The sequence below is a fragment of the Bos grunniens genome, chromosome X, assembly GCF_055505025.1.
Source record: "Bos grunniens cultivar Pamir isolate PY7600 chromosome X, Bosgru_T2T1.0, whole genome shotgun sequence".
Lineage (NCBI taxonomy): Eukaryota > Metazoa > Chordata > Mammalia > Artiodactyla > Bovidae > Bos > Bos grunniens.
Window position 1 is genome coordinate 10,230,765 of NC_141194.1, and position 71,554 is coordinate 10,302,318.

At 44.8% G+C, this 71,554-nt stretch overlaps 2 protein-coding genes and 1 long non-coding RNA gene across 7 annotated transcripts; all 3 read left to right on the forward strand.

Moving 5' to 3' along the window:
* Positions 1-10,253: 10,253 nt before the first annotated feature.
* On the forward strand, positions 10,254-28,408 carry TLR8 (toll like receptor 8). Of its 5 annotated transcripts, none has more exons than XM_086386932.1 (4): positions 10,275-10,391; positions 13,694-14,006; positions 16,752-16,818; positions 23,771-28,408. In XM_086386932.1, exon 4 carries the CDS (start codon positions 23,777-23,779, stop codon positions 26,876-26,878), a length of 3,102 nt encoding a protein of 1,033 aa, XP_086243058.1. In that variant the 5' UTR covers positions 10,275-10,391; positions 13,694-14,006; positions 16,752-16,818; positions 23,771-23,776; the 3' UTR covers positions 26,879-28,408. The 5 variants fall into 5 exon arrangements, with proteins under 5 accessions (XP_086243054.1, XP_086243056.1, XP_086243058.1 ...); XM_086386931.1 differs by having other exon boundaries at positions 16,752-16,815; XM_086386928.1 differs by lacking the exon at positions 13,694-14,006 and having other exon boundaries at positions 10,254-10,391; positions 16,752-16,815.
* A 7,297-nt stretch (positions 28,409-35,705) lies between these two features.
* LOC147339764 (uncharacterized) lies at positions 35,706-43,766 on the forward strand. Its single transcript, XR_015158561.1, has 4 exons — positions 35,706-37,038; positions 38,494-38,752; positions 39,040-39,136; positions 40,485-43,766. It is a non-coding gene; the product is annotated as an uncharacterized LOC147339764 (long non-coding RNA).
* Positions 43,767-55,069: 11,303 nt separating this feature from the next.
* TMSB4X (thymosin beta 4 X-linked) lies at positions 55,070-57,133 on the forward strand. Its single transcript, XM_086386933.1, has 3 exons — positions 55,070-55,125; positions 56,159-56,272; positions 56,694-57,133. Exons 2-3 carry the CDS (start codon positions 56,173-56,175, stop codon positions 56,726-56,728), a joined length of 135 nt encoding a protein of 44 aa, XP_086243059.1. The 5' UTR covers positions 55,070-55,125; positions 56,159-56,172; the 3' UTR covers positions 56,729-57,133.
* Positions 57,134-71,554: the final 14,421 nt, after the last annotated feature.

Below are 71,554 nucleotides of genomic sequence, written 5' to 3' on the forward strand. Positions count from 1 at the left end.
TTTTTTCACTGAAAATAGTTGATTTACAATGTTGTGCTAGTTTCAGGTGTACAGCACTGCTATATATAAAATAGATAACTGACCGAGTCTTAATCACTGGACCACCAGAGAAGTCCCGAGTTTGACTATTTTGCTGCTGCTAAGTCCCTTCAGTCGTGTCCGACTCTGTGCGACCCCATAGACGGCAGCCCACCAGGCTCTGCCGTCCCTGGGATTCTCCAGGCAAGAACACTGGAGTGGGTTGCCATTGCCTTCTCCACTGTGTGAAAGTGAAAAGTGAAAGTGAAGTCGCTCAGTCGTGTCCGACTCTTCGCGACCCCATGGACTGCAGCCCTACCAGGCTCCTCCATCCATGGGATTTTCTAGGCAAGAGTACTGGAGTGGCTTGCCATTGCCTTCTCTGTGACTATTTTAGATTCTACTTATAAAGACATCGGACAGTATTTGTTTTACTCTCTTTGACTTATTTCACTTAGCATAATGTCCTTCACATTCATCCATGTTGTTCCAAATGGTAGAATTTCCTTTATTTTTATGGCTGATATATATATATATATATATTATATATATATATATATCTCACATTTCTTTCTCCATCCATACATCAGTGGACACTTACCCTCCCTGCTGGGATAGCCTGTTTCTGTATCTTGGCTAAAGTAAATAAGGCTGCAGTGAACACGGGGCTGTGGGGGGGCAGACACCTTTCCAAATTAGTGTTTTCATTTTATTCAGATAAATACCCAAAACTGGAATTACTGGATCATATGGTATAATTTTTTGAGGTACCTCCATACTGTTTTCTATAGTGGTCGCCCCAATTTACATCCCCATTAACAGTGCACAAGTGTTACTTGTTGTCTACATCCTTACCAGCATTTGTTATTTCTTGTTTTTTTTTTTTTTTTTTTTGATGATAGTCATTCTAACTGGTGTGAGGGGATATCTCATTGTGGTTTTGGTTTGTATTTCCCTTTTCATGTACCTGTTGGCAATTAGTATGTTTTCTTTGGGAAGATGCCTGTTCAGATCCTCTGTCCATTTTAAAATTGATTGCTTGCTTTTTGCCATTGAGTAATATGAGTTCGTTATGTATTTTGAATAGTAACCCCTAATTGGATATATGGTTTGCAAACACTCTCTCCTACTTTATAGATGGCCTTTCCATTTTGTTGATGTGTTTCTTTGCTGTGCAGAAGCTTTTCAGTTTGATGTAGTCCTACTTGCTGATTCTTGCTTCTGTGGTTTGTGCTTCTGGTGTCATATCTAAAAAGACATTGCCAAGATCAGTGTTAAGGAGGTGTTTCCTGTTTTCCTCGAGGAGTTTTATGGTGTTAGGTCCTGCATTTAAGTCTTTAATCCATGCAAACACACAGGTGTAAGGTGACCCTATTCCATCCATAATAAGGACTACAGAGAGTCTCAGGCTGGGGACAATACCAGGCTATCCCAGCAGGGAGGGTTCATTTATTCTAAGACAGTCCTGGTGAGGCCTCAGTTTCCCCACTTCCTAAAAGTGGTTCTTAACCTTGGCTGCCCTTGAAATTATGTGAAAGTCGCTCAGTTGTGTCCGACTCTTTGCGACCCCATGGACTATACAGTTCATGGAGTTCTCCAGGCCAGAATACTGGAGTGGGTAGCAGTTCATGGAGTTTTCCAGGGGATCTTCCCAACCCAGGGATCGAACCCAGGTCTCCCACATTGCAGGCAGATTCCTTACCAGCTGAGTCACAAGGGAAGCCCCAAAATTACGTGAGGTTCTTTAAAAATCTCCAGCATATTCATGGATGCTGATTTAATTGGTCTGGGATAGAGCGTTTGGATTTAAAAGCTTGCAGGTGATTCCAATTTGCAGGCAACAGTATGAACCATTGCTTTAGAATCTTTGCTGTATTGCAGTTAGGTCTGAGACCTGAGCATGCGCAGAGTCAGCTGAGGAGGCTTGTTAAACTTCAGATGGCTGGGTCCCACTTCAGTTTCTGATTCAGTAGGTCTCGAGTTGGAGCCTGCAAACTTGCATCTTCTAACAAGCTGGGCTGGGGGCTCCAAAGCTGCTCGGCTAAGAATCACACTTGGAGAACTCCTGCTCTATTGAGTAGTGCTCAAACTTCGTTGGCCCCAGAGCTCCTGAGTTTTTTGAGTCCTGACATTTGCATTTTAAATAAAAAAAACAGCTGATTCTATGCACGTGCTGTAGAGAGAAACCTTTGCAAAACCCTGCCCTGGATGCTAAGATGGCACTGGGAAGCAGAGTCATCTTTAAGAATGACATCTGTCTTCTTCCTTTTTCATCATTCTGATTCAAGTTGGCCTTAAGCTCTGTGTCCACTGCCTTGGGGGTCTTGGGTGGGGTGAGTACGTTATTTGGATTTTGTTATTTATTTATTGGGCAGCACCGGGTCTTAGTTGTGGTGTTTGGGACCTTTAGTCTCAGCTGGTGGGATCGAGTTCGAGCCCATGCCGCCTGCCTTGGGAGCCTGGAATCTTAAACCTGGACTACAAGGGAAGTCCCTCAACCGTTTTTTTTTTTTTGGGGGGGGGAGAGAGAAGCCAAGAGGGAAGGGAATTGGAGGGCTGAGAAGTCCGGTTGATTCCGAGAAAAGAGAGGACCTGCCAACTTTCTGTGGAAAATGCTTAAGAAATAGATTGTGCATTCTCTCACATGCATCCCTCAACCCCAGGTGTTACTATATTAGACTCAGAAGCTGCGCACAAGTCCTGGAAGGCAAGGCTCCTCCGGTACCCTGAAGGTCTGAGTTGACCTTCGGGAGACCTCAGGTAGAATGAAAGCTCAGTGACAGAAACAAAATCAAATCATAGGAAATGAAGCTGTCTTGCTGTGCATCCCAGTTGGTAGACTGACACCCACACCCGGTGCATTAGCTCTCCACTGTACTCCTGGAACGTTTTCTACCTGGCTGGCTTTTGTAATCTGGTTTTGTTTTGTTTTCTCAAAATCTAACTCAGTAAGTGGATTGAGTATTGTTGTTTAGTCGCTCAGTTGTGTCCGATTTTTTACGATCCCATGGGCTTCCCCGTCCTTCACTATCTCCTGGAGTGTCCGAGCTCTATTTCATTCAGTTTCTTTTTTTTTTTAAGTGTAGTCATTTGGCTGTACTGGGTCTTAGTTCTTCATTGTAGCATGCAGGATCTTTTAGCTGCAGCTTCTGAACTCTTGGCTGTGGCACGTGGAATCTAGTTCCTTTGACTGGGGATCGAACCCAGGCCCCTGCATTGGGAGTGCAGAGTCTTAAGCCAGTGGACCAGCGGGGAAATCCACATACACTTTCTTCATTTATGAAATTGACCCTTCTCTAGATCATTGTTTAGTTAAAAGTCTCTATCTGTTCCCAGATGGAGGGGCAAAAGCTTATTGCTTCATGGTGTTTGTTTTCCTTGAATCTTAAACCTTTGAGACACATAGGGCAAATTGTGCATAAACATTGTTTTTATTTGGAAACTCGAGTTGCCTTAACTGAAATGGCCCCCACATGAGGAATAAGCCTTGTATACATGTGTAGATTGTAGTAACCTTTGCAGTAAAATTTTATACTCATTTTATCCCATACACATCACACAAAGGAGAAGGCAATGGCACCCCACTCCAGTACTCTTGCCTGGCAAATCCCATGGATGGAGGGGCCTGGTAGGCTGCAGTCCATGGGGTTGCTAAGAGTCGGGCACAACTGAGGGACTTCACTTTCACTTTTCACTTTTCACTTTCATGCATTGGAGAAGGAAATGGCAACCCACTCCAGTGTTCTTGTCTGGAGAATCCCAGGGATAGGGGAGCCTGGTGGGCTGCCGTCTCTGGGGTCACACAGAGTCGGACACGACTGAAGCGACTTAGCAGCAGCAGTAGCAGTAGCAGCATCACACAAAAAGGACCCCTCTGCCTATAGTCACAAGTCCAAAATACTGGGTGGGGAGCGCCACCTGGTGGCAGGATGGTTATTAGCTCCTTTGCCATGGGCTGGATCTTCCAGAAGTAATTTCTGACCCTGGAGGGGTACTGAAGTCCTTTGAGGGGCTGGGAGGGGAGTGTGGAGTGCAGACCCAGAAAAGAAGAAACCAAAATGGTTTTATACAACACTAGAAGCACCATGTTGAGAGAAGTGAAGATTGGGAAAAGAGAATTAGAAGGCAAGAGGAAAGAAGACAAGTTGGGGTGAAGAGAGAGAAGAAAGAGTTCTGAGGATTGTGGGAAATCCATTGATGACATGGAGTCTTCCTCTCTGCACCCAGCCCGGGGCCTCAAACCTAAGAGCATGTTCTTATGTGTTCAGTGTGCCCTCATCTGCGTGAATTACATGGCTGTCCTCCGAGTCTTCTCACATGTTCTCAGCCTCTAGTACTGACACGTGCCCCTCTACCAGCTGCGCTCTCTCCTGGTAAACCAACCTCACCTCCTATATCCATCACAGAGAAATTGGAGGCCCCCAACATGCACTTCTTCAAATCTCCTCCCCTCAACATCAAAATATGTTTTACGTGACTGTCCTCCACACCAGCTCACAAAAATGAGATCCTTTCCCCAAAGAGCCCGTCATGTTTGCAAGGAGTGGTGGCCCCTCTTTAGGTGGCCCCCCTTAGGTGGCCCTTCCTAAGTTACAGCTCCACCCACCTCTGCTCCTGGTTCACTCCCTTTGGCCTACTTGCTGTATCAGATATGCTTCATCATCCCTCTTGTCCATCCTGCTGGCACTTCCCCTCACTTGAACATAGTTCTTCTAAAATGACCTTCCCTCCAAAGGTGTTTATTGTGGCATTGTTTGTAATGTTAAAAAATCAGGACAATACTTCATTCTTTTTTATGGCACAGTAATATTCCATTGTGTATATATACACATATGCATATGCATACAATGGAACATGTGTGTGTGTGTGTGTGTGTATACACACCACATCTTCTTAAGCCAGTCATCTGTTGATGGGTGCTTGGGTTACCTTCTTGTCTTGGCTATTTTAAATAAACCACCTGAAGCTAACATAGTATTATAAGTCATCAATACTTACAGCTCAGGGAAAAAAAATGATTAGGACACCCAAGAGTCAATCAATAGGAGATTCATTAAATAACATGTTATGTCCATACAGTGTATACAGCATAGCCATTAAGAAACAAAACCTGGAACTTCCCTGGTAGTCCAGTGGTTAGGACTCCATGCTTTCCCTGCCAAGGGCGTGGGTTCACTCACTGGTTGGGGAACTAAGATCCCACAAACCACACAGCACAGCCGAAAAACAAAAACCCCAAAACCCAGCCCTTGGGTTCAGAAGGTTTACTGTCTGATAGAGGAGGTAAAATGGACCTACCAAAATACAATGCAAGACAGAACGTGACAAGTTCTACAGAGCTTTCGGTTCATTGGGGCGAATTACTGGAGCTTCGCAAGCATGCTTCTGTCTCTAAAAGTGGAGATTTTACCAACCACCAAAGCACAGTGTGAAATGTACATGGCTAGAGCCTCAGTACTCTTGCTCGAAAATCCCATGGATGGAGGAGGGACCCCAGATGGGGTCGCTGGGAGTCAGAAACGACTGATTCCCTTTCACTTTTCAGTTTTCTGCATTGGAGAAGGAAATGGCAACCCACTCCAGTGTTCTTGCCTGGAGAATCCCAGGGATGGGGGAGCCTGGTGGGCTGCCGTCTCTGGGGTCACACAGAGTCAGACACGACTGAAGCGACTTAGCAGCAGCAGCAGAGCCACAGGTGGGTGCCTGGGACGGAGGAGATTAAATGCCACCAGAGGTAGTGAGGGGCCTGGGAACTGAACACAGGGCACACGTCTGCTGGGTGGGCCTGGCCACGTGGGTGCTGGCTGAGATGAGCAGGCTGCTGACAGCTGTGCCCCAAACGCCTCTAGCTAGGAGGCACCCATCCCAGGAGGTGGGGGCCAGCACAGAGCTCACCATGAAGCAGGAAGAAGGCTGCAGAGGCGAGCAGGGTGTGGGGCCTTCTCAAGCAGTGAGGGGCAGTCATGTCAACCTGAGGAGGACTGGGGTCCAAGGCTACGGAGAGGGAACATTGGGAAAGACTGGATCAAGATTGCAGAGAAATTTGCTTCTCAGCTCAGGGGTTCCACCTCCACCATGATGGGGATCATCGGTGTGCTCCTTCTGGAAAGTTCCTCTGGCGTGCTGGGGTTGGAGCTGGAAAGTGACCATGTTTGTTGTCATCCCTCACTACTTGTTTAGCCCTTTAGAACCCAGCGTTTGATTCTACCACATTGGAAGCTACTTTGTTGAGTGTCACCAACAATCTCCTCTTTGCCAAATTAGATGGCTTTTATGAGTCTCTGGGATCCTGTGCGTGGTTAGGATATTGGATAGTGGGTAAGAGCACAGTTCTGGAGCCAGAGGAACATGACTTTGTTTCCTCACTGTGCTGGGTCTTCATCGCTTTGTGTGGGCTTTCCCGAGTTGTGATGAGCAGGGGCTTATGTTGCAGTGGCTTCTCTTGGTGGAGAGTATGGGATCTAGAACACCAGCTTTAATAACTGTGGCACACAGGCTTAGTCACTCTGTGACATGTGGAATCTTCCTGGAGCAGGGATCAAACCTGTAACCCTATACACTGGCAGGTGGATTCTTATGCACTGGACCACCAGGGAAGTCCAGATACGACACTTTTCTTAACCTCTTTGTGCTTCAGTTTCTTCATAGGAAAATTGGAAATTGTCACAGTCCCTCCATCATGGGGTTTCTGGGCAACGTAAAGAAATTAATCAAGGAAAAATTCCAGGCCCATAGTAAGCCCTGCCTAAGTCAGCTGTGGCTATGAAGCACATCCTTTCTTAGGAGGTTAACAAAGGGAGAAGTTGAAAGAACACAGGAGCAGAAGTGGAGCCGCAAGAGTTCTCTCCAGCACTGTTGCACTCTTGACCTTTGGCTTGTTTCCTCATCCATGAAATAAGGGGCCCTTCCAGCTGTAGGGTGCTATGGGTTTTTCTGATGTCTTGGCCAATTATATGGGGGACACTGACTTTAGGAAAGACAGGAAGACGTTTCAATTGATGGAAAGACTGAGATTGTCAGGTAATTGGGCTGCATGCAACCTGTGCCTGACTCAAGAAGGGAATTTGCCAAGAACAACAGAGACCTTCCCTTGTCCCCATTCTTGGTAAGTCAGGTGTGCTGTTGAGGGGAGATGGTCCCATTCAGTATGATGCAATGAGTTGCATTTAGCTGGGCAGCCATGTAAACTTGCATAGGTTGTCCACTGCTCATATGGCCAAGCAAGCCTGGAATCCAGCCCTCCCTCCTCTTATTCAGCTCTGTGCCCTGATGTCGGGTACATCAGCCCACAGGAAGCACGCTCTCAGCAAACTTTGGTAACTGTGGCACACAGGCTCAGTTGCTCCACGACACGTAGAATCTTCCTGGACCAGGGATTGAACCCATAACCACTACATTGGCAGATGGCTTCTTGTGCTGTCATTTTCTAATTGGCACTGAGGAGTTATCTAGACTAGTTTTAAGCTTTCGTGGCCAGACCTGGAGTGGTCCTCCAGGCCTACTTCAGGCAGCAGTCAGAGGCGAGTGAAGTCCATGACAGTGAGAGAAGTAATAATCTGCTCCACTTCTGGAGTGCTTACTCTGTGCTAGGGACTGTACTGAGGGTTCTGTAAGCATGATTTAATCCTCACAGCCCCTGTTCAAGGATACTGTTATTCTTCTCCCCATTTGACAGATGAGAACACTGAGGCTCAGAGAGGCTCCTGTGCCCTGGATGGGGGTTTGTGCATCTGGAATATGCATGCTGCCTGGTGGGTTTTCCTGGTGGGAGCACTTGATCGCCTCCATTGCCAAATAAAGACCCGAGTCTGCGTGCATGGCAAGGGGAAGAGCAAGGGAAGAGCTGCCTGAAGCTCTGGGCTCTCCCAGGGCGGGGAGAGCGGGCCTGGGCCCTGAAAGCTGGTTTCTGGGCTTGGGCACAGGGCTGGGTCCTTAAGGCCGCTTTCCACGTGGGATCAACTTCTGGCTCATGGTGACTGTTTCGACCTGGTGTTGATTCCATCTGCATGCTCATCTTTTTTGGTTACTGGCTGTGTGGGAAAACCTGTGATGGCTCATTTGATTTGAATAAGTAGCTCATTTTTCTGATCTGCCTGGCGTGGGCACTGGACTGTTGGCAAGTATAACGCGAGTGTGTGCCATGCATTGTGTGATCCCAGCTGCCTGGTGGGTGATTTCTGCAGCCTGGGGCCAGGCCACATGTGTCTGGCTTTTTCTCAAAAGGCTGAGCATGCTCCACTGCTCTACTACTGGCAGTCACACTGACTTACTTTCTTAAACTTTATTTCTAAGCAAATGTTTTAAGGGAAACCAAGAGACTGGGTGGGGCTTCCCTGGTGGCTCAGTGGTAAAGAACCCACCTGCAATGCAGGAGACACGGGTTCGATCCCTGAGTCAGGAAGATCCCCTGGAGGAGGAAATGGCAACCCACTTCAGTATTCTTGCATGGGAAACCCCATGGACAGAGGAACTTGGTGGGCGTACAGTCCACGGGATTGCAAAGAGCCGGACACGACTGAGTGCACACACACTCACACACACACGCAAGAGGACTGGGTGGTGGCCAGATGAGGCCTTCATGTTGATTATAACCCAGAGTTTTGGTGATTCCATGAAGCCACGGGTCGTGTTCTCTGATATCATAGGAATATCTATGATATCTTTCTCACGCCATGTGTCAGGCCATGAATCACCTGAGAGACCGGTGGAGGGCAGTTCAAGAGTTGCTGCCAAGCCTGCGTGTTCTGAAAGGCATGCCTTTGTAATGAGGTTGTCATCTGGAAGTCATGCACAAGAGGCAGACCATGGGCCTGAGGGAAAATAATAATGCTGAAGTGTGTGTGTGTGTGAGAAAATGTAACCCCCTACCCACTCTGCCCCCCAAGTGGCTCCCTCCAATTCAAGGAGAGTCAGGGAAATGAACCACATTATATCCCTTTTGAGACTATTCTTTTGGCCAGGGGTCAGCAGATATTTTCTGTAAAGTAAATATTTTAGGCTTTGCAGGACAATAGGCCAATTGAGGGCATTATGTAGGTTCTTCAGAGAAGGCAGTGGCAACCCACTCCAGTACTCTTGCCTGGAAAATCCCATGGATGGAGGAGCCTGGTAGGCTACAGTCCATGAGGTCGCTAAGAGTTGGACACAGCTGAGCGACTTCACTTTCACTTTTCACTTTCACTTTTCACTTTCATGCATTGGAGAAGGAAATGGCAACCCACTCCAGTGTTCTTGCCTGGAGAGGGAAGCCTGGAGGGGAGCCTGGTGGGCTGCTGTCTATGGGGTCACACAGGGTCGGACACGACTAAAGCAACTTAGCAGCAGCAGCAGCATGTAGGTTCTTTAAGAAAAGAGGAATTTTATAAATATTAATCAAATGCAGGGGTTTTTTTATAAGTCTATTAATAAGAATGGAACTCTCTGGAATTCTTTTGCCTCATGGGAGTTTATAGATAGTGTTCTTTCTCAACCAATCAATGGCAAAGGTTCATCTGTGAAAATCGTTCTCTACTCCCTGCCCAGGTTTGGCCCACATGCTGGAGTTTGCTGACTCCTGCTCTTGGTAAACCTTCTACAGCCTTCCCTCTGAGACCTTAAGAAGCAATCCACTTATCAGCAGATCAGGAAGTAAAATTTTCCTGCCTCATGCTCCTGCTCATCCTTTCAGTCATTCACCAAAGGTGTATTGAGTTATGCTACATGCTAGGGACTGTCTGGGGTTCAAGGACACCCAGGAGGAAGATGGTGGGGGGACCCGTGCCCACCACACCAAGGGCTGTCCCAGAGATGGGCAGAACAAAGATGAAGCCATTCAAATGTTATTTAACTGCATCCATGAATTCCATGAGTAAAATGAGTTTGTGCAACCATAAATCAAGTATACATTTGTGGTAAAGTTGGGAAAAAACACCCTAAATTTTTTTAAGGAAAAATTTCCCCATTTCTCCCTCCTTTCCCCCTCATCCTGCTCCCCAGAGCTCACTGCTCTTAACATTTCGCTGGGGATCCTTGCAGCAACTGCCCACCAACCCACCTGGACAAACGAACCCAAACTCACAAAGATGCGCCAGGTCGATCTGGCTTGGGTTATATTTAGATCATTTTATAAATGCCTTTTTTCCACCCCCTCCACTTCAGTTTTGAAATTGTACAGCCTAGTCAATAAATGATTTGGCAACAGTTAAGAAATCACGAGTTCCCTTCTTCCCATATAAGCTTCTGCAAACCGTAGGCGAGGCTCTACTGCTGGTAAAGCGGCCAGTTTTAGGAAGTTGGTTAGTTTCTTTGTGCGCATACACCCAACAGCACAGAGGTTGCCACTCGGCAGCACCGCAGGTTCTAGAATGAGCAGTTAGGACACCACCAGAGGCGCGGTAAGCCCCTTCTATTCTTTTAACAAAGCTTTCCAGCAAAATAGAGGATTTCTGGCCATGAAACAGGGTTTGGTGGCAAATAACTGTGACCAAAGAAGTGGTGAACGGGCAGATGAGCATGAAAAGGCGAAGTCTTGGAGCAGCTCTAAGTGTAGGTGGAGTGGTCTGGTGTGCAGGAAGTGTCAGAAATCCAATGCCGTGGTCTTAGCATTTTCAAGAGGAAAAGAAGTGAATTCCAAGTTAGGAATTGATCCGGTCCTGCCAGAAATAGTATTCTCATCTAGAGCCAAGAGGCTGGAGGGGAGGTGTTTGTTCTTTGCTACTTCTACAGAAAAGGACAAGCTGTCTTTGCTCACTCAGGCTGCTTGCTGGTGCCTGGGCAGAACCTGGACTTCATCTCCTACCAGGAGCTTCAGGTGCATTCAGTATTTCCAGGCTTTCTTGTTCAGAGTGTTCAAGTGAAGATGTTACTGTTGCTATAATTATCTTCTGTAGTGTTTAGACATAGAAGGTGGTAAGTTTTTGTTACTGTCAAGAACTGTCAGGTTGAAAACCTTAACGATTTTTTAAAAATCATGTATTTTCTCGATAATTGAATGCGATTTAAGCACCATTGCAAAGACTGATTTCCAGAGAATCTCATCCAATGTTTACTTTAGTATATTTTTTCCATGATCATTTAGTGCCTATTAAAGTTCTTGGAGTTGTTTTTTTTTTACCACTATTTAACATATGTAAGTTCTTGAAGTTCATTTTTTTATATCCAGTGACTGCCCATTATAGATCTTGAAAGTAAATTAAGTCTGCTCTGAAATTCTCTGATGCTTTGCAGAATGACTGCAAAGGCTCAGAAGGAATTAGGCCAGCAGGGCCAATGATATATAGGGAATTGCATTTAAACTTATCCCATTTCTACTTGATATTTGCAAACTGTTCTGATAGCCAATATAATTGCATTATAAGAAAATGATACTAGAACAAAATCAAACTCAACTTGGAAAAATGCCCTGCCTCCCTGTCATTGGTGGTGGGTAGAAGGCTTGCTGACTCCTGGTCTCAAGAGTACAGGTTCTTAGGCTTGACTATGTGTCAGAACCACAGAGTGAACTTTAAAAAATCCCCCTGTCCAGACTGAACCACAGACTAATAGAATCAGCATCTCTGGAGTGGGCCTGGGCATTGGTAGCTTTTCAACTTCCCAAGTATCTCTGCGAGCAGCTAGAGTCAAGGACCACCGCCTTAGAGAAGCATCTGAACATCCCATTTGGTCTTTTCCACAAGGAGCACAGACTTTTGGGAGTGGGACTGACAAAGCCTCCAGAAAGACCTGAAGCTTATTCATTAGCCTCTCAGCTTGATTCCAGAAAGCAAAATAAAAGTTCCACGTATACCTTATCCAAAAAGCTGAGGCTGTGGATCAGGGCAGGGACACTTGATATTGTCCACTCTTCTTTCTGCTTCTCATTCTTTCATGTAATAATCATAAAAAGTGCACAGGAATTGATGAGAGAGAAGTCAGTCCTGTGGAAACCCAGACTGACAGAGTATCAGGGTATGTCTGACATGGGAGGGTGTCACGACCCAGGGTCAGCCTTGGAAACTCAGTTGGATATTATTTGTAAGTGCGTCTCAGCATCACCTCTGGGGTCTATTGAGGGGGATGTCATTCCAGGGAAATATCCTTTGAGTTCAGCTGACCTATTGAACAGTGCTGAGGGATTTGTTGTTTTTTAAATTGTTACTCCCAATTTATAACTCTTCAGGGCTATAGAGACAGTACATGTAAGTGCATAACCCATGGTTCTGGGTCAACGTTACCTAGCACAGACTGGGTTGAGTTTTCAGCTGATTGTTAATAGCCATTCATTGGCTAATATGTCTAGAATCAATGGATTTCCAGTTGTTCTATGGAATTACAGAGCACCTGTAAGTGCTCTGTGGCATCAGTGGAAAGGCAAGGTGGGTAATACTCCCAGCCATTTAAGTCCAGAAGGTTCCATGTATGGCTGTGGTGTTTCTGCTGATAACTGAAACCAGATCATCGCTTGGTACCACCTTGTTACCTATGTGGGTACCTTTAGACTCAGTTTCCGTTCTGCCACCTACCATCTGATTGATCTTGGGTAAATGAGCCTCTGAGTCTCAGGCTCCATGTCTGTAAAATGAGGGCTTATGACAGCACCCACCTCACTGATTTTTATGAAGATCAGACAAGAAAATACATGATTTGTGCTCCCAGTGTTTGCCTCATGATAAAGCACTCAACAAACGTGTGCTACCATATTTGCTAAATTTCAAATAGCATAATTTTTCATATTTTTATGTGTATGAAATCAGGCTCCACCTCTTCGTTGATACGTGCATTTAATGTGGTAGTGGTTTCTTTGGTCTTCCAAAGGTGTTAGTGAATCCATCAAATGTGGAATGGATCAAGTCAAGTAGCTAGTATTTACTGTAAATTTCATCTCAGGTGACAAATTCTCTCTGCCACTTCTTTATCAATTTACTTTCATAATGTATCAGTGCTCAACATAGTCAACTATGAAGACATCAGAACCCATGCAAAATTAGAAAACGTTTCCAGTTTGGCAAGCATTTAGTTCCAGTGGAATCATGCATCATGGCCATCAGCTCAGTGATTCAGTTGGGCGGATTCATCATCTTTAACAATCCATAGGTTCCTTTGACACTTTTGGGTCAGGGGGCATCAGCAGGATCCATTCTGAGAAAGCAGTGCAGCTCAGGAGATGGCATGAGGCAGATCACATCTTAGCAAAGGAGGCTTTCAGAGAGAGAGGTGAAGTAGTCCTACTCTTTGTGACTTCATGGACTGTAGCCTGCCAGGCTCCTCTATCCATGGGATTCTCCAGGCAAGAACACTGGAGTGGCTTGCCATTTCCTTCTCCAGGGGATCTTCCCAACCCAGAAATTGAACCCGGGTCTCCTGAACTGCAGGCAGATTCTTTACCGACTGAGCTATGAGGGAAAAAGAGGACTGGATTATCATACACCATGGACCCAGCCAGAGAACTGATTTGCTGTGGAAATCAGGAAAACAGTTGTGAAATGACTGCCTCAATAGTGAGCAATTTTTTGAAATTTATTCAGCATGGAGCAGGATGTGAGGCAAATTTCTTTTGTTGTAAAATCATTACAGATCATGACTGCAGCCATGAAATTAAAAGACACTTACTCCTTGGAAGGAAACTTATGACCAACCTAGATAGCATATTGAAAAGCAGAGACATTACTTTGCCAACAAAGGTTCATCTAGTCAAGGCTATGGTTTTTCCTGTGGTCAGGTATGAATGTGAGAGTTGGACTGCGAAGAAGGCTGAGCGCCAAAGAATTGATGCTTTTGAACTGTGGTGTTGGAGAAGACTCCTGAGACTCCCTTGGACAGCAAGGAGATCCAACCAGTCCATTCTGAAGGAGATCAGCCCTGGGATTTCTTTGGAAGGAATGATACTAAAGCTGAAACTCCAGTACTTTGGCCACCTCATGTGAAGAGTTGACTCATTGGAAAAGACTCTGATGCTGGGAGGGATTGGGGGCAGGAGGAGAAGGGGATGACAGAGGATGAGATGGCTGGATGTCATCACTGACTCGATGGATGTGAGTCTGGGTGAACTCCAGGAGTTGGTGATGGACAGGGAGGCCTGGCGTGCTGCAATTCATGGGGTCGCAAAGACTTGGACACGACTGAGCGACTGATCTGATCTGATTCATATGCTGCTTTAAAGAAATGGGTTCTCGATTTTTTTTTCCCATTGGATATTCCAAAGCAACACGCAGGGAGACCGTGTAGACTGGACCATCGTTGGCAGGGTGTGCTATGCAGAGAGCTCACTGCCACGGCCAAAGAGCTGTATGTAGCAGATCAAACTTGGCTCAGCCATGGGGTCCACTGGTCAGCACTTTTCCCCCTGCTCTCTGCTCTTCCTCTCTGTTTCCTGGGGCTGCCACCAACTGGGTGACTCAAAACAACAGAAATGTGTCCTCTACCAATTGGAGGCTGTGAGGGACGGTCTGGGCTGTGCCTTTTCCCCAGTGTCTGGTGGTGCCTGGCAGTCCTTGATGTTCCTTGGCCTGTAGACATATCACTCCAGTCTCTGTCTCCATCTCCACATGGCTCTCTTCCCTTGTCTGTGTCCAAATTTCTCTCTTCTTATCAGAATAGCAGTCACTGGGTGAGGGCCCATTTGAGTCTAGTATGGGGCTTCCCTGGTGGCTTGGTGGTAGAGTCTGCCTGCCAGTGCAGGATACATGATTTCGATCCCTGGGTGGGGAAGATCCCCTGGAGAAGGAAATGGTAACCCAGTCCAGTATCCTTGCCTGGGAAATCCCATGGGCAGAGGAGCCTGGCAGGCTACAGTTTATAAGATCGCAAAAGAGTTGGATACAGCTTAGCAACTGAACAAGTCTAAGTATGACCTCACCTTAGCTTGATTCCAACTTCAGAGACCCTATTTCCAAACATAGTCACATTCACATGGAGAAGCTAAAATGTCAGCATATCATTTTAGGGTGACACGATTCAACCTGCAACACTGTCCTTTTCTGGTCCTCTATTCTGCCACTTCCACTCAACCCTAGGCCTCCCCTTCAGCCTCTCCCAACCTAATACTTACCTTACTTTTAAGCAAGTATCTCCTATTTATCTTGACTACTTTCCCAGGACCTGGTCTGAGCCCCAGGATACCATCATTGACAACCAGCGCCAGTTTCTCTTTGGTCAGAAAAGACACAAGGCCTGTGACACTTTAAGCAAAGACTTTAGTTGTTTTTAAAATCTGCAGAAGAGTGAATATATTCCAGTCTGGGTTATATTTGTCTTTATGCCAACGTGGTCATAACATATAATTTTTTACTAATTTTTTTTTTTTTTTTTTTATGGAGGAAGAGGCTGGTAAAGGCCAAAGCATCTCAGGCCCACGAAGTCAAAACTCAGTGTTGTTGACAACCACGTTCTCTTTTCTGATCTGACATATGCCAAGCACAGTTCAGGAATTGCTAATAGGTTTCCAGTGAAGGAGATTTAATTATTGAATCACAATCCATTGCCTGCAACCTGTAGGCTAGAATTGTGTCAAAGTTCAGAATTTGCACTGTAGCGAGAGAAGATAGTTTTGTTGTTCAGTTGCTAAGTCATGTCTGACTCTTTGCAACCCCATGGACTGCAGCACTCCAAACTTCCCTGTCCTTCACCATCTCCCAGAGCTTGCTCAAACTCATGTCCATTGAGTTGGTGATGCCATCATAGTACATAGAGGATTTATTATAAAACACTTTGGATGGGTCCACAGCAGCCCTGATGATAACACATGTGGTAATTTCCACTCTGAAACCACAGAGCTCCCATAAGTGGATAAATAAAAATTTTAGTAGCCTTAGCTCAGTTCAGATCAGCTTTTTCTGTCAAATAAGTTAGGAAAAAAACCCCAAATCTTCTGGTGCTCAGATTTTTAAGAATTTCAGAACTGCAGAGAGATTATTGAGCACCGGTACAAGACAGGACCTGCATTCAGATATAAACCATCAGCCACTGTCCTGGTGACCAGAAGACCTGATTCTACTAATTCCTTTGTCTGTGATTTTCCTTTTTTTTTTTTTTGCCTATGTGCATCTCTCTTTGATGCTGGGTAAATGCCAGGTGACTGGTACTGACTGTTACTTCGTACTCAAGCGTGGAACCCCAAACAGCTGATGAGAAGTTTCAGTTGCAAGGACAGGCCTTCCAAATGATGGGTCCCAGCCTAGGATGGGAGCAAACCTCTGGGCTGGGTGCACCACTGTGATCACAGGTCTCTTTTGTGGTGCAGGGTCAGGGCTAGGGTGAGGGGAGTGAGGTCCTAGCTTTGGGTGCAGAATTGCAGGCAGGTAAGGTCCCCAACAGCTTGGCAGTCAGGACACATAATATTTTAGTGTTCTATTTTTAAAAGTCATAGTGAGGAACTCTGGCCCACAGGCTGGGGGCCTATTTTGGTAAAGTAAGTTTTCTTGGAACCAGAGCTGGGATGGAGGAAGGCAGGGGACTTACTGCATGGCACATGCAGGGTCCGATTCTGTCATTATTTCACAGTGATATATGGTCCATCAGGAACTTTCATTTTTTTGTAAACTATTTTCATCTTGATGACTACCTTTTGGGGCAACCTCTTAATTTTTGCCACTGTGGCCCTGCTACTGTGCCTTTCCATTTTCCCAATGAGGTGCTCCAGTCTTCTGCTTGGGGGGTGGAGTGGAGCATTTATGAACCAGGTGGATGTTAGGGGCCCCAGGGCCAGAGGAGGGAAGAGAACGGGGATCTGCGCTCCAGAGACACACAGGGCTTTAACCCTCCTGTTTGCTTTGTGACAGTTCACCCCTGCCTTCACTTGGTGCCTGAATTCCTGAACCAAGGCTCTGGATTCAACCTTTCAAGGTAGTACGTCTCAGGGAGGGACTCAGACGGGGTCTAACTTCTCATGCAGACTTCCAGCCCATCCTTCGTGCAGCCCCACCTGGCACTCCACTGGTGACTCCCCTGTGACTGCTGTCTGCAGCTCCCGAGTCTTTTGTGGGCTTGTCTGCTATGAATTGACCTCGCTCTCGTCAGCTTTAGCCCTTCTCCACTCTGCTGTACCACCTACCACTCATCCATCTGCTTTCTGTCTTCCTCAAGTTCATACACAGTCCGTGTCTGCTGTGCTTTCCTCTTAATGTCCTTTCTCACCTTGTAGAATCCTAACTCTTTGCTCTCACTTTAATGGGTACCTTCAGCTATTAGCCTCAAACAACAGAAGTGTCTCTCTCTGTCTCTCCCTCTCTCTCTCAGCTTTATTTGCATAGTTTGGCTTTCTATCCTATTTGCATAATTGACCCTTTCCCTTCTATTTTCAGAGTTGCTATTTCTCTTTTTTTTTTTTTTTTCCTTCTTCCACATAGTTGCCATTTCTCTATTTTATTTGCAGAGTTGCCATTTTTATTCTGCCAGGCTGAATGTTTTTTTTTTTCATTATTTATTATTCATTTATTCACTAAGGGAGTAAATTCTCTCGAGTACCCTTCTTAGTTCTCTGGGTTCTGTTTCCCTTTGAGGTCCTTTTGGAGCCAAGACTTTTGGAAGCCAGAGGCATGAGTGTGACTAAGAGGAAGAACTTGGCTACCGAGGTGGGGCTTTTGCTGCCCAGGGCTTTGGGCTCTGCCATCTCACCTCAGAGGCCAGTGGATGTTGTGAGTTAGGGTTTGCGCTATGGATGATGAGCATTTGCAGTCCGTTTTGCCTCTCTGAGGCCCTGAGGTAGGTGGAGAGGCTTGAACTATCGGGCTTTCTCTTTAAGATCTTTGTTAGATGCCTACTTCACACCTCCCACTCTTTCCATCCATGTACTTCTCTTTAAATTGAAGTTATTTGGAATTTGTCAAATCCTGTTTTTACCTCAGGACACTCTTTTGGGAGGCAGGAGTTAGGAACCTCAAGCTCTTCACTTAGAAATCCTCTCTGCAATATTCTGCTTATTTCCATGGCCTAGCCCCTAAGTTGCCTCAGATTCTCTGGGAGGCCATGGTGGTGGTGTTCAGTCGCTCATTTGTGTCCGAGTCTTTGTGACCCCGTGGACTCCAGCACCCCAGGCTTCCCTGTCCATCACCATCTCTCGGAGTTTGCTCAAACTTATGTCCATTGAGTCTGTGACACCATTGAAACATCTCTTGCTCTGTCGTGCCCTTCTTCTCTTGCCCTCAGTCTTTCCCAGCATCAGGGTCTTTTCCAACAAGTCGGCTCTTTGCATCAGGTGGCCAAAATAGTGAAGCTTCAATATTCAGGCAAGTGTCAAAGGGCTCTTCTTGTGGTCTCCAGCGTCACCTAGAGGCTTTTCTCCTCAATTGCTCAGTGTTGTGTGATAATTGAGTTTGGAATCAGATGTTGAGGAATTAACTTGAGGCTAGGGAGGCTGCACTGGAGAAGGCAATGGCACCCCACTCCGGTACTCATGCCTGGAAAATCCCATGGATGGAGGAGCCTGGTAGGCTGCAGTCCATGGGGTCGCTACGAGTCAGACATGACTGAGCGACTTCACTTTCACTTTTCACTTTCACGCATTTGAGAAGAAAATGGCAACCCACTCCAGTGTTCTTGCCTGGAGAATCCCAGGGACGGGGGAGCTTGGTGGGCTGCCGTCTATGGGGTCACACAGAGTCAGACACGACTGAAGCGACTTAACAGCAGCAGTAGCAACAGCAGGGAGGCTGCACAGCACCATCCTGTCCTGGGGACACCCCCACCCCACCCCACCCAAGCACCCACATAGAAATGTCTCACCTACTAACAGTACTCTGTGTACTGCATGCAGGGAAGAGTCTGCAACCAGCTTGCCTTGCCACCTGTTCCCCAAGAGACTTTTTAAAAATATATTTTAAAATTATTTATTAATCTATTAACAGGAAGCTGATAGGCACTACCTCAGCCAGGTGATCAAGCTCTGCACCAACAGTGGAAGTCATGTATGTGCCATTGCTCAGCTGTGACTTAAGTGGCCTTTGACCTTTGTGATTGCCCTCCCCCAAACCCATTACCCCAGTCTAATCCTGACAAAGACATCAGACACATCCCAACTGAGGGACAGTCTACATGACCATCCCCTTTCCCATCATTTTCTCCCTAGTACTTTCCACCATCTAACATACTGCTCCAAATGGACAGATATTTTCATCTGTTTTGTTCATTGCTATATTTCCCCCAATAAAGTATATGCTTAGTAAATATTTTTGAATGAATAAATGAATGTAGAGTTACCTTTTCCTTTTTAATGGCTGTATAGTATTCCATTTATGACTATAGCATCCTGCTTTATTTAACCAGAACACGACTCATAGGCATCTAGATTATTTCAAATCTTTTGCTATTGCTGACGGCCCTGCATGGCATATCCTTGTAGATAGGCATTTGTGTATGTGAAGGTCTCTCTTGTGGTCTACTTCTAGAATTGAAATTGTTAAGTTCTAAGTATGTCTCTCTAATTTTGATAGATATTACAAATTTCTCTCCACCTTAGAGGTGGCCCTAATTTAGACCCCTCCAAGTACGAAATGGCAACCCACTCCAGTATTCTTGCCTGGAGAATCCCATGAATGGAGGAGCCTGGTGGGCTACAGTCCACAGGGTCGCAAAGAGTTGGACACGACTGAGCGACTTCACTTTCACTTAAGTAAAATATAGGAATACTTGATTCCCCACAGCCTCACCTACACAGTAGAATCAGTGAAAAATACCTCTCCTGAAGGTCTGTGCCCTCTTGCCAGAGACTACTGTAGAATAATGAGCATGGCACCACCCTGCTTGCATTGCTCCTCAGATCAAGATCAAAATCCACACTCATGGATTCTTACATCCGTGACTTTCTTTCGGTCCCTTACAGTCACATGCTCATTCAGATGAGATTTGAGAAATGTCTGCTGATGGTAGTGACATGGAGGTGCTGAGGATCTCTGTCCACATTGTCTCTCACATGGCCTTCCAGTCCTCTTGGCCCTACTTCTTATTCTGAGTCCTGCTGTTGCAAGCAGTTCCCCACAGGTTTCAGTGGGCTTTGAGGATTTGAAACCTGCTGTGCTTTGTCTCTGGCCCACACCATTACCCCTCTTGTTTGCCGTCCAGGGCTCCTGTGGCGGCACCATGTGGGAAACTCAAAGGAATGCTCGCAGGGCCTTTTCATATGCTGAGACATTCTTTTGACATCTTTCTGTCTTCTTCATGCCAAAGCAACCTGAAAATCCCACCTCGAGTTTCACTTCCTCAGGGAAACCTTTCCCAGCCTCCATGAAGAGGTGAAATCCTCCTGTTTTAAGGCTCTTCTAGTCTCACTTCTTTGTGTCATAACTGAGTTCTTGTAATGTGGTTGTGTTTCATCTATGTCTGTGAGTTAACTAATAATCTGTGCGTGCGTGCCTTCTAAATTGTTTCAGTCGTGTCCAACTCTGTGCAACCCCATGGACTGCAGCCTGCCAGGCTCCTCTGTCCATGGGATTCTGCAGGCAAGAATACTGGAGTGGGTTGCCATTCCTTGCTCCAGGAGATCTTTCCAACCCAGAGATCAAACCCGCGTCTCTTATGTCTCCTGCATTGGGAGGTGGGTTCTTTAACACTAGCACTGCCCCCACCCCAAGGCACCTACTAGCTAGGAAAGGACAAGGAAGAGTCAGGAAGTGACTTCCAAATCTAGCGATGTTCACACTTGAAAGTCACATAGGCTGAGATCTGCTTAGGTGGCAAGCAAACACAGTATTGCCTGGGTCACCTACCCAAGCTCCTTGCTTCTCCAAGGTTCATTACCCTCCTGGCACATGGTATCTCCCAACAGAGACGTTGAACTTGGAGACCTGGGGTGGAGTCCGCAAAAGCTGCATATTTTGAAAACATGAAGCATCTTTTCACAGATGTTTTCTAGATGTATTAGTTTTCCATTGCCGCATAACAAATAACCCCCATGTTTAAACCCTTCAAACAATGCTCATTTATTAGCTTACATTTCTGGGCATTAGAGATTGGGTGGGCTTAAGTGGATTCTCTGCTCTAGGTCTCGTGAGACTCAAGTCAAGGTGTTGGCCAGCTGGACTCTTATCACTAGGTTCTGGCTTAGGAGTCATTTCCAAGGCCATTTGGGCTGTCCCTCAATTTCAGTTCTTTGGGTTGTCAAATCAGGACCCCCATTTCCTTGCTGTCAACAGGGAGCCACTCTCAGCTTTCACAGGATGCCTACATTCCTTGCCAGGGACCCACCCCTCCAGCTTCAAGTCTGCAATGATGTGTCCATTTCTTCTCCTGGAGAAAGAAATGGCAACCCACTCCAGTATTCTTGCCTGCAGAATCCCTTGGACAGAGGAGCCTGACAGGCTACACTCCATGGGGTCACAAAGAACTGGACATGACTGAAGTGGCTTTGGCATGCACATATGATTAGATTAGGCCCATCTAGATAATCTTTTTGCCACATAATGTAATTACAGGAGTAATGCCAGGGGGAAAAGGTCATAGGGATCGCCTTAAAATTCTGCCTTCCCCATGTAAAGCCAGGCTTTCTTTCAGTAAAAGCTAAACATTAAACAGTGGTACCTTGATGGTGCTGTATTTGGGAGTAACTACAGGTAACTGAAAATGCCTGCAAGTTCTGTTCCACTTTAACTTCCATCTCGTAAGGAGCTGGCTTTTCCTTGGCTCTTATGAATGGGCAATAATTATTGATCCTCAGATTTCTCAACATCCATATGAAAGTTTTTCATATTGTAGTAAGGGTACAGTAGTGACTGTTGGGAGAAGGCAATGGCACCCCACTCCAGTACTGTTGCCCGGAAAATTCCATGGATGGAGGAGCCTGGTAGGCTGCAGTCTGTGTGGTTTCGAAGAGTCGGACACGACTGAGCGACTTCACTTTCACTTTCCACTTTCATGCATTGGAGAAGGAAATGGCAACCTACTCCAGTGTTCTTGCCTGGAGAATCCCATGGATGGAAAAGCCTGGTAGGCTGCAGTCCATGGGGTCACACAGAGTCGGACACGACTGAGGCGACTTAGCAGCAGCAGCAGCAGTGACTGTTAGTTCACTAACCCTAAATTTTAGGAGAATTTAAAAAGAGAGCACGTACTTGGTATAACTCACACTAAGGAGATGAGTTGGATTTTAGTGAAAAATACAGTTTAGTAAAGATTGGTCTCCACACCCAGTGAAATACGATTTTGAGAGTTTTTTTTTTTTTTTTTACTATAACCCTTGATCATACCAATCACATTAATCTTTTCATTGCTTTGTATAATTACGAAAATAATATTTTCAGCCCCCTGTTAAGGAAGAATCGCAGAAAGTGAGACACTCTACTAAACATTATAGAGTACGTACAAAAACATTAAATGTCATGCCCACAAAAGTTTACAAAAGCAAAAGAATGGCTATTAATACCAGTGTTTGTATGATAAGAGATATATAAGTGGTAGCCTCCCTACAAAAAACTTTTTGAGTGTTGTCTACATTTGAAGATATATTCTAACATAAAGATTTCAAAATGAGATTGTGTAGCATGATGGTGAAAGGTTGTTGAATCACGCGAATACACCGGGATTCTTGGCCCCCGGAGGAGAAGAATTCAATCCGGGGCCAGAGACGAGGCTTGATCACTCAGAGCTTTTGTGTAATAAAGTTTTATTAAAGTATAAAGGAGATAGAGAAAGCTTCTGACATAGGCATAAGAACAGGGCAGAAAGAGTACCCGCTTGCTAGTGTTAACAATGAAGTTATATAATCCAAAGAATATCTGGAGGTTGTAAAGACCTCATCAGACCTACTCCCATAATTTACATTTTAAGATAACATGGTCCTCAGGCAAGATACATCCTTGTAAAGATCAGGTCTACTCCCATAATTAACATTTTAAGATAACAGAAGGTTGAATCCAAAGACTGTCCTTAGGCAGGATACATGATTGTTATATAATCCTAAGGAATGTGGAGAAAGAAAAAAAAATTTGTCCTTTCTTCCTCCTTGAGAATTCCAGACCCCTCTCTCCTTGGGGACCCCTAGACTCCCTATCAACCTGCCTAGGAAATGGCTCTCTCAGTGGTTAGTGGTTAAAAGCACCATGTTGGAATCTGATGGACTCGTCTCACCTCTGCAGTGTATTATCCTTCTGAAAATTAGTTAAGTCTCTGAGTTGGAGTCTCACTTACAACCTATGGATAATAATGGAACCTATTGCATTGTAGGGAGCATAAACATGGGTGGGAAAATGTTCATGTTTAGCATAACACGTGACACTTTGCTATTATTATAAACCGAAAGTGTCCACTTTCCTGTCATGCTGGGACATGAGAGAATTTGATACATACCATCACAGAGGTATAGACAGATTGTGGGAAATATCAATAAAATATATGGTTGTGTAGATAAGGTAGAGAGACTCTGGCTTGGAAATCTTGAAGGATGGCCTAGTAGAAGCTGGATCTGGACTCTCCTTGGGGCTGGCCAGCGTTTCCTTGAGTTATGCTAATAGACTGAAGCAACAGACATATACCTTGCTCTGCTATAGGTCTGGCATGAACCATAGCCAGGATCCAACATCAGGCCCCCTGTGATGGTGGGGCATCTTGCTGTGTGCTTCTGCCAAAGCTTTCCATGTTTTCTTGTCATCACATCTCAGATAACTTCATCTTTTGCTTCTTTGAACATCAAGAAACTGAACAGGGTGAAAAACTAAAACCATTCTGAACTTACTGCAATTTCTTTAACCGTTCAGAGAACTCCTACTTCAGAACTCATTCAAAGTATGGTCAAAGCACTGCGAATTTCATCCTGAAATGCCTAGAAAATACTGCCAGTCTAACATTGTGACTCTACTTTGATTTTCCTTAGGAAAACATGACCCTTCACTTTTTGCTTCTGACATCCCTTTTCCTGCTCATCTCTGATTCCTGTGAGTTCTTCACTGAAGCCAGTTATCCCCGAAGCTATCCTTGCGATGTGAAAAACGAAAATGGCTCTTTTATTGCAGAATGTAATGGTCGTCGATTACAGGAAGTACCCCAAACAGTGGACAAAGATGTGACGGAAGTAGACCTGTCTGATAATTTCATCACACGGGTAACGAATGAATCCTTTCAAGGGCTGCAAAATCTGACTAAAATCAACCTGAACCATAATGCCAAGTCCCAGAGTGGAAATCCTGCTGTAAAGAAAGCTATGACTATTACAGACGGGGCATTTCTCAACCTCAAACACCTAAGGGAGTTGCTGCTGGAAGACAACCAGTTACAACAAATACCAGCTGGTTTGCCAGAATCTTTAAAAAAACTTAGTCTAATTCAAAACAACATAATTACGTTAACGAAAAAGAACACTTCTGGACTTGGGAACCTGGAAAGTCTCTATTTGGGCTGGAACTGTTATTTTGCTTGTGATAAAAAATTTACCATAGAAAATGGAGCATTCCAAAACCTTACCAAGTTGAAGGTGCTGTCATTATCTTTTAATCCCCTTCACAGCGTGCCACCAAGTCTGCCAAGCTCGCTAACAGAACTCTACCTTAGTAATACCCATATTGGAAACGTCAGTGAAGAAGACTTCAAGGAACTGAGCAATTTAAGAGTACTAGATTTAAGTGGAAACTGCCCGAGATGTTTTAACGCTCCATTTCCCTGTGTACCTTGCCAAGGAGATGCTTCAATTCAGATACACCCACTTGCTTTTCAAACCCTGACCCAACTTCGCTACCTAAACCTCTCTAGCACTTCGCTCCGGAAGGTTCCTGCCAGCTGGTTTGACAACATGCACAATCTGAAGGTATTGGATCTTGAATTCAACTATTTAATGGACGAAATAGCCTCGGGGGAATTTTTGACAAAATTGCCCTCCTTAGAAATACTTGATTTATCTTACAACTATGAACTGAAAAAATATCCTCAGCACATTAACATTTCCAAAAATTTCTCGAAGCTTATATCTCTCCAGATGTTGCATTTAAGAGGTTATGTGTTCCAGGAACTTAGAAAGGAAGATTTCATGCCCCTGCGGCACCTCTCAAATTTAACGACTATCAACTTGGGCGTTAACTTTATTAAGCAGATTGATTTTAGTATTTTCCAATGGTTCCCCAACCTGAAAATCATTTACTTGTCAGAAAACAGAATATCACCCTTGGTCAGTGATACCGAGCAACATGATGCAAATGGGACCTCTTTCCAAAGTCACATCCTGAAGCGACGCTCAGCCGATATTCAATTTGACCCACATTCGAATTTTTATCATAACACCCGTCCTTTAATAAAGACAGAATGTTCACGTCTTGGCAATGCCTTAGATTTAAGCTTGAACAGTATTTTCTTTATTGGGGTAAACCAGTTTAAAGATTTTGGCAACATTTCCTGTTTAAATCTATCTTCAAATGGCAATGGCCAGGTGTTAAATGGAACGGAATTTTCATGCTTGTCTGGTATCAAGTATTTGGATTTGACAAACAATAGACTAGACTTTGATGACGATGCTGCTTTCAGTGAATTGCCATTGTTAGAAGTTCTCGATCTCAGCTACAATGCGCACTATTTCCGAATAGCAGGGGTAACGCACCGTCTAGGATTTATTGAACATTTAACTAACCTGAGAGTTTTAAACTTGAGCAACAATGACATTTTTACTTTAACAGAAACACAACTGAAAAGCGTGTCCCTGGGAGAATTAGTTTTCAGTGGGAACCGCCTTGACCTTCTGTGGAATGCTCAAGATGTCAGGTACTGGCAAATTTTTCAAAATCTCACCAATCTGACCCGGCTTGACTTAGCCCGTAATAACCTTCGGCATATCTCCAGTCAGGCCTTCCTTAACTTGCCCAGGACTCTCACTGACCTATATATAAATGATAACATGTTAAATTTCTTTAACTGGTCATTACTGGAATACTTCCCTCACCTCAGATTGCTTGACTTAAGTGGAAACCAGCTGTTCTTTTTAACCAATAGCCTATCTACATTTGCATCTTCTCTTGAGACGCTACTGCTGAGTCGAAACAGAATTTCCCACCTGCCGTCTGATTTTCTTTCTGGAGCCAGCAGCCTGATACACCTCGATTTGAACTCCAACCAGCTCAAGATGCTCAACAGATCCACATTTGAAACGAAGACCGCCACCAAGTTAACTGTTTTGGAACTAGGGGGTAACCCTTTTGACTGTACCTGTGACTTCGGAGATTTTCTAGAATGGATGGACAGAAATCTGAACGTCAGGGTTCCCAGACTGACCGATGTCATTTGTGCCAGTCCTGGGGATCAAGAAGGCAAGAGCATTGTGAGTCTAGACCTCAGCACTTGTGTTTCAGATACCATTGCAGCCATATTCTGTTTCTTAACCTTTTCTGTCACCATCTCAGTGATGCTGGCTGCCCTGGCCCACCACTGGTTTTACTGGGATGCTTGGTTTATCTACCATGTGTGCTTAGCTAAGGTCAAAGGCTACAGGTCTCTGTCCACATCCCAGACTTTCTATGATGCTTACATTTCTTATGACACCAAAGACGCTTCTGTCACGGACTGGGTGATCAATGAATTGCGCTTCCACCTGGAAGAGAGTGAGGACAAGAATGTGCTCCTGTGTTTAGAGGAAAGGGATTGGGACCCGGGTCTAGCCATCATCGACAACCTCATGCAGAGCATCAACCAAAGCAAGAAAACAATATTTGTTTTAACCAAAAAATATGCCAAAAACTGGAATTTTAAAACTGCATTCTACTTGGCCTTGCAGAGGCTAATGGAGGAGAATATGGACGTGATTGTCTTTATTCTGCTGGAGCCAGTGTTGCAGCATTCGCAGTATTTGAGACTGCGGCAGAGGATCTGCAAGAGTTCCATCCTCCAGTGGCCTGATAACCCCAAGGCGGAAGGCTTGTTTTGGCAGAGTCTGAAAAATGTCGTCCTAACAGCCAACGATTCACGGTATAACAACTTGTATGTCAATTCCATTAAGCAATACTAACTGATGTTAAGCCAGGGGTCACAGGCATAGTCAAAATGCACAGCAATGCTCCTTTTGTTCTTAGCTGTCACTTGCTGTATAACAGAGTACTCCAAACTTAATGGCTTAAAATGATACACTTTGTTGTGTCATCGTCTCTGTGGACCAGGAGTCCGGGCTTGAGTTCTGGCTCAGGGCTCCTCAAAGGCGGTAATCTCTCTGTCAGCCAGGGCCACAGGCATCTGCTACGGTTAGCATCCACTTCAGAGCCTACATTTGTGTGGTGGTTTTCAGGACTGAGTTCTCCCTGGGCTGCTGGCCCAAGGCTACCCTCAGTTCGTGGCCACATGGACGGACCCTTGCCCGTGGCAGCTCGCTTCAGCAAAGCCAGCAAGAGAGACAGGTTGCTGACACAATGGAAGTCGCCATCTTTGTAATCCAATCAGGGAAGTGATAACCCCTCACTCTGGCCATATTCTGATTGTTAGAAGTAAATCAGCGGCCCTGCCAGCTCCATGGGAGTGATCACCTCAGTCCCGGGAAAGTAGTCTATGACCAAGGTGGGCAGTCATGGTAAGCTCGCTCAGCCTGCCATCTCGGTCGTAAATGGTGAACACCAGGAGCAGGGATCACTATGGCCATCCTGACAGTTGGCCTGCTCTGCCTTCTTTTCAGTATCTCAGGATTTTTGTGACTGTAAGAGTTCTGATGTTAAGTTGCTGTTTAGATTTATCATATATCCATGGCTATTTGGTTATATTATGTTATGGTTGCATTAGTCCTTTTATAATTACTTTTTATAAACACTGGCTATAATATTTTACTTCTAAGATTTAGATACCATTTAAAGGCTAAGATGGATGGTAGTTAAGTTTTTTTGTTTGTTTGTTTGCTTCTTAACCATTTTTTAAGTGTGCAGCTAAATTAGAAGCATTTGGAGTTATCTGTCAATCACCATTGCTGTAAATCATGAAGTTAATTATTAAAATGCTTCATTTCACATCATGAGCATATAATAAATACACAGGGAAGTAAATCTGTAATAAAATAAATTACCTGAATGTCCATTGACAGATGAATGGATAAAGAAGAGGCAGTACATATATACAATGGACTCAGCTATAAGAAAAAGAATGAAATAATGCCACTTGCAGCAACATGGACGGACCTAGAAATTATTGTACTGAGATATCACTTATATGTGGAATCTGAAATATGACCCAAAGGGATCCATCTGTGGAGCAGAACCAGACTCACTGACATCGAGAACAGACTTGTGTTTGCCAAGGAGGGTGGGAGGAGATGGACTGGGAGTTTCGGGTTAGCAGATGCAAAGTATTACATCTAGAATAGATGGACAACAAAGTCCTACTGTAAGGCACAGGGAACTATATTCAGTGTCCTGGGATAAACCATAATGGAAAAGAATATGAAGAAGAGTGTATATATGTATATAACTGTCACTTTGCTGTATACAGAAATTAACATGACATTGTAAATCAACTATAGTTCAATTTTAAAAATAAGTAAAACCTCAGTTCAGTTCAGTCACTCAGTTGTGTCTGACTCTTTGTGACCCCATGAATCGCAGCATGCCAGGCCTCCCTGTCCATCACCAACTCCCAGAGTTTACCCAAACTCATGTCCATCGAGTCAGTGATGCCATCCAGCCATCTCATCCTCTGTCGTCCCCTTCTCCTCCTGCCCCCAATCCCTCTCAGCATCAGGGTCTTTTCCAATGAGTCAACTCTTCACATGAGGTGGCCAAAGTATTGGAGTTTCAGCTTTAGCATCAGTCCTTCCAATGAACACCCAGGACTGATCTCCCTTAGGATGGACTGGTTGGATCTCCTTGCAGTCCAAGGGACTCTCAAGAGTCTTCTCCAACACCACAGTTCAAAAGCATCAATTCTTCAGCACTCAGCTTTCTTCACAGTCCAACTCTCACATCCATATATGACCACTGGAAAAACCATAGCCTTGACTAGACAAACTGACCTTTTCCAGTCCTGTGGCCACTGCTGAGTTTTCCAAATTTGCTGGCACCAAAGTAAAACCTAAGGGGATTAAAAGATAAAATTACCACCAACACTGGGTTTTTGGAGAATCCTTAGGGAAAAAGAAAACCTTTACTAGATATCAAAGGTGGAAAAGTTTTCATGAAATGTGTACAATTGTTAACATAGAAATTAATTCTATCTTTACTTCCTATTCCCTGGGGATTGGACTTCCCTGGTAGCTCAGATGGTAAAGCGTGTGCCTGCAATGCAGGAGACCTGGTTCGATCCCTGGGTCAGGAAGATCCCCTGGAGAAGGAAATGGAAACCCACTCCAGTACTCTTTCCTGGAAAATCCTATGGATAGAGGAACCTGGTAGGCCACAGTCCATGGAGTCCCAAAGAGTCAGACACGACAGCGATTTCACTTTCACTTACTTCCTATTCAGAAGACGTAAAATCAGGATGCGTATGTATTGGTACCCTTTATGTAGTTCTCCTAAGTGAGACAGTGATGTCCCTCCCTACCACCTCTGCTAGCCCTTTGTTCCTCTGCATCTGTCCATAGGATCTTCTGTCCATTGCAGTATGAATCTTGAAGAGGTGCCTTATGAAATTGACCTGAAAATAACTGGAGATCATTAGAGCATAAGAAAATAAAATCCCTTTATGTCATCTATCTTCTTCAATTCACAATTTCTACTTAATGGACAGATGCTTTTTGAACAACCAATATGTACTGAGTCCTAAGGTAGGTTCCGAAATGCCCAATATCTATCAGCTGTTGAATGGATAAATAAAATGGGCTATCGCCATACACTGGAGTATTATCCAGGCTTAGAAAGGAATGGAGTACTGACACACAGGACAACATGGATGTGCCTTAGAAAGCAGATGCTCAGTGAAAGATGCCAGTCACAAGAAACCACATGTTGTCTGATGCCATTTATAGGAAATGTCCAGAATAAGCAAATCCATAGAGACAGAAATTGGGTAAGTGGTTCCCCCAGGGCTGGGGGAGCCAAGAGAAGGTGGGAAGTGACTGCATGTGGTCACAGGATGTCTTGTTGGCTGCACAACTCTGTGAATCTCCTGACAGCCTTATTTCTCTTCTTTGCCATTTTTTCGGTGGCTTTTCCAGCATGGCCTCACCATGTCTGAAGCTCCTGGCATTTCTGTTCTACTCCTGAAGTCGTCTCTATCAGCTTAGTTTGGTCTTCCTCTTTTGGGGGGTAGCTGGTCAAGATTTGCCAAATCCCTGTTTGGCACTGATCTCTGGTGGTTGGCCTCTGTAAAGAACCCTGAACCACAGGAATTAGAATGCCCAGGTCTGATCATAGCAAATCACTCTGCATTTCTTTTTTTTATCCTTTTTAAAAAAATGTATTTGGCTGTACTGGTCTTAGTTGTGACATGTGGGATCTAGTTCCCTGACCCCCGGTCAAACCTGGGCCCCCTGCCTTGGGAGCACCAAGTCTTAACCACTGGACCCCCAGGGAAGTTCCCGCTCCACCTTTCTGAGCATGATTCCTCATGTCTAGAATGAACTACGTGATCTCTATGTGATTTTCCAATATTACAACTGTATTCATTTCCTAGCATCACCAAAACAAAGTACCCCAAACTGGGTGGCTTAAAACAATCAAAGTTTATTGTCTCACAGTTCTGAGGGCTAGAAGTCTGAAATCTGGGTGTCTACGGGGCCATGGTTCCTCTGAAACTTGTAGCCGAGGGTCCTTCTTTGCCTTTTCTAGCTCCTGATGTTGCTGGCAGTCCTCAGAGTTCCTTGGCCCGTTGCTGCACCACTCTGGTCTCTGCCTCCATTGTTGCATGGCCACCTTCCCTCCCTGTCTCTCTGCTCTTATAAGGACATTAGTCCTACTGGAGTCAGGGTCCACCCCTCCTCCAACATGGCTGTGTTTTAACCGATAACATCTGCAGCAGCTCTGTTTCCAAATGAGGTCATAGTCTTCCTTTTTTGGAAGGAAGTAGTGTTTTATTTTTTTTAATATTTACTTTTCTTATTTATTTTATTTGACTGCGCTCTTAGTTGTGGCATGTGGGATCTGGTTCCCTGACCAAGGATCAAACGCCAGCCCCCTGCATTGGGAACGTGGGGTCTTAACCATTGGACCACCAGGGAAGTCCCTCCAAGTGAGGTCATACTCTGAGGTACTGGGAGTTATGACTTCAACATAAAATTTGGGAAGGACACAGTTCACCTCATAACAACAACTGTGGCTTTGCTTCTTTAGAAATTACTCAGAACTCTGTGAAAGTTGAAAATGCCCTTGTGAAAGGGAAAGTCATTTATGAATATGGGAAGAATAAAGGCAATTCCCCTCTCAGCCATTAATAAAGCTATAATAGTGATACGGCCAGGTTTCCACCCTCATTATCCTTGAACTTAAAGCCATAATGGTATCCATTATTTCCCGTGAGCACAAAAGAAGGTCGTGCAGTCATGTTCTCTTTCTGCCCTTGAATGGGAGAATTGGTCAATCCATGTCTCACTCAGCAATCACGGTGTAGTCTTGGAGGAACAAGGTGAGGGATAACTGGGTTTTGAACCATCACGGGCCATCGTCTGCCAATGACCCCAAAGAGAAAATGGTCTTTATAAATGTCCCTTCAGTGTGCGAAGAGATGAGAGGTACAGAGAGAAAAACCAAAACCCCACTTATGATAGCAGAATATTGCCATGGGGAAGCTCTTTATTTTTTTGAGCCTTTTCATTTCTAGTGAGTTGCATTTCTAGGAGAGAAAAGAAGACCCCTCTGTTTTCCCAGTCTTCCTCTCCTTTGACATTATACCTGGCCTATTTTAAGTATAACTCTATCTCAGTAATGATGATGCCAGAAACTCAGAGCTAATCAAGAGTGATCGATGTCTGGATTTGTAGGAGAAGCTCAGAGGCAGTTCCCCAAGGCAGACACCTGAGGCTCACTGTCGACTACTCCATCTTACTCCCATACCCAACCATTCGTCTAGCAGGTTTTTTTTTTTCCCCTTGGCTGTGCCGGGTCTTACGTATGGCACGTGGGATCTAGTCCCCTGAGCAGGGATCGAACTCAGGGCCCCTGCATTGGGAGCAGAGTCTTAACCACTGGACCACCAGAGAAGTCCCCATCTAGCAGTCTTGACCTCTTAAATTTCTCTCCGATCCATCCTCAGTCTCTGTCTCCATCATCACCGTGCCTTATCCAAGCTATGAGCATCTCTTATTGGTTTGCTGGTATCTACTCTGATCCCTCCAGTTCAGTTCCAACAGCCAGTGATTTGTGTAAAAGGTGCAACTACTGAATTAAATTTAAAATCTTAATCCTAAACAAGGCACACAGGACTCTCTGTAATCTCCCATTGGCCTGCTCCTCCAGCCTCCTCTCTGTGCATCCCCGTAACTAGCCTTTGGTTCATGCTAAGAACACACCGAACCCTCTTGCCTCAGTACCTCCACACATGCTACTGCCCTGAGGTCCCTCCTCCTCCAGGCTTCAATTTCCTAACTCCTGCTCATCCTACAGGGAGAGGTTCACTTAGAGAGGCTGTTCCCTAACCTCCAAATCTCACCTAGACTATCATCTTAGCATTGATCACAAGTTTTATTCCGAAGACAACAGAGAAATGGATAGAGTGCTTTTAACACATGGGTCTTCGGTTAGACTGTGGCCTCTAGAGATGAGAGAAGGTTCCTTTCTGTCCATCATTGTGTCCCCAACATTTATTATCTTGCCTGACACACAGAGATTCTCAGGAAATACTTCTCAAGCGAGTGAATGAATGGATGCATGAATGAAAGTTCAGATAGATATGGGCAGGAGGGCCCACTGTCATATGTCACACCGCAGCACCTATGGGGGAGCTCCTTAACCCTCTGTTTCCCCCTTCCCCACTCACAGCAGCAAGCATGCCAGTTGTCCTTTGGGTCCTAGATAGCACCAGCCATCTTGGATGCTGTGGTGCTGAGTCCATGAGGCTCCGCGCCTGGACAGAAATCACTTGCCGCCTTCTTTGAAGGCGGGGCTGTGGTTCAGAGCAAGTGCAGCACAGACGAAGAAGAAGGCAAAGGGAGAACATTTATCAGTTCACTTGCCAGAATTTTCCAGAATTCCACTCTACATTTATTAAATGACTGCTCTAAGATTCTCTGTGCTTGGCACTCAGGAGGATACAGGTGTGAGTATGCTGTGGTATAAACGTGGAACAAACCTCTTTTTTTTTTTCCTCCCCAGTTTAAGGACAAAAGTGGGCAACTTTTTATAATCTATAGCCAACGGATAGAGACTTGGACTCTAGGAATTATTATGTTTTTTCCTTGATAGGTATAGCATATAAACTATGGGAGAGGGTGCGGTGGCATGTAGTAAGTAGAGATCAGGCTTGCTGCTAAACATCCTACGATGTAGAGGACACCCCTCCCCCAACAAAGAATTGTGAAAAATACTGGCAGTGCCAAGGTTGAGAAGCCCTGCCTCACACCTGTATTCCCCCAAGTGCTAAGCATGGGGTATCTTAGAGCAGTTGTTTAAGACAGGCAGAATGAAATTCTAGAAAGTGATCTGATAAATATGTTTATTACATAAATAATGCACACATTAACCTTTCCAGAGATTTCCATGGTTTGTTTCCTGTTGGCAGTATCTTAAATGAATGTGTCCTAATGATGTTCGTTTGAGCAATGTTGAGAGGATATAGTTTGAGCGAACACCTACTGACTGAACCACCCAAGCTGTGACAGTTTGCCTTCTTCTGGTCTCCCTGCTCCTCCAGTTCCTCAGGATGGGTTTTTCACACCTTCCCAGCTTCCAGTGGTCAGAAGTATCATGTTTGGCCCTAATCTGAACACACAATCATGATTTTCTGATCATAGAACATGAATAATTACAAAAAGAAGGCTCATTTAAGTTGCAAGTGAACATGATCCAAAGCTCATGTGCTTTGATGCATGTGTCTCCCTATCTGCATTACCCTATCTTATATGTTTAAGGAAAAGTTCTTTCTGCCTGCAGCACTGCTGGTACATATGGAGCAACGAGGTGAGATGACTGCCCCTAGGATTGACCTCCACCAAGGGGTGTGATGCTTCCACGGGAGTCAATTACCAATTATTGCCACCAGGTGGCAGCCACGATCTACCAAAATCTTCTCTCTCACAAGGATCTTGGGGTGTGGAATTCTTATTGTTTACTCAGACCTGGCTTCTCACCTGCCTGGGAAACAAATCCTCCTCCACCCACAGCCTCAGAACAAATGTGTTGAGACTAAGCAAGCTGATAGACGGCTGGATCAGTGCACATCAGAGAATAGGCTCTCCTAAAAAGAGCAGTTGGGGGCGTCAGGGGGGCATAACCCTACATGGTTTGTCCAGTCAGTTCTCGGTTTAATCAGTTTAGACAGGAACCAGTCAACTCAAGTGCAAGTTTTTCATTGGCTCCTGGTGATGTCAGATGAGGCTGGGAGAACTGGTTTTCTAGGTGTGGGGCCGCTTTCTTCCCTGAAACATCTAGAAAGTGCTGAGGCCTTTCACCTCCTGCCCAGCCAGGGCCTCCAGCTGTAACTGGATACTAAGCTTTTCTCAAACAGACACTTTATGAACAACAGGAAACCCCAGAAATTGAATGGAAAGTGGGAGTGAGAAAAATAAACTCAGCACCAGGGAGCCTCTCAGCTGAGGGTCTCCATGGGCACGTATGGCTCCAGGGTCCCAGCCCAGAGCTTCTGATGAACTGCTCTGGATGTAATATGGGCAGCTGGAGCTTTCAAAGATCCCCAGGTGATCCTGGTATTCTGCCAAGACAGAACCACTGTTAGATGTGAACCTTTGCTCCTGTGTTAATGAAATCCACTAACCAGATTCCTCATGCCTTGAGCTCGTTTGAAATAGAAGCCCAAGCTTAGGAAGGAACACTTAGTGCAGGGTCAGAGACATGGGAACCTGATTTAAATGGAACATAAAGGAAAGTCAGTTTTTTTCTCTCTCCAATTGCCTCCATTAACTGCTCCCCCCAAATACCAGCCTGCTATTTACTTTATCCATCTGTGAATGAAGGGATTGTATTCATATTGGCTGACCTTCAAATACTTCCAGGTTGTCTAAGAGGAAGCCATGTGGCACTTGGACTTTTGAGTGACCTGGCAGCTTGTTGGTGCCACATCTCTTTGAACCTTTGTGTTGGCAGGTGATGTCACCGTTTCCATATGTTGCCAAAACTCTGGAGCTGAAGGCTCCAGGCACAATTTAGGTCAAGTCTGTTTAAAGATTAGTACATGGGGCCACCACTGGAGGCAGTGATCTGGGTGAGCCCCAGGACACATCACTTTCACAGCCAAAAAAACGGTCGTCTAGCACCTTATGTTGATGGTTACATTTTTAAGCATGCGGTAAGGTCCCATGACTCTTTTGGATAGTTAGACTAACTGCCCTCTAGTCTAACTGCAGAACTGGGGGGCTGTAACATGGTCACGGGGTGTGCTGGACGGGCTAGATCCTTGGAGTATGTGACAAGCTGGCCTCACCTCCCTCTCACCAGGAGTGTGATCTTATGCAGGTTTATCACTGGCTTCAGGCTTCACCTTGCTCTTCTGTCTTCTAAAGCAGGGGCCCCCAACTTCTGGGATATAATGCCTGATTATCTGAGGAGGAGCTGATGTAATAATAATAGAAATACAGTGCATAATAAATGTTATGCGCTTGAATCATCCCCAAAGCATCCTTCTACCTCGGTCTGTGGAAAAACTGTCTTGCGTGAAACTGGTCCCTGGGGCCAGAAGGGATCCCTCCTCCAAGGTAATGATAATCATGTTAGATGGTTTCTCTTAAAGAAATGGGATAAAGCTGTGATGTGCTGGGAATATTTAAACACGAGTGGGGGCCGGGAGGGGCATGGGAAGCACCCTGATTGGTAGTGTTTGCCTATTTCCATGATGTAAATGCTCCCACCATGGCTGATTTCCAGATACCAGTGGGACGTCACTGAATGTGGAATTGGGAAGAGATGTGTACCACCTAGGAGAAACCATCTTGTGGTGCCTTCCTAGAATGTCACAGATACTCACAAGAGGGTATGTCCTTGTCATCCCACCACCCCATCCCTGACCATACAAACACATATGCTGCCATGCTCTCAGTCACTCTGTGCAACCCCATGGACTGCAGCCCGCCAGGATCCTCTGCCAAGGGATTCTCCAGGCAAGAGTCCTGGAGTGGGTCCCCATGTCCTCCTCCAGGGGATCTTCCCGACCCAGGGATCAAACCCAGGTCTCCTGTGTCTCCTGCATTGACAGGTGAATTCTTTACCACTGAGCCACCCCATATAGCAACATAGGGCTTTAGTATTTTTTCTGGTACTTTCACATACACTCTCTCATTAAATTCTCAGGACAACATTGTGAGACGGGCAGGGTGGGTGTGATTTCTACTGTTTACAGATGTTATTTATAGGCTGGGAGAGTCTAGAACAAACTGCTTAAGGCCACACTGTAATCTATGAAATGGGTGCAGCAGGCAGAATAATGGCCCGCAAGGCTGTTCACAGCCCACTGCCTGGAGCCTGTGACTGTGAAGGTCATGTGCCAGAAGGGAATTGACGTTGCAGCTGGAATGAAGGTTGCTAGTCAGCTGACCTGAAAATAGGGACTCCTGAATTACCCAGATGAAGCCAATGTAATCACAAGCGTCCTTACAAGTCGAAGACGGAGGGAGAAGCAGAGGGAATGTAGCTAAAGGAAAAGGGCCAAAGAGAGGCTGCGTTGCTGGAGTTTTTTGCCTTTTTTTTTCGTTTTAATTACCGTATTTATTTTTGGTTGTGCTGGGTCTTCGTTGCTGCGCAGGCTTTTCTCTAGTTGCAGCGATTGGGGGGCGTGGGGAGGGGGCTCAGAAACGCTGTTCTTTGTCACAGGTGTACAGGCTTCTAATTCATTGGCTTCTCTTGTTGCTGAGCACTGGCTCTAGGCTCCCGGGCTTCAGGAGTTGCGGCACGTGGGCGCCGGGACTTAGTTCCGGGTTAGTTGCCCCCCACGGTGTGTGGGAGCTTCCCAGACCAGGGATGGAACCGGTGGCGTCTGCATTGGCCAGTGGATTCTCAACCCCTGGGCCACCAGGGAAGTCCCTACCTTCCTGTTTTTGCAGATGGAGGAAGGAGCTGCAAGCCAAAGAGTGCAGATGGCTTGTAGAAGCTGCAAGAGGTAAGAAAGCAGATTCTTCTCTAGCGTCTTCAGACAGAAACACAGCCCTCCAGCACCTTGACTGTGGCCCCGTGAGACCTATGAGGCACTTCTGATGTCCAGAGCCGTAAGAATACATTTGTGGTGTTTAAGCCACCGAAGTCATGTCATTTGTTACAGCAGCCATCGGAAGGGAATACAGTGGACTGGCTTCCACAGTCTGGGAGAGGCTTTTGTTTTTTTTCCCCTCTCACTCTTTCTATACCTTTGCTTTTACCCCTGAGTTTCCCGTAATACCTGGCTTTTAGCGTTTATGTAGGTCCGTAACCTTTTTGGCACCAGGGACTGGTTTCGTGGAAGACAGTTTTCTGACTGGAGAGGGGGCGGGATGGTTTCCGGATGATTCAGGCGCATTAGGTTTATCGTGCTTTGCTTCTAATCCAATGCTGCAGCTCATCTGACAGGTGGTACTGGTCCGTGAGCTTGGGGCCCTCTGGTTTACTGTATGGTTATAATTCTTGGCCTCCCTGTCCGTCTTCTCCCTAATCCCTGACAGCAAGATAGTTTGCTCCTCACTTTTGCATCACTTTCTGCCAGTGTGCTACTTTCCCCCAAGACCAGAGCATAGTAACTCGATTCAGAATGAATTAATGTGTGAATGAATGCTAGACTCTGATATTAGCAATATTACTGCACCTCATCATCACCAAGAATCATAGGGCTGGGCTGTCACAGCTTCACGACAGTTAAAAGCATCTCTTGGTAGTGTCTGGAGCTGCCTTCCTCCCATCCCCCACTTCCCTCAGTGCAGTCTGGGAGCTGCAGGAAAGATCAAGACTACCTACCCATCGGCCCCAGAAGTAGCCTGTCCCCCAGACCAGTGTGTGTCCTGTTGGGCAATCTGCAGAGAGGAAGGAAGGTTCTGGTTCCAGACATCGTGATGAATGAGTTATAGGAGCCCCAGACTCTGATGTCGCCATCTTTGTCTCAGCAAAGCTGATAATTGGATTTGAGCCTTTAGGCTAGTCACTTATTTACTCTGCCCTCATTTATCAAATGTGAGAAATGCCAGCTCTGTGTTTGGCTTACTTTCAAGGCTTTATAAAAAGGAGTAAAAGAGGTATGAACAGGTCTTAGCTACTGTCACACAGTTAATGCACTGAGAGCAGATGTGATCACGTGCTGAGAAAAGTCAGGGCTACGTAGGAAAGTTCACATTCACAGAGAAGTGAAAGTGAATTGCGTCACTTTCTGTCACGTGACATCCATGGGCCACTGATGAACTCACTGAGGCTGTGTTTCCTCCTGTGTGAGACGGAGAGAAAAGATGTGTCTCATTTATTGCTCACTCCCAGTGTTGCCCACCCTGTTCTATGCCCTTCACAGTTATTTTTATTTTATAGTTACATGGCTTGTCAGTGTCAGAGTCAGGACAATTACAGGTTGGAAGTAAGCATGCTTTTTTTTTTTTTCCAGGCTAATTGCTTTCCAATGCTGTGGTGCTCTCTGCTGCACATCAAGGGGAATCCATCAGAATCCTATCTATGTCCCCTCCCTCTTGAGCCTTCCTCCCCCGCCCCCAACCCACCCCACCCCCCAGACTCGTGCATTCTTAGCAGCAGGAATGGTGTATGCAGTGGTCTGGAAGTGGAGGCAATGGAGAGGAATATGCATGAGGGATGAGGTACCCTTGTGACTGCCGGTCTGGGGACTTGCAGGAAGCAGAAGCATGCTGGTAAATAGCATACGTTCGAAACATACTGGAAGGTTTAGACACAGGAGGTGATGTAGACACAGGTCAGAGAACTCTCCTGAGGGGCTGTGTGGAACAGGGCAGGCCTGGGCACGAGCACGACCTGGAGGAAGCTGTTCTGATGACACCCTAGGAGCACAATGATGAGGGGCTCTGGGAGCAGAGGCAGGGAAATGGGGAGAAATGGACAACTTGTGTGTGTGTGTGTGTGTGTGTGTGTGCACGTGCAAAGTCGTTTCAGTTGTGTCCGATTCTTTGTGACCCTATAGGTTGTAGCCCGCCCGGCTCCTCTGTCCATGGGATTTCCCAGGAAGAATACTGGAATGGTTTGCCATGCACTCCTCCAGGGGATCTTCCCAAGCCCAGGCAAGTCAAAATGATGAGTTTGGGTTACCATCTGCATATGGGGGGGGGGGGAGGAAAAGCTGCTGAGGCCTGATGACCTGGCCTTTCATTTTGGGGACCTCAGGCCTGTCTTGGGGTATCATCACCTACACACACTTAGCCTTTGAGCCCGCAGTGAACAGGATACATTTCTTCAGGAAGAAGAAATTCTTTGAGGAGATAAAAATTGATTTCACTTCCCGAAAAGAACAGCTGTCACTGGCTCTACATTCACTTATTTCTCAATTTGGATTTTTCCCCCTGAATATTCCAGTTTCCAGAGGTATTATCAGTTCTTTGATTGTGTTCCTTGTATGTAATTATATCATATGACAATAATTGTCAATTTCAGAGGAAAGAAACTATGCAGTTAAAACAAAATCAGAAAAAGAAAAAAAAAAAGGAGTGTTCTTCCAAATCTCTCGCAGAGTCTTCTCTTACACTTGGGAGGGGCCTGGGTAGTGGCCCACCTCAAGCCTGAATGCCTGGATTGAGATCCCAGCTCCCACTTTTTAGCCATGGGATTTGGACAAGTTAGGTGGCTCCTTTCTATAAAGGGTGTGTGTGTTGGTGGGGGGGGGTGCGGTTAACAATGCTAGTTCTTACCTCATGCCTACCACATTACCTTGTTCTAAAGATGAAATGAGCATTGCTTGAATTGGTCCCTGGCATGCTTGATAAGCAGCCCATATATGTCAGTTATCATATTCTTCAGACTTTCTACAATGATCCTGAATGACACTGAAGATCAGAAGCATCTATATAAGTTATATCATCTTTATTATTACTTCTCTGTTGTCACTGGGAATGAAGGTACCATCAGCTGACACTATGGTCACAAGGGTGGATTAAGCCTTTTGCTTGTCCTGGAAAGAAGGACTCATGGGCTGGTCCTCCCACATGGGGTTGTTGACTGAAAAAAAAAAAAAAGAGAGGGAAAGCACAACCTAAAAGTTGAGAATTAGGTTTTATTCGGCGGGCAAACTGAGGACTTAGGCCCAGATCACAGCCTCTCACATCACTCTGCAGAAGTGCTCTCAAGAGGTAAGGGAGGAGCCAGGAAATATAGGAGTTTATGCAAAAATGCCGTCGTCAGCACGTCAAAAGATTACTGATAAAGAAAACCAGACATCTCTAGTTAATGAATTTGGTGCTTTCCTAAGTATGAGAAGATAAAAGAGTCTGGGCTCACTGAAATCATTCCTTTGATGTGCACCTCAGGGCCAGTATCCTGCTTGTCTCAAGCCTGAATTCCCTCAGTTGCACAGCTTGGGGCCGGTGCAGGGGCTTAGGGCTTGATGCTCGAAACTTCTTTTGTTTACTGATACAGGCTCCTGATAAACAGAGACCGATAAAAGATCAGAAATCTGTGTTGAGCCAGGCCACAGGGGAGAGGGGAAGACGACCTGATCTTTACCTGCCTTGGAAGAAAAACTCTCTGGATTCATCATCTTCCTACTTTCAGGGTTCAACTCTGCCCCAGAAGCATTCAGCAAACCTTATTCCCTCAGGGCTGATAGGTGTCTGTGTCCTAGAGATACAAACAGAAATAAAACCTAGGCCCGCCCCAAGGAAACAGGCCTGACAGGGAGCAAGCAGACAGATGGCAACAAGGGGAGCAATCGTAACAATGGAAGATTTTCCCGAGGCAGGGGGTGTGGGGAAACTGCCTTCTGCTTCAGGAAGTCAAAGCTTCACCCAGGAGGGCGCCATTTAAAGCCAAGTCTCTCAAATGGCTGAGAGGCAAGGAACTTTCTAGGGCCACAGAAATATTTTGTATCTCCAGCACCTGGGATGATGGAGACACTGGCGCACGTGGTCATCCACATCCACGGATGGAAACCTAAAATGAATGTGCTTTATTTGATGTAAATTCACTGTCCATCGAGTTGATTAGGAAGAGAAGTCTGCAAGGGCAGGCACGCTGCGGTCGTGTGAGCACGCTGCCTGGCGCATGGTGGCCTCTCCAAGCCGTTCTCTGCCCCACGAGAGCTGGAAGGTGCTGAGGGGTGAGGACAGAAACTTTCTGTGTCCCCAGGAGCTGGCTCTCCCTGGCTGCCCGTTCTCAATCCTGCCTTTGTGTGGCCACCAGAAGCCAGGACTGGGGCCAGCCTCTGTGGGAGGAGGAGCCTCGGCTCAATGCACATATCCCACAGGGCCTTAGGCAGTGCAGGGAAGTCTTTTGGCTCATTTGTCTTGACACACAGGAGCTGTGGATCTGATCGTGGGCGTGATTGGTGGACCAGCTCCAAGCCTCGCAGGCCTGTTTGTGCTGTTGGTGGCTCCCATCTGCTGGGCTGTCTGCAGCCTCCTCTGGGCTGCTGCCCCTGATGCCAGAGTTCTCTTTCCCCCTCCTCTCCTTCCCCTCCCCCTCCCTCCTCTTTCAGAGGACCCGGTGGGGCAGGGCTGGCAGGAGGCCCTGGGGGAGAACTGAGAGGCCTGAGACTGACTAAGGGCTCTTTGTGTGTGTGTGTGTGTGTGTGTGTGTGTGTGTGTGTGTGTGTGTGTGTGTGTGTCTGCCTGCCTGCCTGCCTGCCTGCCTGCCTGTGTTTGGGTGGATCTGGGTGGACAGACAGCTCTGTGGACAGGTCTAAGTGTCCCTTCTCAGGGTACGATTGCCAGATCAACTCTCTGATGCCCCATTAAACTGGACTTTCAGATACACGAGGAATCACCTTTAAATTTAAATGTCTGGAAGACTGCATGAGATAACAGACTCCAAAAGCTATCTGTTATTTATCTGAAAGTCTAGTCTTGGAACACCCTGCTTTTTTAACCCGCTAAATGGAGCATCCATGCTGGGGTGTGGTGGGAAACAGTGGGGAAAAGGAGAAGATGGGTTTCCTTTAAGGCTACACAGGACACGGTCTTCACCAGGGCGTCAGAATCCTGTCAGTATCGGCAGTGATCATGGCGACTGTAGGGCAGGTGCGGGCAGCTTCTCTGCTGGGCTTCCCTGGAGGTGAACATACTGCCGGGAAAACCACAGTTGGCTGATGTCAGAAGGAACGAGCTGTGAAGATGCTCCGTTCTGTCTCCCACCCCCTACCTCCTCCTCTGTGCCACCCTTTTTCGTCTCCCAGGCCCTGAAGCCCACAAGGCCGCCAAGTGGGAGTCACTGGGGATCGTGGGCATGGATGAGAGGCAGAGAAGGAAGGTTCGATGCTGCCTGCACCAGCCTCACCTGTTTTCCCAGGCTGTCCCCTCATCCACTACCCACGTGGACCCCGCCCTGGTTAGAACTCCCACAGCCACGCTTCATTGGCATTTAACCCTCGGGGCAGGCACAGGAGAAGTCAGTGGAAAGTTACTTGCACATAAACGGACTGACGAATGATGAAACCCCAGGAAACCACGGCTCCTCCCCTGCGGGGGCACTGGGCTGGAGGCCAACTTGCTAGGCTTGGGATCTGCTTGTGGGCTCGCTACACACCCAGAGACCTTGGGCAAGTCGCTGGGCATCTGTCCTGTTCCTTCCCTTCTAAGTGGGATGCTGGCTGCCCTGTCACACACTTGCTTGGCTGTCAGGAGGGCAGGAATGAGTGAGAAGATGTAAAAATAATAGCAGCAGCTAAACACAAAGCCTCTGCACCCGCATAAGCTTTTATCGTGGGCCAGCCTGGCCCCTGGGGCCTCCACTTAGAGAAACCCAACACGTGGATAACAGACACGCACATACACCATTACATGAATCCAGGGGCGGAATGTCCTGAAAATATAGTTCAGTCCACCGAACTGAAATGTGGTGCTCACACCTTACAAGGGAACCTCCAATACAGAACTGCTCTCCAGAAGGATGGCTCTGAACTGCACCTGTGCAGGGCTGGATAACTCAACTGTACTTGAGTTGCCTTCTAGAATGGAAGTCCGCTGGGGACCTGTTTACAGCCAGTTTGATTTTGGATTGTAAGAGCCATGGTTTGGAGAAGACTGTCCTCCTGCCCCTTTAAGAACTCAAGTTCCTTCAAGTGCAGCTAAGCAGGAAGTGCCCCTACACCTTCCTGAAGGCCTGTTTCACTTCCTTTCAAAGGTGTTTTCTTACTAAAGAAACCCCAAGTCCAAGGTCACATTTGATTTTTTTCAAATGCATACTCAGCTCCCATTTGTGTTGGTTTTATGAAGTTTTGGGGGGCAGGAAAGGGTACAAATAATATATATAGCTCTTTATATTTTTCAGTAGGCTTTATTTTTGAGAGCAGTTTTAGGTTCACAGTGAAACTGGGTGAAAGGCATGGAGATTTCCCATATACCCCCTGCCCCAACACACAGTAATACATAGTGTCCCCCACCATCCCCATAAAGAATATTTTTAAAATCTATAAAAGATGAAAGGAAAACATAAAATGATTTAAAATATTTTAAAATAGAAAGGTATAGTACATGCTTCTGGGAAAAATGTAAATAATAGAGGATTGTCCATTTTCCTCCCCCAGAGGTAACCTCTATTCATGGTTCTTAAAACTCCCTTTTGGCAATTGTCTCAATACATCTCACTTTTTTATTGCACGGAGGAGATCGTACACTATTTCTGAGGTTCTCTTTTATTCATGTAAGTATATTTTGGACATTCTTTCAGGGCATTGTGAATAAACCTGCCCCAATCTTTTTCTAACAGCCGTGTCATTTTCCATTGTTTGGGTATTCTATCCTGTATTTAAGTGATCTAATTAATATACACTTAGGTTGATTGTAGGTTTTCCTCTTAGTAACAGTGCTATGGGGAAAAGGTTATTAATATATATGTATATGGATGTAGATATCTCTCTGTGTGTGTGTCCAAATACAGCCATTGAAAATAATTTTAACAGTGGAATCACTAGATCACATTAGAAATGCTGGGAAAGCCATTGGTACCTCTGAAAAGTTGAATTTATACTTCCCACCAGGGCCTGGGAGAACTGCTTCCCACTCTCCTTCCCTTGCATTCTGACCAACCTCAGGTCTGGAGGTTTACCCCACCTTCTCACTTTGCCAGTCTGAAAGGGACACACGAGGGTTCCTTATTTGATTTGCATCTGAAAGCTTCCTATGCAGGGGGCAGGGATCTCCTCACATCAATTCTGGCTCAGTGAAAGGGGCTTCAAGACCAGACTGTGGAACCAGATGAGCCATTTGCCAAACTCCACAGCTTCAGTTTTTCCATCTGTGAAATGAGCATCCTAAGACCAAGTTCTTGGGGTTATTAAGAGGATCCAACAGAGAGTATTTAGAACTACAAATGTTAGTGTGTTCCCATCAAAGCAAAACAGATAACAAAATGCACCCCAAAACACAAAACTGATGTCAATTGACCTAGTCAAAACAACTTTTGCAGTATCTGAGGCCTCACCTTCTCCTTACTTGCTGCCCCTGTTTGAGGGAGGAAAATGCAAATCAGATGCTGAAAAAGAAAACTGAAACTGTCACATTAAATGGTTGGTTTCCCTCACCAAGCATCCTTGGGCATGTTACATCTCTGGGCCTCAGTTTCTTCCATTGTAAGATGGATGTTTTGGGTGTTTGCTCTGCCTACCCAGCCAGGTCGTTAGGGGAATGCTGGAACACGTGGGACAGTCCTCTGGGAATGAGCCTTGTATTGTTACTCTCAGCCACGATTCCCCCCAAAGGCTCAGTCCACGTCCCCCAGCACGGCAGGTGGACAGCAGGCTCCCCTCAACTAACAAATGATTCTCAAACACCTATTCAATGCCAGGCTAGTCGAAGACCCTCTGAGACTCTAAACACTGCATAGGGCACTGATGGAAGGGAGTCCTTCAACTTTCTGGTCTGCCTTTTGAGATCAAATTATATCCTATGAGGTTCAACAAGCAGCCCCCATTACCCCATACCCTAGCATCTAATAAGAAAAGACCTTAATGAGTCTACTTCATGAAAATATATTTGCCATGTTTTATCTTTTTAAATATTTTCCTTTGGAAATGGCATACATTTTGAATACTGCGGTACTGCTCAAGTGACAGCCAAGTTACCTGTAAGCGGGGATGGTGTGAACATGGTTTCTCCAGATCCTTCAATGTCGTATAGAATCTCAGCTGGGTTTTTGCATGGTGGGGAGAGTAATTCACCTTCTTGGAGGTTACAATTAATCCCACCATGAGTGATTGGTATGGTCTGAACGTGTCCTCTCCAAAATTCTTGTGTTGAAATACTATCCCTCAATGTGATGGTATCAAGAGGTGAGGCCTTCATGAATGTTATTAGTGCCCTTATAACAGAGGACCCCCCACACACACACACAGAGCTCCCTAGCCTTTTTGCCACTTAAGGCTACAATGAGAACTCTGTGGCCCTGAAGAGGGCCTTCACCCAATGATGCTGGCACTCTGATCTCAACATCCAGCCTGCAGAAATGTAGGACGTAAATTTCTGTTGTTTGTAATCCACCAAGTCTGTGGTATTACTGGGCTAAGAGTTCTTTTTGAGGACTGCTAAAAGAGCCACACCACGTAAGGAACAGAGATACAATCAAAAGCACGTCTCATAGCATAATGGCTTCTCCATGGAGGAATCTGGCAGAGAACACCTTAGTCAAGTGATCAACATTAACATCCCCAACAATGGAACAAACCAGCACCACGTGCCTCCTGATGGGAGACACTGAAAAGGCCACAGCATCCCTTGTGTAGTATTCCTGCCAAAAAGGCAAAGCCCCAATCTAATCACGAGGAAACATCAGGCAAACCTAATTCAAGGGAAATTCCACAAAACAACTGGCTTGTCGTCTTCAAAAATATTCGTGTCATGGAACACCAAGAGAGACTGAGGAAGTTCTAAATTAAAATACACTAATGGGACATCACAACTAAATGTGATACATGCTCCTGGATTGAAATCTGGATCAGAAAAAAAAATGTTATAAGGATCGTCTCGGGCTAATTGGCAGAAAGTGAATTGGGTCTGTAGCTAAGATAACAGTGTTGGAACAATGTGAAATTTCCTAGTACTGATAATTGTCCAGTGGCTATGCTGGAGAAGGGCCTTGCTCTTAGTAAATGCACACCAATTATTTGGGGCTAAAAAGTGTCATATTTGCAAAGAGTTTAGGAGATAGATGACAGATAAAGCGTTAGAGAAAGAACGATAAAGCAAAATATTACCAATTGGTGAATCTGGATGATGAGTAAACAGGAACTCTTCATTGTTTCTTCATTGTGTTTTTGCAGCTTTTCTGTAAGTCACCTTGTTATCATAAACAAGTGGGACTGGTCCAAGGGGCCCATCAGGAATAATAAAGACACCCCAAACACTTGGGAAATGCCAAAAGTTTCAAGGCTCCCTCCAGGGAACCAGGGACCAAGGCCAGCTACATTCTTTCATATGCAAAACCAGATCAAGTATTTTAGCTAAAAAAGTAAAGCATTTATGCAAACATAGACATAGAGTACAAAATAGAAAACTCAGACATTAAAATACCTCCTCCTGGCCCAAACTAAAATTATGTCCCTGTCTGGATGTAGACAGAAAAAGAGACTGAAGTCCAAATGTACGCTTACTCTCTGTGCCAAGGCCCGTAAGTAGTAAAATAAGAGTCGGGGGAGAGCATGTGTATAAGTATGTTGGGTGAGCCACTTTCATGAATGAGGAATTCCCCATGGACTATACAATCCGTGGAATTCTCCAGGCCAGAATACTGGAGTGAGTAGCCTTTCCCTTCTCCAGGGGATCTTCCCAACCCAGGGATCGAACCCAGGTTTCCCACATTACAGGCGGATTCTTTACCAGCTGAGCCACAGGGGAAGCCCCATCCTACAGTTAGTTATATTAATAATACTGCCCATAGATGACTGTGTTTCACAAGTGACTGAATTTGGCTCCTTGTCATCCTAGATCTCAAATCTTTCTCCTGAAGGATGCATTGTCTGAGCTCTAGACACCTAAAACCATGCCTAGAGGACTGGGGCCTACAGTTTCAAGTCAGGAGTTAGTTTGTGGTCTTGGCTCAGCTAACCAGCTGAATACCCTTGGGCAGGTCACAAAAACTCTCTGTGCTGAGTTTCATCCTCTGGGAAAGATTGATTCCAGCACCTCATTCCTTTATCTGCATAAGGGTGCTTGAAGGATAAAATGACGCCAAAATGAGAAAATGCATTGAAAAAGTGTAGAAACATCAGATAAATGTGAGTTGTATTACATAAGAATTACCGCAGCCCAGAATGTAAGGTGACACCTGTAAGCTGTTAGCCAGTCGTGTTAGTTTAATTTTTTTCCCAACTGTTGTCCAATATGCTGGTTCCCCTGAGCTAGTGCCTAAACCTTTTTAGGTAATCTGTTCTCGACTGCGGAATTTAGGCCATGCAGACAGCATGCAGGGGGAAGGAGTAGATTAAATTTCCACAGCAGAGTTCTTCAGTGGTTTATCTGATATGTGTGTGCGTGCGTGCTAAGTCTCTTCAGTCATGTCTGACTCTTTGTGACTCCATGGACTGTAGCCCGCCAGGATCCTCAGTCCATGGTATTCTCCAGGCAAGAATACCAGAGTGGGTAGCCATGCCCTTCTCCAGAGGATCTTCTGGACTCAGGAATGGAAGCCGGGTCTCCTGCATTGTAAGCGGATTCTTAACCGTCTGAGCCACCAGGGAAGCCCAGATGTATTGGTAACCATCTCTTCCTTTCTGTCTCAGAAACCCTGCTGGGGACTTTCTCTAATTCAAGAGACATCTCTTTTAGATAGACTCGGGTCCACAGACATTCAAGTGATCTCTGGAGAGAATCCATGAACTTAGACAAAAATCACATCTTTATTTGCATCAACCTCTAACCGAGTGTTAGCATTTCCTTCAAGGGTAGGTGGAGGCACATCTCTTAGCTTCAACAACAGACATTTTTTTTTTAATGTTTATTTATTTGGCTGTTGCGGGTCTTAGTTGAGGTATGTGGGATCTAGTTCCCTGACCAAGGATTGAACTCAGGCCTCTTGTACTGGAAGCATGGAATGTTAGCCCCCAGACCACCAGGGAAGTCCAACAAAAGGCATTTATTTCTCACAGTTTGGGAGGCTGGGGAGTCCACAGTCAAGGTGCTGGCAAATTCAGTGTCTGGTGAGAGCTCGCTTCCTGGCTTATAGACACCTGCCTTCGTTCAAACATTCTGTCCGTAACAGCAAGGAACCCCTGTTATCAGCAGTTCCTGAGATTGTGGCAATAACAGAAATCACAGGTATTTTTATACGTGTCCACATTTCGCAGATTGTGGACACTACACACTCATCTCCAGTTTGAATTATGCTGGGTGTGTGACCGCCTCCTAAATTGTGTTATTTAATGCAGAAAGAAGCATGTATATCACTACATCACAATGCTTACAACCCTTGCGGTAACTGTATGGAAATGGAACTGCTTTCATTCGTGGTCCCAGCTTTTTTGTTTTCTGCATTTATATAATTCTGAGAGTCTAGAGGTTTCCTTAGTTCGCCCTGGCACAAAAAGAGTTAAGAACCCCTGAAGCTTACTCCACCCTGACTCCCCTCCCATTTCCTCAGAACCAGAGGCTGGGGAGTGAGGAAATGGGACTAGATTCACTTTTCTTCTTTTTTTTTCATTTTAAAAATTGAGTTACAATTCACATAACATTAACCATTTAAAAGTGAACAATTCAGTGGCATTTAGCACATTCGCAGCCTGATGCAATCACTGCCTCTAATTAGTTCCCAAACATTTTCATCACCCTAAAAGGAAACCTTGGACCTGTTAAGTCACCACACCCTTTTCCTCCCTCCCCAATTCCTTGGCAACCTCTAATCTCCTTTCTCTTTCCATGGAGTTGTCTCTTCTGGATGGTTCATATAAATGGAATCATATAATACATGGTCTTCTGTATCTGGCTTCTTAGCAGGTTTTCAAGGGCCTTCCATGTGGCAGCATGCATCAGTGCTTCATTCCTTTTTATGGCTAAATAATATTCCACCATATGGCTAGACCACATTTTATTTATCCATTCATCCACTGAGGGACATTTGGACCGTTCCCACTTTTTGGCAATTGGAATTGTGCTGCTATGAACCAGTGTACAAGTATTTGAGTACATGCTTTCAGTTCTTTGGGGCACTGTTATCAGCAATTGAACAGGGGTTCAGTTCTAAAAGTAGAATTACTGGGTCGTATGAACATTAACTATTTACCTCTGTGAAGAATATGATTAACTTTTAAATATTTAGTAAAATCTATTGCTAAAGTGAGATTTGGTCATTGTGGTGTCTAGGAATCCCATTTGTCCATATCATCTTGACCCTCTCAGACAGTTCATTCCTGTCTAAAAATGGCATGGCATAAAGCTGGAACTCAGCTCTCTCTTTCCTGGTGCTTTCATTTGCTCCATGTGTTGCCTTTGGGTGAAAAGATGACATCCTCCTCCTCATCTTCTTGCTTTGATGGAAACGATGCCTATGAGGTTCTTTCCCTGGGAAGGCTCAAGGGAGACTTGGGGAAGTGGGTGGAGATGCTGGGAAAGGCTTGTTCCTTCATTGGCCTTGGTATGTGCCAGTCAGTTCTGATGCGCAAGTAGGCCAATCACTGCAGGCATCCCTCGAACAGGAAAAATAACATGGAAGAAAAGAAGGGAAGAGAGCTGGCATATGCATCAGGCATAGCTCCTTGAAAAAAGGCAGTGACTACCCCAGGCCACCACCTCCAAGTGCAACTTTGAAGCTTAGCAGAGGAGGGAGAGGCTGAACCATCTCATGTATACACTCAAACCTTTCCACACCTAGGCAGCTGAGTGGTCAAGATAAGAGAGGGCATTCCAGGCAGATGAGTCAGTGGACCCCAGGAAAAGCCAGGGGCATTGGGAGCACAGAGGGAATGAGAACGAGAGGGGCAGGACTGGCTTCATAACTTGGGGACACAGTGCAGAATGAAAACATGGGGCCCTTGGTTCAAAATTATTAAGACTTTCAAGATGGCGGTGGCAGAGTGTTAAGCGAAGCACAGTGCCTCTGTGAGTGTGGGGCCTTGTGCAACAGCACACATCACAGGCCCCAAAAATCCAACCTAGGGGAGGAGCAATGGTCAGTCATCCAATAAGCCTGATTAGGGCCCATGTGAGGTGTCCCCCCAAATTTGGGCCACCTGTCCATTGCCCACCTCAGCTTCATTTCTCTCATTAGCCATTAGCCACCTTCTGCTGATGATGTGGGAACTATATTCTATAAAAAAAGCTTTGGCGTCCTTCAAAGAAGCACATTAAAATACATGAACACTTTCTACTTGCTAATGATAATTCGACTTCACAGTGGAATAAAAAGTTTCATTTTTAACACAGAAGGCCATGGGCTGTACGTAATGCCTCGCCTTTCAATATGTTATTTGACCTACTAATTTTTTTTTTAACCACCATAATATGAACAACTGCAGGGGAAAATATTAAAGTAGTGAAAAGCTGTGTGAAACTGTCAGTGTTCATGATAAAGAATCGTTACCGCGACTGTGTCAGGCTGTGTCGGAGGAGGCAAAAAGCAGATTGGGTTACTGTAACAAAATCATTTGAAAATTGGAGCAGGCAAATTTTTAATTGATATGATCTATGACTATGATATGTATGCTTCAACGTTTTAGTGCTGGAAACCCTGGATGGTTTCTTGCAATGGAACAGAACTCTACCCTGAAGCGGCCTACAGAACAACGAAAGGCCTTAGGGTAGGTTTTTAGAAAAGTGTTGTGTTTCAGTGAGGCAGTTTCTGAGCCAGCTAAGTCTGAGTTCATATGTTGCCTCAGGCTTTCACTGTGTGGTTTGGGTAAGTTATCTGATTTCTCCAAGATTCTTTCATTGGCAAAATGGGGAACCTTAGAGTGCCTCTGTCTGAGATGTGTGCAAGGATTTGGGGTGATACATGGAAAGCTCCCCTGTTTATGGCGAGCCCTCAAAAGACTCTTGGCTATTATTATGGGCATGACTACTGCTGCGGTTGGTTTTGTTGTGCTAGTTCTGGTTGTTGTTTTTGTTATTATTATACCCTCTGGCCCCTGCCTGCCTTACAACTTTATTTCCTTTCAGTTTTTCCCATTCAATGCAATCCCGGGCGAAAATCCTTGTCCCCTGCGCATATTGGAAAGTTCTCTGCCTTCTTATTGTTGCCCTTGCTGTGAGGAGGCCAAGTAACCACTTGGAGGGGATGTTGTAGAGGCGAATTCAAGCCACAGAAGGGAACTGGGTGGAATGAGATCCCCTGGAAAGTTCCCCTCGGCTCTAAGATTCCATCAGATCAACAAAGCGGACAGGGAAGTTAGCAGCCCCCAGGCCAACCTTCTTGAGAGTGTTCTCCGACTCTCCTCTGTTCTCCTGGCAGCATCCCCTCCTTTTCAGCCCCTTGCTGGGGGCACCTTTGGTTCCCTGGCACTGAGTGCAATGTGGAGCCGCCCATGCTGGGGACTCCAGGAGAGATAGGTTTCCGTGGGATGTAGACACAGTAGACAGACCTTGGGAGATAATCTCCACCAAATTACTTAGATTCCCTGAGCCTCAGCTTCTTCAGCAGTAAAATGGGCATATTAGTAGCCCCTGCTCAGGGTGAGAATTAAATCAGATGTTATACACAAAAGCCTTTTAACCAAGGATCCAAAATACATAGTGAGACCACTAAATATCACCTCCCTGTCATCACGGTGGGGTGGGGGTGGGGGCTTGGGCTGTGTCTTTAAGGGGATTTGGATGAACAGATGCAGCTTGCGGGGCCACAGGGGAAGGTGGATCGAGGCAGGTGGGGGCAGATGGCAGGAGGCCTAAAAGCATGGACCAAGCTACCTGGGCCTCAGAAAGCAAAGAGTTGGGAGCCCTGCTTCATCTCCATTCCTTTTCCTCTTCTCTGGTCAGTGCTGTACGCAAAATCACTTAAAAATAATAGGATGAATTTTCCTGAACTCAACAGACCTCAAGGCCTGTTTCTCCAGCTTTGGAAATAGCTCCAAATCTGTGTCCGGCCCGCCCCGGAAAGCAACATGAAACACAGCGTGCCCTGACACCGCTTCCTGGTTCCACTGGGCACGGACTTGGAGCTGGCCACCTTCCAGGGCAGGCTCTCTCTCGACACAGTCTGCACGGGGTCTGTGGCCCCCAGGATGAGGAAGGCAGGGCCGGGGCCGGGTGGGCTGTCTCCTCAGCTTTTGCTGGAGAGTGCCGAGCACACCCTGCTTGCTGTTCTTTGGTCCCTCCAAACCACGAGCCTTTTCTTGGGCTTGAGACCTCTCACCTCCAGTGGTGGCCCAGCACATGCTAACTCAGTTACAGACGGCAGCTTCTAGGAGGCAGGAATGACCCCCTGACGTCTAAAACATCAATACTGAAAGGACTGTAGCGAAGAAAGCATGGTGGCCTGAGTCACAGGGGCAGAGTGGAGTTGAGTCAGGGGCAAGGGTCTTCTGTACTGAAGCCAGTTAGTCCCAGGTCGTCCTTCACTGTTAACTGAGCAACTACTATATAACCAGGCATTGTGGGAAACAAGACAGTTTGCCCCACGCTCTTCCTGCTGGGTGTCAGGTGCAGACTTGGGGTCTGGGGCTGAAGAATTTTCTCAGCATGTACCACAGAGTTGCTACTGGCTGAGTTTTCACAGCCCTGGATATCTAATCCTCAGTTTCCCCACCTGTAAATCTCTCCTCATGGAAAGGCCCTGGGCAGGAAAGGTGAAAACACATGTAAAGCCCATACTACAATGCCTGCCTGGAATTATTTTTTATTGGCTGAAAAATTAGCAAAAGATCTCACGAAACTCTCAGTCAACTGGTCCTTTATAAGACAAAGAACTAATATAAAATGTGCAGTCAATTCCAAACACTAAGCATTTTTTCCCTCAGCCTTCCATCCTAAATAATAATAATACAAAGCAAAACAATAACAACAGTGTCACACACTGTCTGAAGCATTTTGGTCTCCCAGCAACCCTGAGAGTTTAAGGACTGACCAAGCCCATTTCGCAGAGGAGAAAACACAGAAAAATTCATTCACAGGCCAGGGTCACACAACTCTGAGGAATATTCCTTGAATTCACATTTGCTTCCATCTGCCTCCTGCTGCCCCCTCCATTCTTTCTAGCACCCCAGGCAAGTCAGGACATCAGGGCCAACTCTCGGGCCTCTCTTCCTTTTAGAGAGCCGCCTCCCCCACTTTCCCTTCCTTTCTATCGGTATCTAAACAGACAAGCAGCAGGAAAGCTGCCATTACCTAAGTGGAAAAATGCCCCAGGCTTCTGCAGACTTCTACTCCTGCATTGCCTCAGCAAGGCCTATCCCTCTCTGAGGAAAAGGTCTCAGGGAGGAGCGGGGAGCCTTAGTGGCGTCCCCTTGTGATCCGGAGACTGAGGAGGAAAGAAGTGATTTTTGACAGCGGCTGGGTGAGGGGAACTGGACTCTCCAGACCCCAGAGAAATGGTGTTGGCATGAAGCAGCTGTCGCTGAAAAGGGCCCCAAATCCACCCTGAGTTTCCACGATGAAGTGGACTCACCGACCAGTCAACTAGGGGAAGGTCAGAGGGACGTGGAACCAGAGAGGTGACATCCTGTGCCTGCCTGAAGGCTCAGTGCCCCCAGTTCGGGAGCAGAATGGCTGCCCGCCGAGCAGAGCAGGAACTGGGGAACCAGACGGTCACCTGCTCCCCACCACGAAGAAGGAAGTCTAGTGGACGAAGAAATGGGGAAGTCGGAGGTGCTCCTGCTGTTAAGAGTCTATATAACAATTGATTTTAATCCCCAGTGAGACAAAAGCCTCTGCCATAAATGAGATTAGCAAGAGGTTTCTAGAAACATTTTCTGAGGGAGAAGGAGGAGGGGAGCATTGCACTGCCAACTGCTTTATCTGAAAACCTTCGCAACCTGGCTTTTTTCCCTTCACAGGCCTCGGGCAGCCCCACCCCCATGGTATTTGTAACTTGTTTCAGCCGCAAGGGGCGGGGGTCCCTCGTGTTCACAGAGTCAGGTGCCATTTTGAAAACTGCTCCACTCTACCTCGAGCTCCCATGTTTCCGGATGTAACTCAGATACGCACTTCAAAATGGAATCCTGCTCAAAACAGTCCCTTCGAAATACAGAGTTCGCCTTTTCAATTTAATATTCAGGTTTTAGACATAATGGGACCGCAGCCTTTGGCCTTGTACCAGGGCCTCCTTAGCAATCACTTTTATAATTTAGGGAAATAAGGAACAGGAAAGTAAAGGAACTTCCCCCTTGTCCGGCAGCAAGTCAATAGCAGAGCTTGAACTTGAGACTTAATTTTTCTAAGAGGGAGGCGACGTACTCAATAAATCCCTGAAAAATTAACCACCAACTAGCAAATATTCCGGTTATTTGGTTTGGATGCCCACCACAATTACAGCATTGAAAAAAAAAAAAAAACAGGCGTGTTTCAGTGAGAAATTTTTCTTTTAAAAAATCACTTAAGGGTGCTTTACTTCGCAGTCAAATTTAGGAGAATGCTAGCGAGGAGACAAAGAGGGCTAGGGTGGGGCGTAGGGCTTCCACTGGTCTGAAAGCTGAGTCACAGGAATCGCAGCTCTGCAAGTGGGCGAGGCCGCGGGGCGAGGCATACTGCACCCCGGCTGGGGGATGTCTGCCACGGACAAAGGCAGTTGCACAGTAAAGGAATGCCTGTCCCGCTAGGTACCACCCAGGCCCTTAGTTATCACGCTCGGATCCCCAAGGGCCGGTTTTCACGGCCGCTGCAAAAATCCACGCAGCTAGAACCAACATAAAGGGGAGGGGGATGCGTTACGAAGGAAGTGCGGCGGGGATGGGACGCTTTACGTGCTTTATTTTGCCGCCCTCGTCGTGGCTTGGTGCATGGGTGGACGCGGAGCCCCCCCCAAACGCCATACAGGCCCCTGACGCCGTTCCGGAGACGAAACCCGGCGCGAAGGAGTTAAGCGGGCGGGCGGGTGACGTCACCTCATTTGCATAGGAGCGCGCATATAGTTGCGCCTGCCGCGCCCCGCTCGACACTCGCGGCGGCCACAGCGCAGATTCGACTTCACTCGCTCGCAGTTCGCTCCGGTGAGCCCCGGGGCCCTCTACCTCCTGCCTTCCGCTCCCCTTCCCGCCCCGCGCTCACCCCCTCGCCGCCCGCAACCCAGCGCGAGGGATCGTCCTGGGAAAATGCTGCTCCTCGGGAGCATGGGGAATGCTAGACCGTTCAGATGGGTAATGGGGTCGGGAATTCGGTGGTTTTTAAATATGTTTTAAAACTGACTTTTTGTTATTGCCGTTTGGAAGGGAACAGTTTTTTCTTAACTCCTCTCAAAGGCATTATGCGTAGCCTCTTAGGCGTTGATGAATCAGGAATAGAAAGATCCTTTGTTCCAGCTCACACCCACCCAAGTCCGGAGCTTCAGACTCACAGTTATTTCTCTCGCCTCCGTTGGCTTCGTGGGCTGTATGTGTTAGGTTTAGGGCTGCGGGGCTATATTATGAAATCTTGAAAACGTCCTTGCAGGGGGACGTGTGCAGAGCTGCCGAATTGCTCCTAAATGGAGATCCTAATCGATATAGCTTTGTGTGCGGCTGGCTGCATTGTTGGCGAGAGGGAGGAAGCGGGGAGGGCGGTGGTCGGTGGCGCCCGGCCGCAGCTGCCGCCTTTGTGAGAAGAAAAGAAAGCCGCATGGCTCGCGTCTTTGGGGAAGAGGCCAAGTATACAAAAAAAGAAACATTTTGTGCAGCCTTGGCTTCATTTTCGGAAATCTTACTCGGTTTTCTTCCCCTTAAACTTGAAATGACTTCACTTTTATGTTGAAACGCCGCCATTAATCGGCGGTGATTAATTTCACGCTTGCCTGAGATTCCGCCTCCTAACGTGGGCGGTCTTCCCAATTTGGCCCCTCGCGTTTTGAAATCCTAAAGGGAGCGGGAAAGCGCTCTTCTTTTTTTTTTTCCCGCTGTAGAAAGAGGAAGATGTTTAGCCCTGAATGAAAGTGGTAGGAGTTAAAAGTGCGTCTTCAGGCAGGAGACAGGAAGGCAGAAGGCGTTTTCTGAGCCCAGACAGACGAGGGGTAGGTGGCTCACCCTCAACCTCTTGGCTTTGTACCTGCAGCGCCCTCTGCAACCATGTCTGACAAACCCGATATGGCTGAGATTGAGAAGTTCGATAAGTCGAAATTGAAGAAAACGGAAACGCAAGAGAAAAATCCACTGCCTTCGAAAGAAAGTAAGCCACCCCCCTTCTTTGGAAAACGCTGAGCGGGAGTGGCCGGGTGGGTAGGAGAGGATGGGAGGGGCTGGAAGAAGAATTGGGGTGGGGGCAGGGAGTGCGGGAGGAGCCAACAGCTTTTTGATTCTGGTGGCTTGCAAAGGTTAATTTAAAACTTCAGCCAACAAACAATGGGGTTTAGTAATTTAATGCAATGTTTAATATTCCATATTAATATGCAGATGCCGGTATCCTTTTATCTGTAAAAATGTTCTGTTTTGTATAAGCATTTCATGATGGAATGCCTATTGGTACTTGATAGAATTTGTATGATAAGGAGAGATGTTTTTCAAAAGAAAGGACTGTAATCCTATGTTACGCTATACTGAATACGCATCTTCACCCGCTCCATCTTTTTTCTTTTTCTTTACCATCACAGCGATTGAACAGGAGAAGCAAGCAGGCGAGTCGTAATGAAGCGTGCGCCGCCAGTATGCACTGTACATTCCACAAGCATTGCCTTCTTATTTTACTTCTTTTAGCTGTTTAACTTTGTAAGATGCAAAGAGGTTGGATCGAGTTTAAATGACTGTGCTACCCCTTTTCACATCAAAGAATGGAGAACTACTGACAACGTAGGCCGCGCCTGCCTCTCCCATCTGCCTGTGTGGCTGGCAGGGAAGGAAAAGAACTTGCATGTTGGTGAAGGAGGAAGCTGGGTGGGACGACAGTGAAATCTAGAGTAAAAAGCTGGTCCAAGGTGTTCTGCGGGCTGTAAAATGCAGTTTAATCAGAGTGCCATTTTTTTTTTGTTCAAATGATTTTAATTATTGGAATGCACAATTTTTTTATTATGCAAATAAAAAGTTTTAAAACCTGGCTGGTGTGACGCTTTGGTCTCTGAAAGGAGTGGCTTACTCAGATGAAATCTTGGTAAAAGGGTCCAAAGTGGGTGACCTGGGGAGTGATAGATACAAACATCTGGCAATTTGGGTAAAAGACCAAAATGGGTTTCATCCAGGTATGTGAAATACCTCATCTACACTGGGTAATTGGGAAATGGTTCATTTTCTTAGGCTGATTGAATTCCTGGTATCCGGAGTTGAGTGAAAACTGATAAAAATATTTGCAGTCCTTTACTTTTAAAGGGTTTGTTAAGCCTACATTGAACCTCTCATCTGATCAAGAAATTGAAGGTGGTATAATTCACAGCACACTACTTCAGGTGTCAAACTTGGCGTATTTAGCCAGTTACCAGTCTTGTCATATACGGAAAAATGACATTTAACAGCTGCTTTATAAAGGATTGAAGACGTGCTTCCTTCTTTGTCTAATGTCTGATTCCAATTCGAATTCAATATTTAAAGTTGTTTTTTGTAAAATAAGTGCATTTAGGATTAATAAATATGACTTAAAATTCTCAATCTAGATAATGAAAGAAAATCTTCAAATTTAAAGGACAGCAGCTGGGCAAGGATGAAATTGTGCTGTGTAAGTCCAATAGGATTTAATGGGCTCACCCTCCAGAGCTTTACCTTTTTTGAGTCCTTGATAACTTCTCAATTACTTGAATACCTATATTGATGGGTAAAAAACTCCAAGTCCTTGTTCAAGAGGCATTTAAGGTGCAGAAAGGGAAATAAGATGGCAGGGTTTTAAAGGAGAGGGGATGTCTTAAACGTTTTCAACGGATTCCTCCTTTATATAAGGAAGGGCGCGAATATTTTTTAAAATATTAATTTTAAGTGGAAACAGCATTTAATGATCGTTGAATAAATAGTTCAGCAAAGCTGAGATTCACAATGCAAATGTCCAAGACATAAACTATACCCCACCAAAAAAAAACTGACTTAGGAAAATACACATTTTTAAGGAGAGGGGCTGGAGGGCACATTGTTGATGATTAAATTGGTTGATTTCGTTTCCTTTTGCTCAACACTTATTTTGAGAAAGGCACAGGAAACCATTTACCTGTGGTTTATAGACAACCAGATCATCACCAAGAAGCCTTTATCTGCTTCACAAGGGCAGGGATAGGTGCAAAACCGGCGGCTGCAAAACCTGGAGGGCTTCGCCCTGCTGGATAGATGAAGAACCAAGCAGCGAGCACAAAAGTCCGGGAGCCTTCTCAAGATGGAGTCCGCCCCCCCCCCCCCCAGCCCTGCGTGTTCTCTTCCTGCCTGTAAGGAGGGGTGTGGGCAAAATGAAAATGTCCAAGGCACAAAGATAAAACCAAGCTCAGGTGTTTACTGACTGCATTTTTCAAACAATGCCAAGATGAAATCAGATGGTAAGAAATGCACACAACTCCAGTCTTCCTCCGTTTTAAAATAAAAATGAGCATTTAAGGGGAAACGGGTGAGTCATGAAATCAAGTGATGGGAGAGAAGACCTTTCTCTCCCGGGACAACAAAGCTCAAACGTAGCCAGAAAAAAAAAAAAAAAGTAAAATGAGAAATCTGGTAAGGATTGAATTTTGCCTGCTTGGTGTGTGGGATGGCGAAACCCAAAAGCTTCTGCATGTATCTATCACATTGTACACTTTGCTGCTGTACATGGAGGGGGTGGGGGAGAGACGCTGCTTTTGTTTTGTTTTGTTTTTTTTGCTGGGAAACGGAGAATTCTCTTCCCAAGAGAGGATCTTTGCAGAGGGTTGGGGTATTTATGAATCAGTTTGGGGATTTATACCCTCACTATTGCGTTTGGAGTGGACCGTGCTTTTCACAAAGGGGACCTGAGGGTCACCGTTAGAATGACAGTGAAAGTCTTAGACCCTCTCCCCGCCAAACCCCCAGAAATAATACAAGCCAAGGGAGCTTATGTAAAAGTTGAAGGTTGCACCGTCCAGTCTGGGCTGGGACTTCTGCAAACTTTGAATTGAGCAGGAAGAATAAAGCAAAAATAGAGGAAGTAAGAGGCTCACAGACAGAGGCTTGGGACAGAGTCTTATTCATTTCTAAATCTTACAAATGCCTCAACCATCACAGCTACCCTTTTCAGTCTTCCAACGGATACAGTTTTCAGGCTACTTCATTCTTTCAGGAGAACAGCATAGTCTTGGGGCTGATGTTGGAGGATTGTATATATGGGGGAGCTGGGGGGATGTGTGCAAACGTGGAGCTCCCTCCGCCCCCAGGGCCTCTTCCATGCCTGATAATCATTGCATCCTCCTCACGGGCCTTGTGAATTAGACAGCGTCTCCTTGAAATGTACCGGGAAGATTTATTTCCCTAAAGAAGCGTCTTTAACTCCTCAAGACACCAAAATAATTTTCTATCCTTTCTAAAAATGTATGGGGCCAATTTTGTGCTTACTTGAAAAAACAGTGCATTTTGCAAACAACATTATGGCCAAAAAATAAAAATCTTGATCTCTTTTTAGTTCAATCATGTAAATTGAAAACATTGTTTCATAGCTTGAAAAGCGCTTCACGCTTATTTACGCTGGTAGCATTCACTGGCCTGGCAAGAGAATAAGAAAATTACCCTCCCCAGTCCCTCACCCCAATTTCTCACTTTTTAGAGTGGCTTACACACCAATCTAAGAGAATGAAATACACCAGTTTGAAGTTCAACTATATTTTATTTGCATGTAAAGAGAAGGGATTGAATTACAAATTGAAGATACAGATGTTCCATGAAGTAAGCTAAGAATAAAATATGTGTCTGTGACCTCTATTTACCTGGCTTATTTTGATCTTGGATATGTGTATTTTTTTTATCCCTCTAGTCACACACTCATGCTGGTACCAGCCCAGCTCTTTTGTGAGCAGGGTCCATGTAGTCTGTGTTCCCATTTGTGTATTTTTTCTTCTACGTCCAATAGCATGCCTTGTGTAGTGGTGGACAAATACTAGGGCTTCAGCAAACCCTTTTCCTCTATTAACTGATGGCGATCTCATTTAACATGTTTTTGAACATACTTTTGAGTATGTGAATAGCATGCTCAAAACATAATTTTAATATATATATTTTAATATATATGCAATTTTATATACAATAATAGATATACAATTTTAAAAAAATATATATATAGTCTTGCCTGGAAAATTTCATGAATGGGGGAGCCTGGAGGGCTATAATCCATAGGGTTGCAGAGAGTCGAACACAACTGAGCTACTGAACACATATATACACACATATATATGTTTGCTTAGTCCCTCAGTCATGTCCAACTCCTTGCTATCTCATGGGCCATAATCTACCAGGCTCCTCTGGCCGTGGGATTCTCCAGGCAAGAATACGGAGTGGGTTGCCATTTCCTATTCCAATATATATGTATATGTATATGTATATGTATATGTATATGGTAGTGGTGGTTTTGTAGCTAAGTCATGTACAACTCTTTGCAGCCCCATGGACTGCAGCTCGCCAGGCTCCTCTGTCCATGGGATTTTCCAGGCAAGAATACTAGAATGGGTTGCCATTTCCTTCTCCAGAGGATATTCCTGACCCAGGGATCGGACCCATGTCTCCATGTCTCCTGTCTTACAGGAGGATTCGTTACCTCTGGGCCACAAGGGAAGCCCTGTGTGTGTGTGTGTGTGTGTGTGTGTGAGTGAGTGTGTGTGTGTGTGTCTGTAAAGTTAAGTTGTTAGTCGCTACATTGTGTCCAACTCTGCAAACCCATGGACTGGGGCCTGCTAGGCTCCTCTGTCCATGGAATTCTCCAGGCAAGAATACTGGAATGGGTTGCTATTTCCTTCTCCAGGGGATCTTCCTGACCCAGGGATTGTACTCCAGTCTCCTGCACTGCAGGCAGATTCTTTACTGTCTGAGCCACCAAGGACACTACATATATTAATGTCTCCTTATTAATCAAGGAGACTATACAGGGACATTCTTCTCAATACTTATTGCTAATACACACCTAAATATAATGAAAGTAAAGTCACAGGTAATGTGGAATCTCCATTCATGAAATTTAATACTTCTTTTACAAATATATTTAAAGAGCTTTGAATGCTAATTTGCCACCATCTGTTGTGAGCTGGTTTTCAATCAGTGCTTGTAACCAACTCCATAATATTAAGCCAGGGCGCTGGATCATTCATTCACTCCACCGATGTTTATTGCTTGCCCAGTACATGCCAGGTATTTTATTTGCCACAGAGATTGTCATAAATAAAATGTAGCCTCTGCCCTTGTGTGTCTTCCCTTAGTTGAAGATATCCTTTTTATCTCAACCTGAGTAAAAAATGCTAAGAAAGTATTCTTCTCCATTTTTAGGGTGAATGTCGAACCCAAGGGCTTTGTATTTTTAAGTGTGTGTGAAGATCTATTCTCTGCTTTGGTGTGGACTTTTCCCCAAATGTCTGTATAATGACTCCATTGAAATCCCTCTGAAAGCTCAAGGGTGAGTGATATTTGATGGAAACCACCTGATTCTTTGCATCACAATCAAATATTTTTCAGCATAGAAAGATTAGGCATAGTAACTCTTGCCTCTCATCTGACAATCTTTTATGAGAAATGCCCAAGATTTAGGAATGGACTGGCTGGATGTTATTTTAAAATCAGTTCTACGATTTTATTATTTAGATGCTGAATTTCCAGAGGAAGACTTCTCTCTTTTTTTTAACTTTATTTTATTGAAGTATAGTTGATTTACAATGCTGTGTTACTTTCAGATGTACAGCAAACACACAAAGACGCACATATATCTTTTTCTTTTTCAGATTCTTTTCCCTCATAGGTTATTACAAAATATTGAGTATAATTCCCTGTGCTATACAGTAAGTCCTTATTGGTTATCTATTTTATATATACTACTATGTGTATCTGTTAATGCCAAGCTCCTAATTTATCCCTTCCCTTCCCCTCAGCTTTCTCCTTTGAAAACCATAAGTTTGTTTTCTTATGAAACACTTCTTATTGCTAAATTCCTACCCTTCCTCTGTCAACCTTCTTTCTCCAATTTGACAAAGACTGACAGGGGCAAAAACAATGATCATTCAAATTTTGAAATCCCTCAGATGGTGTAGCAAAATGGCGACCACATGAGGATATCTTTAAGCCTAGCACCTGGCTGATGGACAGCTGGGTCACTTCCATTTAGTAGGACCCCAGAACTTTGAGCCTCAACAGAGAGGGACAATTTATGTTCATAATCTATTCAAAGCAGTTGAAGCTATTCTTGTCCCATTATTGTCAAACCATAGGAAATTATGCTTTTCTTCATCACCACACTGAATTTTGTAAGTGGCTGATACCTTTGGCTATGCAGAGACTTTGTCATAGAGTTTTCCTAATCTAAGAACAAAAATATTTCACGAGGTTAAATATATACACTATATACACATAATATTATACACATATCCATGTCATCCTGTTATTGCAACCTGAAGTCATGGCTTGCATGAAGGGTAGAAAAAAAAAGTTGTTCTGCAAACATATATTGAGCACTTCCTGTGTACCCAGCTCTTTCCTAGCTGCTGGGGATAGGAATCTGCATCCTAGCTGGGCCTGATGGGAGAGGCAGACCTGTGTACATGAAAAGCCACATAGAGCGTGAGCCATAGATCGGTTCATTTACCCAACAATTTCACCGAGCTCCATGTTTGCCACGTAATACTTGGGTTGGGAGATACATGACAGCAGATGGTTTAAGGGCCTGTCTGCTTCACTAAGGAGTTTTATAAACTCCCCTTTGGCAACTGGGGCTTTTCAGAAGTAAAATCACTTAGTGAGGTAGTTTCTAGATTCTTCCTGTTTAAAATGAAGCTATATGGAGGATAGGGCAAAGAATGGACTGCCCATGCTTGCCATCAACAAAGCCAATTGTCATTAACAATTATTAATTGACATTAACCAAGCATGAGAAGGTAATACATCAGACTTTTATTGGTGTTTCTTAGTCTACATTTCAGCAACACAGGCAGTCACATCTCCATACTAGAAACTCATTTCATGTTGATTTGCTTCCAATTTTTATACTGGTGTGGACAGCGGTTAATATATTTGAAATAATTAAAATTATATTTACTTATTTATTTCTGGTGAGCTCTGTGTGGTTTGCAGTGCCTTATTCTAGGGTTTGCACACTAAAAGCTGGTCTTCAATCACTTATGACTCTCTGTGTCTTCTCCTCTTTTAAGGACACTCACTTGTCATTGGGGTTAAGGCCCACCCAGGCAATCCAGGATGGTCTCATTTCAAAATCCTTAAATCTGTAAAAGCTCCTTTTCCAAATAAGTTAACATTCATGAGTTCCAGGGATTTGACATGGGTAGAGCTGTTGGGGAGAGGGGCGAGGCACCATCTAACCCACCAGGAATCATGACCCATAGATCCAGTTACACCTCGATGATTGAAGTAGTAAACTGGTGATCAGCTCTGTGGGCAGAGACAAATATTTTACTGAACAAATGGGTTTGTGGGAGGAGAGAGGATAATTGCAGGGTTTTTTTTTTTTTTTTTTTTTGCATCCATCAGAAAGTTATTCCATGATATAAGAAGTCATAAGGAAAAACTTCTAGGAGCTGTGAATCAGCAGGGACCAAGAGGAATGGAGTGGAAGAAAAATCAAAGGCTTGGGATTGGTTGTAGATTTACTGTAATGACAGAGATGAGGAGCCCAGGTGGCCATAGGAAAAAACAATGGTGCTGCTGCAGTGATTGGAAATGTGCACAAGGCAAGTACAGAATACCACGTGGGAAACAAACATTAATGACCTGGACTTCCTTGGTGGCTCAGTGGTAAAGAATTCGCCTGCCAGGGCAGGAGTTGCAGGTTCAATCCCTGGGTCAGGAAGATCCCCTGGAGGAGGAAATGGCAGCCCACTCCAGTATTCTTGCCTGGGAAATCCCACGGACAGAGGAACCTGGCGGGCTATAGTCCATGGGGTCCCAGAGTCAAACACGACTGAGCGACTGAGCATGCATGCCCACAGCATGACAATAAATGACACTGCTTAATTAGGAAAGAAAATAAAGCTACTTCTCATTGATGTCCAAATAGCTTTTTCCTTTTTTTTTAATCCAAATGGCCAAGTAGACAAGATCTGTCCTCCGTCATCCTGGAAAATTTCATCTGTAGTCCACCTATCACTTTTGGGGTGGTGATTCTAGCGTCTCCCCTGGTCCTGAATTCTCCTGCTTCTCTTCACTCATCTTTTTCTCTGGCTCTGCTTCACCTGCCCCTTAGATATTGGTTTGTGCACAGAGCTAACCTTGACCTTATAGTCTTCCTCATCTATGCTCTTCCTTTCCCCATGGCTTCGCCTAGTAAGTTTCTTTAACCTGATGACTTTATGACTCCTTTGAACTCCATCTGGCTCTCTCTTAGGCTCCATTGCTTAAAGTCATCTTGTCTACAAAACTTGTCCTCCCAACTTGGTCAATGGCATCATTGTCGTTCAAGACACTTGAAAAAACGCCTGTATCTTGTGACTCGCCACTCATGTCCATCATTCACCAGCACTGGGAATTTAATGCAAACACTGGTCTACAAGCCTCCAGCTGTGTCCCTGGGTTCAAATTTTTCTTTCTGTCAAGTTCTCTCTTCCCTATTGGCCCCATCCTCATCCCAGTCATTTTCCAAGGCCCAGTTCCTTTCACATCCTCCAAGGAGTCTCCTTAGACCTTAGCTCAGATTGATTCTGCCCTTCCCCAATGCCTGCTGCATCCTACTGGTACTTTCTATGAAGACTTTAGAATCTACACCTCACTGGAATAGGGTGATGACCTAAATCTCGGTTTCCCTTTCCATATTGGAGGCTCCTGGGCTGGGGAGGAATAGAAGAGATCCTCGTGTGGAGCTCTGTGGAGTATATGCTTGAGAAATGTGAGTTGAACTGCTTTCTATTGAATTTACACACAACATATAGGAATCTTGCCAATAAAAGGTGAAAGATATAGCTAGTTTTCCCCACCCCTGGGGTTGGAAATTCATGTGTTTACAGGTGCCCAGCAGGTCACATAAATAACCGGAGAGGTCAAGCTCTGTAGAGAGAAACGAGGCAGCCCTTTCAGCTCCATAAGGAAACATGCACCCAGTGTTGCCAATTCTGATTTCTCAAGAGAAGGCAGAAATAGAGAACTTTAAATGTGCAGTCCCCCAGGTTTTAATTATTGGCAACTAAGTAGAGACATTTTAACCTTTTGTTGTAAAATTGAAAAAAGTAAAGAAAACTACAAAAAGAACACACAAACCTATAGTTTAATGTGTTATAAGGCAGATATCCAGCTCTTATAATGGAAACTCAGGTCGAGAAATAGAACTTGGTCACCCATCCCGGGAGCCCCACCTGGGTTCCGTTCCAGTCTCAACACCTCCATATGAACCCCTCCTCTGCATTTATACTAATAATCTGCTTTCATTTTCTTATGGTTTTATCATTTGTATGTGCACCCCGAGGTGCTATACTCTAACTTAATACAAATTTAGTTATTTTTGAAAATTTGTGTCTTTTCATCTACATCTTCCGCCAATCCTTCCTTTTCCATACAAATTTTCTGTTGAAGTACCTAGGGTATTTGGAGAAGAAAATGGCAACCCACTCCAGTGTTCTTACCTGGAGAATCCCACGGACAAAGGAGCCTGGTAGGCTACAGTCCATGGGATCACAAGAGTCGGACACGACTTAGTGACTAAACCACCACCACCACCACCACCACCACCACCTGGGGTGTTGGACTTGTAAAGCTTCCCACAGTCTGGATTTTGCTGATGTTTACTGAGTGGTGCAGCTCATGATGTGATTTGCACTTCCTGTACTTTGGCATCAAGATCCAGAACTCATGTTCATTAATTGAAGCACTATTTTCAATTGTGAACATCATCTGTTGGCAGCAGCTTACCTCTGCGTCCTCTCCTTTGCTCTCTCTCCTTATTTGTTTCTCTCTGTACTTATTTTGCCCTGACAATGGGAACGATTGAGGGCGGGAGGAGAAGGGGATGACAGAGAATGAGATAGATGGTTGGATGGCATCACCAACTCAATGGACATGAGTTTAGGTGAACTCTGGGAGTTGGTGATGGACAGGGAGGCCTGGCATGCTGCAATTCATGGGGTTGCAAAGAGTTGGACACGACTGAGTAACTGAACTGAACTGAACTGATGAATAAATCAGTCAACTTCTTTGCCACTTTCCATGTGGAGAGGATGACGATGTAGTCTCATCTAACAGAATCAAAGTCTTCCTAATGCTCACATGGCTTACCATAAACTTTTGGCATCATGGCTCCTTGGATCCTGTAACGTGGGCCACATAGGGATGTTTAAAGGGAGAAAACAGGCAACCTCCCAGAGACTCATTGGTTTCCTTTCTGTCAGATAGTCCACCAGGTGGGAGTCAGCCAAGATGCTTGTCTTTCCCCCACCAGATGACAGGATTTCCTCCGACCACAGCACATACTGGTTTAAAGGAGAAATCTAGAACCACTTCCTCCATGGGGAAAGGAGGTAGGGAGATACAACTCTGACTAGAGGTGCCAAGTCAGAAGAGTGCTAAAGACAAGGGAGCTGTGTCTTCCGTGGGAGTAAAAGGAAACAGGATTTGCAGAGAGACCCCCAGGATTGAAAAGTTCTGGTGAAAAAAAAATTGTATTAATAAATCTGCAAAATCCCCTGGAAAAATACATAAGAAATGGGGAACAGCAAAAACAACAAAATGAGAAAGAGGCAAAAAAAAAAAGGAATCTAGACAATAGAACCAAGATGACCTGTTGTAGATCAGAAAACGTTTTCCCAATCAATGAAAGGGCCTGGTGAGCAAAGCTAAAATTGTACATCCATGGTAGTACCTGTAATTGATTATAACCATTTAAACGACTTAATCATTTCAGTTAGACTCTATCCCTAGTGTTAGATTGCTGCCCAGATAAAGCCCTTTTTATTACAAGTCAGAGATGTGTAGGTTGGATGCATAAAGCATAATGGCTATTGATTAGCGGGCTAATAACCAGGCAAAAACCTGTCTCTAGATTCAGTGACTTAAAGAGTTAGTGACCTAGGAGGAATTTCCTCTTGCTGAATGGGCGAGTCTCTTGCTGAATGGTGGAGACTAACTCGTTATACCAGTGAGGGGCACTTCAGCTGGCCTGACCCTTTCTTCTCCTTTCCACCCTTGTCACACTTTTGCCCTACTCTTTCATTGTTATCCTACCTTGAGTCCACTGTTAATTAGACAGTGAAATGTCTGATTTTACCCAGATGGAGAGCTGAAATTTTCCTAAAAGAATATAGCATCCAGTGTCTGACAACAATTAACTTGCATTCAAATTGACTGTTGAGTTTCAAAAGACATTTTCTCTAAATGAAAATTTGCCTGGTCACCATGCTTTGGGCATGAAAAGATAACATCATAGGGGAGAAAATACACATCTTCTTTACAGAATAATTCCAAATGATGTATGAAGCTACTCTGTCCAAGAGGGAGAGATTAACCGCTCCGCACTTCCCAGCCACACTGGGCTAGATTTAGTAACTCCTTCTAAAACTAGAGTATGACAGGGGAGGAAAAAACAGCAATATTATAGTGGAGAAACCTGCCAGATAGCACCTTAACCAAGTGATGAAGGGTGACATCGTCAGCGATGTTATATAGATATTAGGTACCTTCTGATGTGTTGTCATGAGAAGGGAACTTTGCCACTTTCCAAAAATGCATAACCCCAGTCTAATGAGACAAACATCATGCACTCCCAGATCAAGGGACATTCTATAAAATTCCTATCTGACTACTGAAAACTGCCAAGGTCATGAAAAAATATGGGAAGATGCAGAAGCTGTCAGTTCTGAGGAGACTAAGATGATTACTAAATGTAATGTGGGATCCTGGATTGAATTCTGGAACAGAAAGAGGAATGGAAATGTGGGTGAAACTGGAATAAAGTCTTCTGTTTAGTTAACAGTAACACAGGCTTGTTAATTTCTTAGCTGTGACAAACACTATAAAGTTTATTGAAAGAAAGTAAATGACAGAAGATAACAACTTTAAATTGGGTACCAAGTATTCAACCTAGATTTGTTTTTAATAATTTAATACTCCTCATATCTCGTTAGTACACAGAGCATCTGTTAATGTAGTGAAGTCTTCTGTAACAGTTCATGACAATCTGCTTGATGTATAAAGCAAGTAAAATCAAGGCTCTAGATCTGACATGGCTGCATAGTTTTGTGTGATTCTTTAGCTGTAGTCTCAGTCCTAGTTTTGTCTAGAGAGATCTTGAGCAAATGTACACTGTTTGAATCGGGGTGGTTTAATACTCACTGTGGTCCCTTCTTCCCCACCCTAGAAAATAACTGAAAACACATGGTCTGTTGAAGGTGAGCCAGCAGTGCTATCTTTCCATATGAAGAACTGCTTGATTATAATTAAAGCTTTCATTTGACTATTAAAATTAAAGAACAGCTATAAATTAAAGTAACAATATTAAAACCTCTGGGGAGTAAGTCTAAAGCTCCTCTTTAATTAGAGAGCTATGAAACTTAAGGCACACTAATTCTTTTCAGCATCAAGGTCTCATTTTGCACAGAAGCTGGTATTTTGTAAATCACAGTTCTCCCAGGGCTGAGGACAAATTTTGGTTCTCGCCTAGGATTATGGCCTGAAATATTTTAAGAACTAGGCTATAAGTTGGAGGACACTAATTTCTTATCCTGATTGAACATATGAGAATCTAGGTGGTCTTGGTCATGTCACAATTTTTCTCGATTAAAGTTTCCTTAGTTCTATAGTTAGAAATTGGGTTATTAACCTTACTTGACTGTTATAGATGAAAAAGTTTGAAATTTTTGTTGTAATCATGAAATACCCGCCTCCCCATAAAGAATACAATCTCTCCTTAACAACAGAAGGCATTAGTTATGGGTGGTGGATTTGCTTATTAATTGCATATTCTTCTTTGTATTTTTCTTTATTTTTCAGATGTGTATATATATATATATATATATATATAGTCATACAAACAGAAAGCTGTGTTTGAAAACATTATAAGGACATATATTGGGTTGGCCAAAAAGTTTGTTCAGTTTAAATATACTAATAGATTTTTCATTAAGAGTTACTGAGTTTAACTAAGATATTGTGCTCAGGTGAGCCTTAATCCTTCACTATTATCAGTTTTGCCAGGACAATCTGAAAGTTGACCTTGGCTTTCAGTCCATCCCCTGACTGCCTATTTCCCCTTGCCAGTCTTAATATTTGTGCTTTCTCTTTATAGATCTTATTCTTCAGTTTTTATCTTTTTTTTCCTATTGGATTAAAACAAACAATGAGCTTTTAAAAGAACATTCCTCATGGTAGATATCTCCAGAGAGCTTATATTTACTTTAAACTGAGTTTTGCCAGACCACCCAAGTGGATCCTCCTCATTTTTCATTATCTGTCAAGACATTACACTGTAGAGGATACAATGGCATAAAGTTGGGGTTGTTGTTGTTCAGTTGCTCAGTCGTGTCTGACTCTTTGCAACCCCATGGACTGCAGCATGCCAGGCTTCCCTGTCTTTCACTATCTCCTGGAGCTTGCTCAAACTCATGTCCATTGAGTTGGGAATGCCATCCAACCACCTCACTCTCCATCACCCCCTTCTCCTGCCCTCAGTCTTTCCAAGCACCAAGGTCTTTTTCAATGAGTTGGCTCTTCAGATCAGGTGGCCAAAGTAATGGAGCTTTAGCTTCAGCATTGATCCTTCCAATGAAGATTCAGGGTTGATTTCCTATAGGATTGACTGGTTTGATCTCATTGCAGTCTAAGGGACTCTCAAGAGTCTTCTCCAGCACCACAGTTTGAAAGCATCAATTCTTTGGTGCTCAGCCTTCCTTATGGTCCAGGTTTCACATCCATACATGACCGCTGGGTTAGTCCAGCAAAACTCTGATAACCCAACAGGACAAGACAAAATCATAAGAGTAGTGTTCTGTCTAGCTGTAGAAAAATGATTCATACTTTTCCTCCCTTTCTTCCTTCTTTCTTTCATTCCTTCTTTTGAGGTTTGTAAAAAGACAAAATTATATATGTGTGTGTGTATATATAGCATTTTAGTGCCAAAAAAATTGAATTTTGGAAAGTGGAATTGCCATTTGCCATGTTTCCCATCGGCTAAAGAAATGCTTTTTATAAGAATTTGCAAACTCTAGTCCAGTCTTTTACATCTATAACGTTATACTTGTTTGTTTTATAACATAATACCAGCATGACATTACAGTTAGCTGTATTTGAGACTAAAATTATATATTTCAGTGCAATGAATGAGGACATAGGGAAACTGGACATTTGGAGTTTGTCCATGATTATCTGAAGATGGCCGAGATCTGGGTTTGCTGAGTCACTTTGGTTTAGTTATCTTGGCTGATTGCCACCAATAACATTTAGGGATTCTGCCATCACCTGGTCCATTTTTAATACATAGTGACGTGTGTATGTCAACTAGTGCAAAGGACTGCATGGTAATTTTAACCTACTGCTTGGGTCTTTAGTTGTAAGAACTACAAACTACACCTGGGTTGACTGAGTTTCTTGTGTAGAATGAAATGCACAACAAGTGCCCTTAGCAAAAATAAAATCATCCTCCTCTATAAAGATCTGGCATGATTTATAAACCTGACCACTCTAAACACATCTTTGCTAATTTAATACATGTGTATATACTTACTCCTGCTTTTTCATCTGTAAAAATATTCATTCCAAAAAAAGAGAAGAACCTTTTATAATGACTAATTCATTAACTCTGATAATGTCTCTCTATATATCAGAGTCATCGAGCTCTGGCCGGAGGGCCAGGTTTGGCCAGCTGCCTGTTTTGCTATAGCCTGAATGCTAAGGCTGGTGTTTATATTTGTAAATGACTGGAAAACAAATCAAAGGAATAGTATTTCTTGGCATATAAAAATTACATGACCATCACATTTCAGTGTCCATAAAGTCTGATTGGTACCCTCGTTCACATGTGGCTTGTTATGTTCAGTGGCAGAAGTGGGTAGCTCTGTCAGAGACTCTATGACCTGCAAAACAGAAAATATTTACTATGTGGCCCATTTGAGAAAAAGTTTGCTGCTTCCTGTTCCAAATAAAGCTATTTTGGGAAGGAGAACTGAACCCCAGCATGAAGTGGGTAGACATAGAAAAATGATTGCAATGAAATGGCCTGGGATATAAACCAAGCTTCACATGTGATGTCATTTCTAGTGCAGCATCTTGCATAAGTGGGGGAAATTAAAATCTAGAGATAAAAGTAAAAAACAAAAATCTAAATTTTGCATTGTGGGGAAGTCTGGAGAATAGAGCCCAAGGATTGCGGGCATATTTTATCTATTGTCAAAATGTGCCTTTTCTGGACTAGCCTGCTTCCCTT

Bases quoted from the DNA above. Each gene is read 5' to 3' on its own strand.
- TLR8 (XM_086386928.1), top strand. From the start codon at position 23,777: ATGACCCTTCACTTTTTGCTTCTGACATCCCTTTTCCTGCTCATCTCT.
- TMSB4X (XM_086386933.1), top strand. From the start codon at position 56,173: ATGTCTGACAAACCCGATATGGCTGAGATTGAGAAGTTCGATAAGTCG. The intron at 56,273-56,693 runs GTAAGCCACCCC...TTACCATCACAG, and splicing joins TCCACTGCCTTCGAAAGAAA to CGATTGAACAGGAGAAGCAA.